General features: G+C 51.6%; 1 protein-coding gene and 1 long non-coding RNA gene across 2 annotated transcripts; one reads left to right on the top strand and one right to left on the bottom strand.

The window, feature by feature from the left end:
• Window positions 1-10,354: 10,354 nt before the first annotated feature.
• Window positions 10,355-16,315, top strand: LOC135889401 (uncharacterized). The gene is made up of 3 exons (XR_010561925.1): window positions 10,355-10,422; window positions 13,957-14,080; window positions 16,135-16,315. It is a non-coding gene; the product is annotated as an uncharacterized LOC135889401 (long non-coding RNA).
• A 4,152-nt stretch (window positions 16,316-20,467) lies between these two features.
• On the bottom strand, window positions 20,468-68,278 carry LOC135889554 (zinc finger protein 300-like). The gene is made up of 5 exons (XM_065417415.1): window positions 68,105-68,278; window positions 67,549-67,675; window positions 52,087-52,191; window positions 50,712-51,463; window positions 20,468-20,539 (listed from the first exon to the last, which is right to left on the bottom strand). The coding sequence occupies exons 1-5, from the start codon at window positions 68,276-68,278 to the stop codon at window positions 20,468-20,470; spliced, it is 1,230 nt and encodes a 409-aa protein (XP_065273487.1).
• Between the last annotated feature and the right edge of the window lie 2,651 nt (window positions 68,279-70,929).

Genomic DNA, 70,929 nt, shown 5'->3' with positions numbered 1-70,929 from the left:
AGCCAGTACATTAACAGAAAGGGCTACTTTTCAATGGTGCTGCAAGCACTGGTGGACCATAGGGGACGTTTTACCAACATCAACGTCGGATGGCCGGGCAAGGTTCATGACGCTCGTGTTTTCAGGAACTCTGGTCTGTTTAGACGGCTGCAGGAAGGTATTTACTTCCCGGACCACAAAATAACTGTTGGGGATGTGGAGATGCCTATCGTGATCCTCGGGGACCCAGCCTACCCGCTAATGCCCTGGCTCATGAAGCCCTATACAGGCGCCCTGGACAGTGAAAAAGAACTCTTCAACTACCGGCTGAGCAAGTGCAGAATGGTGGTGGAGTGTGCTTTTGGACGTCTCAAGGGGAGATGGAGAAGCTTACTGACTCGCTCTGATCTCAGCAAAACCAATATCCCCATTGTTATTGCAGCTTGCTGTGTGCTCCACAATCTCTGTGAGAGCAAGGGGGAGACGTTTATGGCGGGGTGGGAGGTTGAGGCACATCGCCTTGCTGCTGATTACGCCCAGCCAGACAGCCGGGCGATTAGAAGAGCCCAGCGGGACATGCTGTGCATCCGGGAGGCTTTGAAAGCTAGGTTCCACAGTGAGCAGGGTAACCTGTGACTATTAAGTTTGTTTAAAAAGAAGCTGAACCTGCCCCCGTTTCTTTACCCACTTAATGTTGACTATCCTCTCCAGTTACATACCCCCTTCACCCCATTGCCCCCCTTCTAACACACCTTTAAAAATAAAATAAATGGAACTTTGTTCATTAACACCGTTTTCTTTATTAAGGGTTTTGTGGTAAAGGGTTAAAACTGGGATGCAGACTGTGGTGGGGAGCGGGTGTAGTGATGGAAAGGACGCTTCTAAACTCGAGGAATGACAGGTTCCTGCTCCTAGAGCGGTCCGCAGTGGTGGACTGGTTGTTTCAACGGAGCCTGCCACCTCTCCTTTTCGGGACTCTGTGTGTGGGGGCTATGTGACTTTGTGGCGGGGGAGGACGGTTACAGATCCCCTGCTGCGTGGCTCTGTCATCCAGGCTAAGGACCGCTGCATAAGATCTGTAACCGCCCTCCCCCGCCACAAACTCACATAGCCCCCCCCCCCCCACAGAACATGAAAACCACCTCCCAGACTGACCAGGGTGCCTAGTGACTGCAATGTGTGTGTGACCTGCTGCTGAACCTGCCCCCGTGTCTGTACCCTGGTAAAGGTGACTGTCCTCTCCAATTACCAACCCCCTTCCCCCCCCTTCAAACACACTCTCCTCTAAAAGAACATGATGGAAACAGTAATTAACAGAAACATATTTTTTATTAACAACTACACAGTTAGGGGATGACACTGGGATGGGGGCTTGGGTGAGGTGCTTTTGGAGTGAAGGAAAGGACTTATCAAAACTTTGGGAATGAGAGCCATCTGGTACTTGAGCAGTCTGCAGGGGTGGAGTGACTGTTTTCACGGCCCCTGCAGCCCCTCCTTCTTGGGACTTTGGGTGAGGGGGGGATGGGACTTTGTGGCGGGGGAGGGCAGTTAGAGATAGAATGCAGCGGGACTCTGTCCTCCTGCCTCCGGTCCTGCAGAACATCTACAAGGCTCCGGAGCGTGTCCGTTTGCTCCCTCATTAGTCCAAGCAGCGTTTGAGTCGCCTGCTGGTCTTCCTGCTGCCACCTGTCCTCCCGTTCGCTGTGTGATCGCTGGTATTGCGACATGTTTTCCCTCCACTGGGTCTGCTGTGCCGCCTCGGCTCAGGAGCAGCCCATAAATTCGGAGAACATCTCGTCCCATGTCCTTCTCTTTCGGTGCCTAATCTGCGCCAGCCTCTGGGAGGGGGATGCCGGGGTTGGTTGGGAGACACTCGCAGCTGTGGGATGGGGAAAAGGGAGTGAATTCCTCACAAAGATACATTTTTGTGAACAATGAACATAGTCTTTCTCTGTGAACAAGACCATGCACAGCACCTATCACATGCGCACTCAGGACAAGGTCGAATTTTTGGCCTTCCCATTCAGTGCCTGGGGTCTTGGAGTACAGATCACACAAGCGGGGCAGGACAGCGGAATTTGGCTAGCAGGCGGACATGGTAAGCCGTAGACTTTTGGCTGCTGAAAGTTTAATTTATAGCAGTGCCCTCCTTTCACGTTCAAAGCAGTGCCCCTAGCGTTGGCCAGTTCCTGCTGCCGGCAATCCAGCCAGCATGAACTCTGCCCCTGTCCCACCCCCCTCGCGGCTGTCCCCGGGAAAGATCCCTGTATGCTGCCCCTGTCCCGCCTCCACCGCGTGGCTGTAAACCGCTGGTTACAGTTATGTAAAGGAACAGGCAATCAGTCCCAATACTAACATTACCCTAATTTAAAGCAGGTCACCATGAGTGATATCACTCTGATGAGGATCTCGGACACAGAGAAAGACCGCATGCTGCGTGAATGCCAGCAAAAACCAGGGCCGTATGCGGCCATGCTGTGCGAGGCACTCATCCCGGAGTACTTGCTGCTAGCCTGGCGCGGAAAAGTTTCCTACCATGGAGGACGCAATAAGGCCGCTCTCCCCAGGAACCTAATGCAAAGGCTTTCAAATTACCTCCAGGAGAGCTTCGTGGAGATGTCCCAGGAGGATTTCTGCTCTATCCCCGGATATATTGACACAATTTTCCAGTAGCTGCACTGGCAAGGACTAAAAAGTAGAGCGCCTAGGGCAAAGTAATCATGCAAAACCGGACATTTTGAGATACTTTTGCAGTAGTTGCACTGGCAAGGACTAAAAAGTAAAGTGCCTAGGGCAAAGTAATCATGAAAAACCCATTGTTAATATTCCATTCCTGTTCTGATCAAAATAAATGTTTAAAACACTTACCGACTGATCCTTCCCCTGATTCAGGGTCAGGGTTAACACTTTGGGAGGGTTGGTAAGGGATCTCCGTGAGGGTGATGAAGAGATCCTGGCTGTCGGGGAAATCAGCGTTGTATGCGCTGTCGACTTCCTCGTCCTCCTCATTTCCTTCCTCATCTTCCCCGTCCGCGAACATCTCCGAGGAAGCGGCCGTCGACAATACCCCATCGTCAGAGTCCACGGTCACTGGCGGGGTAGTGGTGGCGGCCGCACCTAGAATGGAATGCAGTGCCTCGTAGAAACGGCATGTCTGGGGCTGGGATCCGGAGCGTCCGTTTGCCGCTTTGGTCTTCTGGTAGCCTTGTCTCAGGTCCTTGATTTTCACGCGGCACTGCGTTGCATCCCGGCTGTATCCTCTCTCCGTCATGGCTTTGGAGATCTTCTCGTAGATCTTTGCATTCCGTTTTTTCGATCGCAGCTCCGAAAGCACGGACTCATCGCCCCACACAGCGATCAGATCCAAGACTTCCCGATCAGTCCATGCTGGGGCCCTCTTTCTATTCTGCGATTGCATGGTCAACTCTGCTGGAGAGCTCTGCATCGTTGCCAGTGCTGCTGAGCTCGCCACGATGTCCAAACAGGAAATGAGCTTCAAACTGGCCAGACAGGAAAAGGAATTCAAATTTTCCCGGGGCTTTTCCTGTGTGGCTGGTCAGAGCATCCGAGCTCGGACTGCTGTCCAGAGCGTCAACAGAGTGGTGCACTGTGGGATAGCTCCCGGAGCTATTAGCGTCGAATTCCATCCACACCTACCCTAATTCGACATGGCCATGTCGAATTTAGCGCTACTCCCCTCGTCGGGGAGGAGTACAGAAATCGATTTAAAGAGACCTCTATGTCGAACTAAATAGCTTCGTTGTGTGGACGGGTGCAGGGTTAATTCGATTTAATGCTGCTAAATTCGACATAACCTCCTAGTGTAGACCAGGCCTAAGAGACTCAAATAATGAAGATGAAAAAGCCAAGAGCTGGATAAAGCTAGCGAGAGCTGCTTCCATATGGTGGTTTGCCCTCTTCTGGGGTCTGAGCACTCTCCTGAATATTCATGCCAGTGCCCAAACTTCCATGCCTAAATCTAATTTCCTCACCCCCATAATATTGGGGTGCACTTATCCTATAGGCTAGCACAGTCATACCTATTAATGCCAACAAGCTCGTTCTGGAAACCTGTTGCTCCAACCAGTTTCTAGTTGTTACGTCCATGTTCTTGTGTACCTTGTGGTTACTGCTAAGTCCCAAATGTCTAAGGCCTGGTCTACACTACGAGTTTAGGTCGACTTTAGCAGCGTTAAATCTAATTAAGCCTGGACACGTCCACACGATGAAGCCCTTTCTTTCGACTTAAAGGGCCCTTTAAACCAGTTTCTTTACTCCACCTCCGATGAGGGGATTAGCGCTAAAATCGGCCTTTGCGGGTCGGATTTGGGGTAGTGTGGACGGAATTCGACGTTATTGGCCTCTGGGAGCTATCCCACAGTGCTTCATTGTGACGGTTCTGGACAGCACTCTCAACTCAGATGCACTGACCAGGTAGACAGGAAAAGCCCCGCGAACTTTTGAATTTCATTTCCTGTTTGCCCAGCGTGGAGAGCACAGGTGACCACGCAGAGCTCATCAGCACAGGTAACCATGATGGAGTCGCAGGATCGCAAAACAGCTCCATCATGGACAGAACGGGAGGTCCGGGATCTGGTCGCCATATGGGGAGACGAATCAGTGCTAGCTGAACTCCGTAGCAGTAAACGAAATGGCAAAATATTAGAAAAGGTCTCAAAGGCCATGAAGGACAGAGGCCATAACAGGGACGCACAGCAGTGCCGCGTGAAAATTAAGGAGCTAAGGCAAGCCTACCACAAAGCCAGAGAGGAAAACGGAAGGTCTGGGGCAGAGCCGCAAACATGCTGCTTCTACGCGGAGCTGCATGCCATTCTAGGGGGTGCAGCCACCACTACCCCAACCGTGTGCTTTGACTCCGTCAATGGAGAAACACGCAACAGGGAAGCGGGTTCTGGGTACGCGGAAGATGATGATGATGAAGACAATGAAGACAGCTCACAGCAAGGAAACGGAGAAACCGGTTTCCCCAACAGCCAGGATATGTTTATCACCCTGGACCTGGAACCAGTAACCCCCGAACTCACCCAAGGTGTACTCCCAGACCCTGAGGGCACACAAGGGTCCTCTGGTGAGTGTACCTTTGTAAATATTACACATGGTTTAAAAGCAAGCGTGTTTAATGATTAATGATTAATTTGCCCTGGCAATCACGGCCAGTACAGCTACTGGAAAAGTCTGTTAACGTGTATGGGGATGGAGCGGAAATCCTCCAGGGACATCTCCAGAAAACTCTCCTTCATGTACTCCCAAAGCCTTTGCAAAAGGTTTCTGGGGAGGGCTGCCTTATCCCATCCGCCATGGTAGGACACTTTACCACACCAGGCCAGTAGCACGTAGTCTGGAATCATTGCATAACAAAGCATGGCAGCGTATGGTCCCGGTGTTTGCTGGCATGCAGACAACATCCATTCCTTATCTCTCTTTGTTATCCTCAGGAGAGTGATATCATTCACGGTCACCTGGTTGAAATGGGGTGATTTTATTAAGGGGACATTCAGAGGTGCCCGTTCCTGCTCGGCTGAACAGAAATGTTCCCCGCTGTTAGCCACGCGGTGGGGGGGAGGGGTGAAGTGATCATCCCAGAGAATTGGGTGGGGGGGGGTAGTTGGGTTTGTGCTGCATGTTAACCCGGAAACCCCAGCCCCTCCTTTTACATTACAAACCCATTTTAAATGGCCAACCCAATGGGTCCTTGGTATGGGAAATGAGGGCGCTGCTGTTTGAAACCATTCCCACATGTTAAGAAGGTTAAAAAAGCCAAAAGACTGTGGCTTGCCATGGCTGCCTGCAAGCCGAATTCGGTTGCCTGGCACTGCATGAGTGATCTCTCACACCAAACCGGCAGGCCCTCAATATAAGAGGAAAAATGCGACCTTGTAACGAAAGCACATGTGCTGTGTAATGTGAACAGCAAAATTTAACGTGAAAGAGTGTACCCATTGTTCTCTAAAATGTGTCTTTTTTAACCACCTCTCCCTTCTCCTCCACCAGCTGCAAATGTTTCTCCTTCGCAGAGGTTAGTGAAGATTAGAAGGAGAAAACAGCAGACTCAGGATGATATGTTCACAGAGCTCCAGATGTTCTCCCACACTGAAAGAGCACAGCAGAATGCGTGGAGGCAGTCAATGTCAGAGTGCAAAAAAGCACAATTTGCATGAGAGGAGAGGTGGCAGGATGAATCGCGGGCTGAACAGAGCAAGCAGCGGGCTGAAGATGATAGGTGGCGTCAGCTTGCAGACAGAAGGCAAGAGTCGATGCTCCGGCTGCTGGAGCATCAAACTGATATGCTCCAGCGTATGGTTGAGCTGCAGGAAAGGCAGCAGGAGCAGAGACCGCCGCTACAGCCCCTGTGTAACCAACAGCCTTCCTCCCCCAGTCCCATTGCCTCCTCACCCAGACGCCCAAGAACATGGTGGGGGGGCCTCCGGCCACCCAGTCACTCCACCCCAGATGATTGCCCGAGCATCGGAAGGCTGGCCTTCAATACGTGTTAAAGTTTTAAACTGCAGTGTGTCCTTTTCCTTCCCTCCTCCCCCACCCACCCCGGGCTACCTTGGCAATTATCCCCCTAGTTGTGTGATGAATTAATAAAGAATGCATGAATGAGAAGTAACAATGACTTTATTGCCTCTGCAAGCGGTGCTCGAAGGGGGGAGGGGAGGATGGGGTGGTTGGTTTACAGGGAAGTAGAGTGAACCCGGGGGGGTGGGGCGGAGGGTTCATCAAGGAGAAACAAACAGAAGTTTCACACCATAGCCTGGCCAGTCACAAAACTGGTTTTCAAAGCTTCTCTGATGCGCACCGCGCCCTGCTGTACTCTTCTAACCGCCCTGGTGTCTGGCTGCGCGTAATCAGCGGCCAGGCGATTTGCCTCAACCTCCCACCCCGCCATAAAGGTCTCCCCCTTACTCTCACAGATATTGTGGAGCGCACAGCAAGCAGCAATAACAATGGGGATATTGGTTTCGCTGAGGTCTATCCGAGTCAGTAAGCTACGCCAGCGCGCTTTTAAACGTCCAAATTCACATTCCACCACCATTCGGCACTTGCTCAGCCTATAGTTGAACAGGTCCTGACTACTGTCCAGGCTGCCTGTGTACGGCTTCATGAGCCATGGCATTAAGGGGTAGGCTGGGTCCCCAAGGATAATGATAGGCATTTCAACATCCCCAACGGTTATTTTCTGGTCCGGGAAGAAAGTCCCTTCCTCCAGCTTTCGAAACAGAACAGAGTGCCTGAAGACGCGAGCATCATGTACCTTTCCTGGCCATCCCACGTTGATGTTGGTGAAACGTCCCTTGTGATCCACCAGGGCTTGCAGCAGCATTGAAAAGTACCCCTTGCGGTTTATGTACTCGGTGGCTTGGTGCTCCGGTGCCAAGATAGGGATATGGGTTCCGTCTATCACCCCACCACAGTTTGGGAATCCCATTGCAGCAAAGCCATCCACTATGGCCTGCACGTTTCCCAGAGTCACTACCCTTGATAGCACCAGGTCTTTGATTGCCCTGGCAACTTGGATCACAGCAGCCCCCACAGTAGATTTGCCCACTCCAAATTGATTCCCGACTGACCGATAGCTGTCTGGCGTTGCAAGCTTCCACAGGGCTTCTCAACTGTGAGGGCTGCTCTCATCCTGGTATTCTAGCGCTTCAGGGCAGGGGAAAGCAACTCACAAAGTTCCATGAAAGTGCCCTTACGCATGCGAAAGTTTCGCAGCCACTGGGAATCGTTCCACATCTGCAACACGATGCGGTCCCACCAGTCTGTGCTTGTTTCCCGGGCCCAGAATCGGCGTTCCATGCCATGAACCTGCCCCAGTAACACCATGATTTGCACATTGCTGGGGCCCGTACTTTGTGAGAGGTCTATGTCCATGTCAATTTCCTCATCACTCTCGTCGCCGCGCTGCAATCGCCTCCTCGGCTGGTCCTGGTTTTGCTTTGGCATGTCCTGGCTCTGCATATACTCCAGGACAATGCGCGTGGTGTTCATAGTGCTCATAATTGCCGCGGTGATCTGAGCGGGCTCCATGATCCCAGTGCTATGGCATCTGGTCTGAAAAAAGGCGCGAAACTGACGGAGGGAGGGAGGGGCGACTGATGACATGGCGTACAGGTACAGGGTATTAAAATCAACAAAGGTGGCTGTGCATCAGGGAGAAACACAAACAACTGTCACACAGAATGGCCCCCCCAAAGATTGAACTCAAAACCCTGGGTTTAGCAGGCTGTTGATTTCACGGAGGGAGGGGGAAGCAAATGAATACAGAACAAATCTATTTTTTACATCTTAAGCTGGCAGACGACGGTGCAGCATGACTGATAGCCCTCGGCATCTTCTGGGTGCTTGGCAGAAAATACTGGGCGCTTGGCAGAAAATAGCATACTACGACTGATAGCCATCATCGTCAAGACAGTTCGATAGGACTGAGCATGTCTGCCCAGGTGCCCATGATTGACAGCCACTGCAGTACGACAACGACGGATACCAATCGTAATATACCATCTTCTACGAAAAGACAAGGGGCTGCTGCTGTGTGCAATGCAGCCCCACGTCTGCCAGCCCCACGTCTGCCAGCACCCAGATCGCCGATGAAGGCTACCAGTCATACTGCACCGTCTACTGCCAAAAGGCAATTAGCTGCTGCTGTGTAGCAATGCAGTCCCACGTCTGCCGGCACCCAGATGACATATGGTGACGGTGAGCTGAGCTGAGCGGGCTCCATGCTTGCCGTGGTATGTTGTCTGCACAGGTAACCCAGGTAAAAAGGCGTGAATCGATTGTCTGCCGTTGCTGTGACGGAGGGGGAGGGGCCTGACGACATGTACCCAGAACCCCCTGCGACACTGTTTTGCATCATCAGGCATTGGGATCTCAACCCAGAATTCCAATGGGCGGCAGACACTGCGGGAACTGTGGGATAGCTACCCACAGTGCAACGCTCCGGAAGTCGACGCTAGCCTCGGTACTGTGGACGCGGTCCGCCGACTTCATGCACTTAGAGCATTTTATGTGGGGACACACACAATCGACTGTATAAAACCGATATCTATAAAACCGGCTTCTATAAATTCGACCTAATTTCGTAGTGTAGACATACCCTAAGAAAAAGCCCTGAATATCGGGACTGTCCCTATAAAATCGGGACATATGGTCACCCTAGTCAGGGCTGAGGTGGGTCGGGGGCTGGAATACTGGACTTTCTGGGAATGTTTGGGGCCCACCCCCTTTCATGTGACCCGCCCTTCCCCCATGCAAACTCGCATGCATGGTGCATGAGGTCACGCTGCATGGGGGGGATGCCATTTTTAAGCGAGCGTGACCTCATAGGCACTGCTAAAAATGGACACCCGTCTGACAACCAGGTTTTGGGCCGGTGCTAGCCCGGGAACAAGCCTCTCACTATGACCAGCTTCCCTGGTCAGGGCTCCCCTTTGCGGGGGTCGCAGGCACCACCCACATCCACAGGCATTCTGGAAGGAGTGCAGCCAGGACAAGAAGCAATGGGCTAAAATTGCAGCAAGGGAGGTTTAGGTCGGACGTTAGGAAAAACTTCCTGTCAGGGTGGTTAAGCACTGGAATAAATGGCCGTGGAGGTTGTGATTTTTAGGAGCAGGCTGGACAAACCCCTGTCAGGGATGGGCTAGATAATACTTAGCCCTGACCCGTGAGGTCCATGTCAGGCCTACGACGCTACGATTCACGCACTGACAACACGGCCAGTGCGGCGGGGCGGGGAGCGGAAAGCCCGAGTCCTTTCCGGGGGCTGAACGCAGCTTAGGGTGGGACGCAGGGGGCTGCCGGCACGGAGGGCCCTGCCTAAGGCGGCGGTGAGGCCGTGGGGGTTTGTCCTGGGAGAAGAGGGAGATCCTGGGGGGTCCAGCGCTGGGGATAAAGGGAGCCCCCCCTGCCCAGAGCCAGCCCCACAGCTGCCCCACACACCTCCCTTCCAGCCCCACGGAGTGAGAGACAAACCCCCGCGCTGGCAATAAAGGGAGCCCCCCCGCCCCGCCTCTTCCAGAGCCAGCCCCACAACTGCCCCCCCGCCTCCCTTCCAGCCCCCTTACCCATCCTGTCCCTCCCAGAGCCAGCCCCACAGCTTCCCCCCCACCTCCCTTCCAGCCCCATGGAGTGTGAGACAAACCCCCGCCCCGCCTCTTCCAGAGCCAGCCCCACAGCTACCCTCCCCGCGCGCCACCACCCCCTGCTCTGGCCCCTCCCGCCGCATGGGCTATAGCCCCGCCCCCCGACCGAACTCCTGCGCGCGGCGGCGCTGCTGCAACTGCCCTAACGGCAGCGTCTCGCGGCGGCCACCCCCGCCTCCCGCAACCCAGTGCGGTGCGTCACTTCCGGCCGCTGCTTCTCTCCGTCCTCCCTTCCCCCCAGGCTGGTGCCAGGCGGGGCTCGCTGCTGCTGCTGGTAGGAGCCGCCCGGGCGGGGGGAGCGGGACCCCCCTGGTGAGTCAGAGACCCCCCTGGTGAGTCAGAGACCCCCCTGGTGAGGCAGAGACCCCCCTGGTGAGGCAGAGACCCCGGGGGGGTCCCCTGTGGGGGGAGGGGCGAAGCCGGAGTTGCGGGGGGGGGGGGTTGAACGGTCTCTGGGCAGCAGGAAATTCCCGGGGGACTGTGGGCGGAAACCGGAGTTGGGGGGGGGAGTTAATTGGATCCGGTCCCTGTTTGTGCCACTTGCCCCCCCCCCCCCCTACAGCTTCTCTCCAGTTCTTCCCCTTTTCTCTCCCCGTGTCACACGTGTCCCTTTACAACCCCCTCCCATGGGGGGGGGGTCCCCACCCACTGTACCTGCAGCGATTTGTCCTGGGCCCCGTGGGAAATTGTTGCCCTGAGTCGTTCCCCCAAAGGGGTCGGGGTCGGGGGGGGCTGTTTGGGGGAGCCCTGAGACCCGGCTGCCTCTGGGGTGGGGATGGGGGGGGCTGTTCTCTGCCAGGGCGGGGAAGGGGGGAGCACGTGTCCCCCATGGGGACGGCCCAGACCCCGTTACACAATCCCCCGAACTGCCCACACAGTTGCCCCCAGCCACCTGCCCATCCCCCACTGCTTCCCCCTTCCCTCATCCAGGGACCTTCCAGCTCCCCCTCCCCGGCCCCCTTCAAACTGGTGTCCCCCCCCGGGATCCCTGCAGCCGGTGTGAAGGGGGGGGGGGGGAACCGCCACTTTCTGTTTATGTTGGACAGTCACATAAAATCCCTTCAAACTGTCCCCCTTTCCCCTCTCCTTATTTAATAGCGACATAAAATCCCCTCAGATACTGGTGTTTTTCTCTCATGTGATCAAATGGGGAGTTTGGGACCAGTTTTCTCTGCAAATCTCAAAGATTGATATAAAATACCCTAAACATTTGCCCCACGTTCTCTCTAGTTGTCTAGTTGTGTGTGTATATATATCTCCTCAATATATGTTTCACTCTATATGCATCCGAAGAAGTGGGTTGTAGCCCACGAAAGCTTATGCTCTAATAAATTTGTTAGTCTCTAAGGTGCCACAAGTACTCCTGTTCTAGTTGTCTATTAATGATTGAATACGCCCTGAGATTTTCCCGTCTCTCTCATTATAAAATACTAACAATCTCAGATTTACCCCTTTTCTCTAATTCTTGAACGTGAATATAAAATCTTTGTAAATGTTGCTCCTTTTTCTTGATTTAGTTATCAAATATAGATGTGAAATACACTAAAGGAGGGAAGGCTGTTCAAACTCTGTCCCTCTCTGCTCAGGATATGGGGCTTAGGCTTCCTGGGTCAGACGCTGCAGCCTCCGCTGTGATCAGAGTCCAGGCTTAGCAGCTGCTGTTTCCCCCGGGGAGCCGGGGGCAGGGAGGTCCTGGGAAGTGACCTTAATTAAGGCTTCCTCTGTGCCCACCTGAGGTGAGGACTTTCTCCAAGTGGTACTAGCCCCCTAGGGCAGCCCTAGGCCCTGTTAATACTAAATTCTGAGCCAGAGACTCCAGGTAATTGAGAGACCTCAGGGAAGGTGCTGGCTGTTGTCAGTGCTTGGCTGTGTTTCCTCTGCGTGCTGCACCAGCTCTGGCCAGGTAGCCGGCACCACAAGCCTGGATCGAACTGCCCCTCAGGACCACGGACTTGGGTTGAGTGGCAAAGGCGCTTGGCCAGGTTTATTGTTAACGATGCACAGTCCTAATGCCTGGCAGAGTGTTTGGGGACACTAACACGTGGACGGCCGTTACAATGGACTTGGCTCAGTGAGTGGTGGGACTTTCCACCCCGCTCTGTGACCCCTCTCTTCTACACTGATACAAACAAGTTCTGTATTACCCCTCTGACGTGGTTAGTTACCACCCTTCACCTTGTACTTGGTGGTTCGATCCAAACATCTCTATCCATCACCCTGTCCTGCCCTGATCTTTAGGAGGGGTCCGTGTGTCCCTGTATCATCTCTGGGGAGTGTGTTTATACCATAACTTTGTGTCAGGGTGCTCTGGTACTGCCCCTCTGCTAGGTGTTTACGTGACTGCTTAGTGCCTGGGACTGCTTGTGTTTGTGCAACGCCAGCCAAGTTTATGGACCACGTGGTGAACTTGCAAGCAGGCATCTGTTTTGTAATGGGGGCTGACTTTTGCGCAGCGCCTGACTCTTTGCTAACTTTGCTTTAGGCCTTACCCCAGGCCCTTATACCAGGCCTCCTGTCTCAGACTTTCTAATACACTGGGGACTGGCATGAAAGAGACTCTGCACAAACAGCTCTTCCCATTAGCAATTGCCAGGAGAAAATCCACCCATGGGGGAGCAAAGAACCCAGGAATGGGGCTTTCCCAGCCAGAGGGGCAGGGAGAGGGGACCGGGCAAAGGAGATAGAAGGGGAAATAGAGACTGAAAGGGAAGCGGGAGAAAGAAGTGGGGAGAGAGATTTCCAGGACTCTAATCTGCCCAGACACATGTATTGCAGCATACCTGGGCAGTGTCACTTTGCTGTGGACAAGATGAGTATGAGAGAGAGGAAAAGCCAGTTCCTGACTCCATATCCCCCCAGCTGGGGTGTGGCTGCCGTGGGGTCAGTGTCAGAGGGAATCCCCCACAGTGACTCCTTTTGTTCTGCTCTTTTCTAGCAAAGACTTTGTGACGGGAGAGGCTTAAAAATCTGTCTGTGAGCATAGCCTGGCAGGAGGGGCCAGGTCTACATTGTAACAAAGAGATCAAGCATTTTCCCAGCATGGCAGAATCTATCATGTCTGTCCAAAGGGAAAGGGCCTGGGGGAATTATGATGTGAAATGAACTAAAGCCTGTTCTGAAACCTCCACAACTGCCCTTCTCGCCCTGCCAGGCTCCGGCTCATCCCAGCCTCCCTTGGGACAGGGAACAGAAATGGCTGCAGAGGAGCCAGTTCAGCTATGGATTATTGGGGGGTTACTTCTGGGTTCCTGTAGGAGGGAGAGGGGCAGCAAATACATAGGAGGTGGGAAGGTTTGTGCAGTCTGGTTCGGAGGTTGGAGCGGGGCAGGAAATACACAGGGTGCAGAAAGAGAAAAGGACAGGGTCTGGCAAACCTGCCAGAACTAGTTTAATATGTGGCTTAGATTCTAGGAAGAAACCAGTGAGGTTTGGAGGTGGAAATTCCCTAATATATGGAACAGGAAACCAGCAACTTGGTGGGGCTAGGAAAACTGAGCAGACTCCCAGTGCTGGAGCCTGATCCGACTAACCAGCGGCTGCTGTGAGATATGAAGGGGGCACCCACAAGTCAGACTTAGGGGAGATGCCCCTCCCCTCACATCCAGCTCCTCACAATGAGGAGGATGTTGGGCTTCCTACCAAGGAGCTCTCCCTGGAAGCTACTAGGGGCTTCATCTCCTGTATCCGTCTGTGGCTAGTAGGGGTGTGATGGATCTGCTGGGAGAGACAAGGGGCTCTCTCACCGTGATGAATAGTAGGGCTGTGAGTGGGGCAGCAGATACTCAGTGTTGGCCTCTTGTTCTTTCAGGGGCCGGTGACCTTCGAGGAGGTGGCTGTGTATTTCACCAGGGAAGAGGGGGCTCTGCTGGACCCCGCTCAGAGAGCTCTCTACAGAGCCGTTATGCAGAACTATGAGAATGTGACCTCGCTGGGTAAGGATTCCTGTCCCCTCGGTTCTTAGAAGGGGAAGTGACTAATTAAGGTTCACGTCACCCCCACAATGCAACCTCTACTCTGGCCTGTTTCAGCATCACCCCACATGCCAGTGACACACACACTAGCGCTCTGCCCTCCCCTGCTCCAGGACACTGCAGGAACAGCACAGGAGCAGAACAGCACAATGTCAAATGTCTCCTGTTTGCTAAGGTAAAAATGGGGGTTGGTCCAGCATAAAGAAAAGAAACTTCTTACCCCGGGACTTCACTCAAACACTGATCCTAATCCACAAAAAAACAGCTCCAACTTGCAAAATGATCCCACACCCCTACCCTCACCATGAGGATTCCTTCTGAGTCGTTACCTTCACTCAGGGCCGGCTCCAGGCACCAGCAAACCAAGCATGTGCTTGGGGCAGCACATTTTCAGGGGTGGCATTCCAGCCAGCCTTTCTCCCCCCCCCCCCCCCCCCCCGCTTGGGGTGGCAAAAGCCTAGAGCCGGCCCTGGCAGCAGCAGCGCGTCCTGCACGGGGGGCGCCCTTATGGCCGGGCAGGCTCCGAGCACGGAACACTCAGGCTGGGGTCCGCCCCATGGGGCGTACGGAGCCGCCTGTGGGTGCTGCAGGGCGGCCGCCCCCCAGCGCCACAGCCCGAGCCACCCAGGGACTGCAGCAGGGCAGCTAGGAGCAGCAGCAGCAGTGGGGCCATAGTGGGGACCGGTGCCTGGGGCGCTGCCGTGCGAGACCCGTGTCCCGCTCTCTAGGGCTCCGCTCCCTCTGGGGCTGCCCTGCCCTGGCTCCTCAGCCCTCTGCCGGGCGGTCCCTCGGCTCTGCCCTCCCGGGTCCCGGCCAGTCCTGGAGGCGGGAGCCCTGGCTGGAGGGACCCTGAGCTGAGGCGCGGCCCAGGAGACCCGCTGCTTACCTCGACTCTGCCAGCACCAGACCGGCTGGAGGCGAGGGGGGAGCGGGCAGAGTCAGCACTGGTGGGGGGAAGCCCAGGGCTGGGGCAGCAGGGAGTGCGGGTGGGGTGGGGGGGAGAGCCCAGGGCTGGGGCGGCAGGGAGGTGCGGGGGGAGCCCAGGGCTGGGGTTGGGGGCAGCCAAAAATTTTTTGCTTGGGGCGGCAAAAAACCTAGAGTCGGCCCTGCCTTCACTTGCCCCCTCACTGAGCCCTGGAGAACACGAGCGTGTATCCCACTAGAGTGCTGACAATCCCAGTGGCAAGAACTCCCCCTTGTGCACCTTTAGTGACACAGCCTACAACACTGAGCACTGACATGGGGCAGACTCGGTCCCTCAGGGGTCACCTGCACCTCTCTGCATACCACGGTCATAGCTCTACCAGGCTGCTCCAACTGCTCCCTCCACCATCCGATTACAGCTACAGCTGGCCCAGTGCACACAGCTGGAGAGTGTGCAGATAAACGCTGGTACTCCCATCTGTAGAGCACAACGCAAACAATGCCATGTTCTTCGTCCTTCCTCGTATCTGTTATAGATTCATAGATTTTTTTTTTAAAGCCAGAAGGGATGATTAGGTTATCTAGGCTGATCTCCTGTGTCACTCAGGCAATAGAATTTCATCCAGTTACTGCTGTACTGAACTGCACACTTTGTGTTTGACTAAATCATCTTCCAGGAAGGCATCCAGCCTTGACAACAGATGGAGAATTCTCCAGTTCCTGTGGTACTTCGTTAACCTTTGCACCACCCTGACAGAACCATTCCCAGAGGCTCTTACCAGCTGCAAGGTTTCAGTTGGGAGCAGAGTTAAGGTTGCATTACGGGGGGGGGGGGCGCAGCACTGGGCACCTTTAGCTCTGCAGTAAAGTAGTTTCTGGGCATTTAGTTTGCAACATTTTTTGTAGTGGACTTTCTGCCACTATAACTGTGTCTACATTGAATCTTTTGCCAAAATAGCTATGTTGGTTTAGGGGGAGAGGGGTGATTTTTTCACAGCCCTATAGAGCAGAGCTGTACTGGCAAAACTAAAGAGCAGGCCATGTCAGAGCCTGCCTGTGGATTTTACAGCATTTGAAATTATTCTCAACAGGGAAGCGAAAGAGACTTTACTGGACTTTGTACAATTTGTCCTCATCTTTCCTGAAATGTGGTACCCAGAACTGGACACACTACTCCAGTTCAGGCCTAATCAGCGTGGAGTAGAGCGGAAGAATTACTTCTCGTGTCTTGCTTACAACACTCCTGCTAATACAGCCCAGAATGATGTTTGCTTTTTTTTGCAACACTGTTCAATCATGTTTAGCTCGTGATCCACTATGACCCCCCAGATCTTTTTCTGCAGTGCTCCTTTCTAGGCAGTCATTTCCCATTTTGTATGTGTGCAGTTGAGTTTTCCTTTCTAAGTGAAGTACTTTGCATTTGACCTTACTGATCCTATTTATTTAATACCATTTTTCCAGTTTGTCCAGATCATTTTGAATTTTAATCCTGTTCTCCAAAACACTTGTGAACCCCTCCCAGCTTGGTATCCTCCACAAACTTGAGACGTGTACTCTCTATGCCATTATCTATACCATTGATGAAGATACTGAACAGAACTGGACCCAGAACTGATCTCTGGGGACCCCACTCGTTGTGCCCTTCCAGCTTGACTGTGAACCACTGATAAATACTCTCTGGGAACGGTTTTCCAACCAGTTTTGCACCCATCTTACAGTAGCTCCATCTAGGTTGAAATTTCCCTAGTTTGTTTATGAGAAGGTCATGGGAGATGGTATCAAAAGCCTTACTAATGTCAAGATATACCACATTTATCGCTTACCCCCTATTCACAAGGCTTGTTACTCCATGAAAGAAAGCTATCTGGTTGGTTTGACACAGTTTGTTCTTGACAAATCCATGCTGACTGTTACTTATCACCTTATTATCTTCTAGGGGGTTGCATATTGATTGCTTAATTATTTGCTCCATTATTTTTCATGCAACAAATCATGTTGTCCGCTTGCTTCCTGGGTAGAAGTTGCAGGTTGTACCCCTGTACATCCAAATGTACCCCCGACATGCCATTATCTAAACTCAGGGTCCTGTTTATTTTTTCGTGTAAATTTCCTCTCTCGAAGATTTCACAATCTCTTCATTAGCATTTGGCTGAGCGTACAAACTGGGACACATCTCCCGTCTGTCTGTCTGTTCCCATCTGTCTCTTGTCTTATTCTTAGTCCCTTTGTGGGCAGGGACTGTGTTTTTGTTCTCTGTCTGTAGAATTTCTAGCACAGTGGGATCTGGTCAATGACGGGATATGAGCATTACGGTAATAGAAATAATAAATAATTGGGAGGGTCCAGGCAGTGGGAGGGAGGGTGTTGGAGAGCAGGGGAGTGTCCAGATGGTGGTAGGCTGGTGGGGGGTAGGTTTGGGGTGAAGAGTTCCTGTGAGCTGGGACGTCTGGGGGCAGTGGGAAGGAGATGTACCATGTAGTAGGTTCTGTAGGGAGTTGTGATGCAATGGAGGGCTGGAAGGCGTGGGTCAGGATGTCAAGGAGCTGGGAGGGGTGGTGGTGGGAGTAAAGGGGAGGTGGGGGCTGGGTAGTGTTTGCTCCAGGAAATGGGGGAACTAGCAATGGGGAGGGAACTGGAGCTCTTGGGAGTCGGAAGAAAAGACAACTTGGGGCAGAGGGAAGGTGAGACAGAAAGTGGTTGGACAGCGGGAAATTTGGGGGAAGCTCTAGTGAGGAAGGCTGGCGGCAATGGGAGGGAAGGGGAGAGGAGAACACGAGGAGTGGGTGCTCGTGGGTCCCAAGAAGGTGGGGAGGGGTGAGAGCAGTGGGTGGAAGGGGAGTGGGTGTCATAATGAGTGAGAAGGCTAGCTGCACCCTGTCCCCTTCCTGCTCTCTCTCAGTGCGCCCCCTCCCCCCACAGGTGTCAGGCCTCCTGCCTTTTCCTCTCCTGGACTGGAATTCTACAACTATCCTGCTCCTGGACTAGACCGGGGCTACAACGTCCTGGGTATCCACTGGACTTACCCAGCAGGCCTGGCACAAATATGCACTTCCTTGGTTATGTCTGTGACCCTCCCAGCATCCCGGGGGAAGGGGCTCCATGGTATCTGATAGTGAATTTCAGCTGGCCTGACCCCAAGTCACTAATGTCTTCACCTGTCTTGAAAAGTTGTCATGTAAGATATCAACAGAAAGCTACTGACATGATGTTAATTAATATTCTTGCATGGTGTATGTATGGAGGACAAAGGCAAGATTACAGATAGCTGGGGAATGATGTTCAAGCGTGTCTGCCAGCCAGGGCTGAAGTTACCCCACCCTAGACAAAGACAGGTGGTTCTGCCCACCTCGAAGGCACTTTCAGGGTACATTAAGAGACAATGGGAATGCAATTTACATAAACGAAAAACAAACCTGTCATACTTACAAGGGGCAGAGGTAACCACTCAGCATCATGGCAGGGGAGGCTATCTCAGGACCAGACCAAATTCCATTTTAGCAAACACCAGCAGGGGACGAAACCAGCATGGAACTTCCTTCATCACTAGTCTCCAGGCCTCCTTCCTCACAGCTTGAATGCCCTTTACTTTGGAGGGGAACCTCCAGAAAACTCCCTTTCAAAGGTTGACTGAACTATACAAAAGAGAGGCAGAGAACCCCAAGTTATCTTTCATTTAAGATAATAATATATGGAGATATACCTATCTCATAGAGCTGGAAGGGACCCTGAAAGGTCATTGAGTCCAGCCCCCTGCCTTCACTAGCAGGACCAAGTGCTGATTTTGCCCCAGATCCCTAAGTGGCCCCCTCAAGGATTGAGCTCACAACCCTGGGTTTAGTAGGCCAATGCTCAAACCACTGAGCTATCCCTCCCACAAAGATGACAAAGGCACCAAGCACTTTTGACTTTGGGGGAGATATTGAGTAAGGGGGTGGTCTCAGGGCCAGTGCAGCCACTAGGCAAACTAGGCGGTTGCCTAGGATGCCAAGATTTGGGGGTGCCAAAAAGTGGTGCCCCCCAATTTTTTTACGGTGTTTCAGCCTGCCGCCCCCCCGCCCCCGCACTTCCCCTGAGTGTCCCCCGGCTGGCCACCCCCTGCCGCCCCCCCCCCCCCACGCTTCCCCAGAGTGCGTCCCACGCTGCCTCCACTCTGCTGGCTCTGGGCATCAACTGCTGCCGCAGGGTCTTAGTGCCTCTCCATCACTAGTGGCAGGGCAGCCTGCCCTTCCCCCTCCGACCCTTCCCTTTTCCGGTGGGACCCTCCACCAGCACAGCCCGCCCCCTGTGCCCGCAGTCACCGCTCCTGCCCCACACTGGGCAAGGGTCACCCCCAGTGAGGCTACAGTGAGGAGCAGCAGCAGGGGAGGCGGCGCACATGTGATGGCAACCCCCCCCCCCGGCACCCACCACCGGGGAGGTGAGGGGGCTTCTGGACCTGAGAGGGGCCCTAGGAGCATGTGCAGTGACCGTGGTGCAGAGTGAGTGTGCTGCAGGGGGGAAGGGAGGAGAGAGGAGGGGTCCCTCCCGCAGAGCTCACTGCTGCCCTCGGGGAGAGGGCTGGGGGGAGTCCTCCTCTCTGGCCCCATCCCTGGGGCAGCCTGCCTGCACCCCAAACTCATCCCCAGCCCTGCTCCACCCGAGAGCCTGCACCCCCAGCCAGAGCCCTCACCCCCACACCCCAACCTTCTGCCCTAGCCCTGAGCCTCCTCCCACACCCCAAACCCCTCATCCCCAGCCAGAGCCCTCATCCCCCTGCACCCTAACCTTCTGCCCAGCCCTAAGCCTCCTCCCACACCCCAAACCCCTCAGCCCCACCCCACAGTCCTCACCCCTCCACCCCCTTCCTACACACCCTCTCTGCCCCCAAACTTCCTCCCAGAGCCTGCACCCCAGCCCTTCGCACGCCCTCCCAGAGCCTGCACCCTTCACCCCCTCCTGCACCCTCACCCTCTGCCCCAGCCCGGAGCCTGCACCCACCACCCAAACTCCCTCCCAGAGCCTGCACCCCAGACCTCCTCCCCCCACCCAAACTCCATTCCAGAGCCTTAGGCAGGTGGGGGGCGGAGTTTGGGGGCGTGGGTTCTAGGCACCACCAAAATTTCTACAGACCTGCAAACCCCTGCCAGTGTCTGGGTTTTAAGCCCTGTTATGCCTGCAACAGGCCTAAGCCTGTGAGTGACCCCCATAGCAGCTGCCTGAAGTGCTTGGGGGGATCACACATGAAAGACAAGTCTTGGATTTGTAAAAATTTTCATCCGAGAACGTAGGAGGAGCGTGATATTCGTTTGAGGGCTCTCCTCATGGAGGCTGCACTCCGCCCGGTGCAGGACTGCAATCTCGGCAGCGCCGGCTCTAGGGTTTCTGCCACCCCAAGCGGCGGGAAAAAAAAAAAAGCCAATCGGTGGCACTTCGGCGGCAGCTCAATCACGCCGCTTCCTTCTTCGGTGGCAGTTTGGTGGTGGGTCCTTCACTCCCTCCCTTCTTCTTCAGCGGCAGCTCAAAGAGGAAGAGAGGGACTGAGGGACTTGCCGCTGAAGACACGGACGTGCCGCCCCAATAGCGGACAAACGTGCTGCCCCTTTGTATTGGCCGCCCCAAGCACCTGCTTCCTTCCTGACTCTAGGCCCGGCACCTCGACCTCGGTTTGTAGTGCACCCCTGGCACCGGGCTCAGTCTGGCACCACTACCCCTTGCCAGTGCCCAAGAAGCAGTCAAAAAAGTGGGACTCCCTGGCACCAAGCAAAAAGGGTCCAGGGACATTGGGCAAAGGACCTAGTTCAGGCCACCTGCCCACCCCAGAGCTGCATGGGGGTTTCTCTCCGATTGGATCCACTAGTCTCCCCAGGGATCCACCGCTGACTCCTGGGAGTGGCACGGGATCCCAACTCACTATTGTGTGAATAGGTGTGTGTAGGTTGTTGAAATTTGTCATATTGATATTGTCAGTTGTTGTATGATGAAGTATCCTCCATTCTAATTTTAAAAAATTTATTAGTAACAATAATTGGATATTCTAAAGGTAGAATAAAATGTAGTAGATTTTGATATGAAAGAATGAAGGAAGGAAATATACGTGACTAAAAAGGGTGTGTTTTTGAAAGTATGTTGAAAGTTTATAATAAGCGATGGTCCGGGGGGACAGGGCAAGTGAGGGGGGGCACAAGGTGGAAGTTTCGCCTAGGGCGCAAAATATCCTTGCACCGGCCCTGGGTGGTCTGCCCTCTTGGTGGAAAATAGTGTGGTAAGAATCTTACCTTGGACCAGGACTGTAGTTTTATTAGGTCCTAGTCTCTAGAAAGCATTGTTCACTTCCTGGTAACCATTTCTAACTCTATTGTTTATACCTGAACTCACTTTAAATGCTTTTGTTAGATTAAACGTTTAGTAAATGAATCTGGTGCTGTCTTTGAATACAAGTGATAGCTATCTCCAATTAAAGTGATAAGCTGGGCCATTTGTCTCTTCTGAGGGCAACCAATCCTTATTCCTCTGAACAGTCCAGGAGAAAGTAGCCGTTGCAGAGCACATGGTTTTGGGGAAATTAAGGAGTGGGGGTGTTGCGATCTCTTGCCAGTTGTATCCAAGGCTGGTGGAAGCCAGAATGTGTCAAGGGTGCCATAAGCAGGTTGCTGAAGTCAGAGCTGCTGGTCCAGGGTTATTTATCTCACAAATACTCAGTGTGTCCTTCAATGCCAGACAAGGGAGCTCCAGCAGCAGAACATTGAAAGTCACCCAAGATTACAGATGACAACGCCTCACTGGTCTCGACTGCACGGCAGAATGTGAAAATGGCCTAGGTCGGTAATTAAACTCCTTGAGATGTGGAGCATCTTGCTCCCCCATCACCATGTGCAATAGCCACAATCTCTCTTCTCTGCAGGCTCCTTGGATTTTGGGATCCATCTTTCCTGAAGTCACCTGGCCTGATTCTTATTTTTCACATTCTGCTTGTCCAGAAGGAAATGGTAAACTGCAGAAACTGCTAAAGGAGAAAGCAGTGTGTATCTGTGTGTGTATGTGCAGGGAGGTGAGAATAACTCCTACACAGCACCAAAAGGCAACACACCCTCAGAGCCAAAGGAGGGTGGGGAGAGGGAGAAGTGATGCCTCTAACAGAGGCGTCTAACCCAATTGTCAGCTGCCAGCGTTTTGGAGCTGAACAGAGGCAGACCCCACTCCAGAGAGCACAAGGAAGTGTGTGCTGGAGGAGGCCCCTGGAAGGGAAAAGGGAGACACATTTTTTTGAAGAACATAAAAAGGGAGGCTCCCGTGGGGAAGAAGAAAAGCCCTGGGCAGCCTTATAAGCAGTTGATTGTACCCGTCCAGCACTGGGGGGGGAGGGGGGGGATAATGTTGTTAGCACATAACTGTCCTTTTGCTAGTCACTCAGGAGTGAATGCCCAGGATAGGAGGGGGTAATTCAGCCTCTGTCCACCCCACGTGGCTAAGGCTGTCAATAGGGCACGTTCACTAAAGGCACAAGGAGCCTAGATCCTCCTGTTAACACAAGTTCTGCCAGTTGACCAGGTACCATGTCAGTCTCTAGGACCACCCTTTGTTTAACCAGAGAAATCTGTGCACCGTCACATTTCCATCCCGCAGATGCCTGCCCATTGATTTTGACAACCTTAATATGCTCCATATCTGGCTCTGCAGAGCCAGTTCTCCTAAAATGTGTCAGGTAGGCTTCAGACGCCTCCGAGGCTTTTGCAGCTATCATTAGCCCATTATCATGGCTTGGTTGGGGCTTGGTTTCTTTCAGCAGGGTACTGATACACCGATAACACCTTCTTGGGCTCTCTTCCTTCACAGGAGATCTTTCTGCTTTTTGCTTTTCAGCTTCCAGTGCAGCTTTCAGTCACATTTCTGCCTGCCAGAGCTGGTACTTTTCCTGCTGCCTCTAACTTTGCAGTTGTCGCTGCTCATATTTATGCTTCACTGTTTCATTTTCCCTTTCCCAGAGTAAGCAGACAGAACACAACAAACTGTAACCTTTCTTTAACTATTTCCAGCCACCACGCTTGAGTTTCCCTTAAAATCACTATACCCGTGCTTAAAATAACAAGCTGTGCATAGATCTTTCTCACAGCGCCACTGTGACATTACCCTTGGACTGTTGAACAGCTGTTTCCCCTCAGTTCCCCAACCCGGGGTGCCTTTTACACTGCTTTGCTGTGAGAACAGCCTCTCCTGGCCAGTTAACCCACATGCTCCAGCATGTCATTCACTCTCGCTGCACAGTATTGGGTGCTGCTAGTCCAGGGGTTCTCACAACACGTATTTTGGTGGCCTCAGAGTGCGGCCACGAACTCTTGCTGGCCTCCGCTCTGACAATTTTTCCTAAAATACTTAATTAACTTTAGGAAAAACAAAAATAGGCACCTGTGCATGTCCAGATCATTGTAATTTATGTAGGGTTTTTTTTGCAGACTCAGTAATAAAATAATATACAGTTGTCTCTATTCTTTACTGGACCTAAACAGCAGAGAAACACAAATAAGGTGCTTTGCAAGTTCTTGTCTTTTGTTCTTGTTTCTTTTGCATTTTTGGTTGCTTTTTTCCCCCTAGACTTGCTAGATCATAAGTCCGCTGCTGTGAAAAGTACTATTTGTATGTTTCTTAATATCACTTTTCACAGCCTCCTCGCTAGCTACTAAGTCTGTTGTGAAAAGTGATATTAACAAACCTATAAATATCAATTTTCACAGCGGACTTACTCAGCCCTGGCAAGCTGGGGGTGGTGGGTTGATGGGGGGTGAGACTGGAGCTGGCACTCACTGCTGTGTGGCCAGGGCCCGGAGCCCAGGGCTAGAGCCCAAAGCCCTGCAGCAGGGGCCTGGAGCCCTTAGCGGGGGCCAGGGCAATGGGGGGCAGGGGTTGAGCCCAGGCCAGCACCCACTGCTTCATGGCCAGGCCCAGAGCCTGAAGCCCCATAGCTGTATCCTGGGGCCAGAGCCTGCCGCTGCACAACTGAAGCCTGGGACCAGAGCCTGAAGCCGGAGGAGGTAGCAGGGACCAGGGAGATGTGGGGTGTTGAGCCTGGGACCAGCACCCCCCGCAGGCTGGGGCCGTAAGCCCCACAGCTGCATCTTGGGGTCTGACAGCTGGAGCCCCGGGGATGGGGCCCACTGCCATGTGGCTGGAGCCTGAACCCCCATGACCAGAGCCTGCCACCTGCCACCCCAGGGCTGAAGCCCAAGCCCCACCATGCCCAGAAAGGGGACAGGGCCCAATCCCTGCTTTACTTCCCCGAATCACTACCCAGGCTGCTGTGGTGGTAAGAAAAGCCCCTGGTGGCTGCATTTGAGAAACACTATATTAGTCAGCCACTTAGAAATTACTCCAGGGGAGAATACTAGCAAATTCACTAGTCTGAGACTTTCCCCCGGAAATGTGTTTCTTGCAGTGTCCAGCACACTACTGATACTCATATAAAGTCTGTCATTTCATCAGTGGAAAATGACCTGCACCAACCTTGTTATCCCAAATGGAGTTTCCCACACTCTTTAATCCAAACACACTGGTTAGATAAAACAGTTTTATTAACTACCGAAAGAAAAGATGTTAAGTGACTACAAGTAATGAGGCATAACATTCCGAATTGGTTACGAAAGAAATAAAAGATAAAACACAAACTGACGTCTAACTTCACAAGCTAAAATGTCTTTCTCTAACCGCATGTTGTGACAGGCTGGGTTTCCTTTCAGCCAGGGCTCCCCTCACCCTTTCCTGCTGCCCAAGTTCAATTCTTCAGGAGGCGTTGATGTCATGAGCACAGAGAAAAGGGAGAGAGAGAGTCTCAAGCAATTTTCTCACCTCTTTTAATAATTTAGTCCTTTGTACTAGAAACATCTTCAGTTTTCAGCTGAATCATGGTGAAAGGCTGTCTGTTGTGGATGTGAGCTTCAAGCCATCCTTGTGATGGAATGTAAATTTCTTGTTCACCCTTCCCCTGGCCGGAGAATGGCCATTTAACCAGGTGATAGGTTTGCTGTCTCTGAGGAACCAGTCTCAGGGTGTTCCACAGAATTGTAATATTTTCAGTAACATCATACAGTAAAATCTCATAACTACATACCGTGTTGCTTAACAGGATGATCATGTTCAGCGGATTATGAGTTTTCAAATGATCCCTCCCAAGGCATAATTTGTACAAAATAGATAATTTTGTAAAAGAGGGAACATAGGAGTACAGACTGTCACACAGTGTCTGTCTGTGCGTGTTCCCAGCAGATATGCAGGTAGTTCAATCCCTCATAAGCAGAGTGTTCTGCACCTTTGAGAACCTGAGGAGGTGGCCCTGGGATTTCAATGATTTACTAAGGACTGGAGTTAGACTATTTTTTATGACAGAGTCTTAGGAATTCACCTGATCTCATTTGTTTTCTTTCATCTGAGCAGGGTTTCTAGTTTCCAAACCTGATGTGATCTCCCAGCTGGAAGAAAGGGAAGAGCCGTGGGTCCCAGACCTCCTCGGTTCAGAGAAAAGGGAGATCCTGAGAGATCCCTGCACAGGTAAGGAAACATTAAATCTACTCAGAATCTAAGTGCCTGAAGTTGACATCTGGTGTACCCTAGGAAGACCTTGGGAGCTCTTTGAGTTCAGGATTGTCCCCAGGAGGTGTCGTATCCCCAGGGAAGATATAGCTCATGGCGTACTACAGATCCTAACTGACATCTGTCAGTAGATTCTTCCCTTCCCACTGAGTATTAAGATGGGATGTGAAGGCCAAATTGATTCCCTTTGGGGAAAGAGTTTGGGGGGAGTTCAGTTCCTGGTTTTTATTTGACATCTCTCCAGCACTTGTTTTGGTTTGCTCTTCCCTTTTCCATCCCTGTTTGAGGTTTCTCTCTCTGTCCCAGCAGGTGAGGTGATGGTGAGTGAAAATGAGGAGCAGAATTCTCAGCAGGAAGATCCTGAGCAAGTGGAATCACACGGAGCATTATTGCAAAGATTGAAAGGGGATGTGTCCAGGAGTCATGAGCAGGGAACAGCCTGTGAGATTCAGCACAGACCAGAGAGGGAGCAGGGAAACCAGCCAGGGGAGAAAATGGGAAAATTAATTTACTTTTGGGGAACTCACAAGGACTCGAAGGAAACCACAGCCCAGCAGGAAATCCTCAGGGCAAAGAGAAAAACTACATGCCCTGAGTGTGGGAAATACTTTAGTCACTGCTCATCCCTTATTAGACATCAGAGAATACACACAGGGGAAAGACCCTATGAATGCTGTGAGTGCGGGAAAAGCTTCACTAACAACTCAAGTCTTATTACGCATCAGAGAATCCACACAGGGGAAAGACCCTATGAATGCAGGGAGTGTGGAAAAAGCTTCACTGACAGCTCACACCTTACTAAGCATCACAAAGTCCACACTGGGCAGGGACTCTATGAATGCGGTGAATGTGGAAAAAGCTTCACGGATAGCTCAGCCCTTCTTAAACATCACAGAATCCACACGGGAGAGAGACCCTACGTATGCTGTGAGTGTCGGAAAGCCTTCAGTCAGAGCTTTGAGCTTACTAGACATCAGAGAATCCACACGGGGGAGAGACCTTATGGATGCTGTGAGTGCGGGAAAAGCTTCATTCAGCACTCACACCTCATTAGGCATCAGAGAAACCACACAGGTGAGAGACCCTATAAATGCGGTGAGTGCGGGAAAAGCTTCACTCAGAGCTCAGACCTCATTATACATCAAAGAATGCACACGGGGGAGAGACCTTACGTATGCTCTGAGTGCGGGAAAACCTTCATTCAGCATTCACACCTCATTAGACATCAGAGAAACCACACGGGTGAGAAACCCTATGAGTGCTGTGAGTGCGAGAAGACCTTCATTCAGCTGTCAGAACTTACTCGACATGAAAGAATCCACACAGGAGAGAAGCCCTATGAATGCCGTGAGTGTGGGACAAGGTTCACTCAGAGCTCATCCCTTAAATATCATCAGAGAATCTGCAAGGGAGAGAAACACCATAAAAACCTCACAGGCTAGCCAGACATTTTTTTCTTTAATACTTTTGCTAATTTCCATATAGTAACCTTTAAGTCTGTTTGAACCGTTTGCAGCACCATTATCCCTCAGCTTGTCCAGAGGAGTTGCCCATTTTTGCCTTTTGCATTTCGCCCTGTTTTGGAGTGGACCCGGTTGTCCTTGCTATCAACTCCATTGTCCCAGGAGTAATGGGAGTGCGTCCCTTCTTCCAGAAAACAAGGAGCATCACATTTATACACTTCCTCTTATTGCACTGTTTTTAGAGTCACCAGTGATACAGACTGTATCATTCTCAGTTGTTCTCACATTGCCCTGGAGTGTGCTCTACGGCATTTTTGGACTTTTTTTTTCATTTATGATGTATTTAAATACAATGAAGAGAAGCAGGGGCAGGAAAAAATTGTCATTTCTGCCTCTGTGACACTGGAAGGAGACGGGGTGACTCAGAGAGATTCCCTCCTTCCCCATCACTCCAGAAGTGTTACCTCCTGTCTGAGCCAGGCAGAGTTTATCTTCTCCACATTCTATCCCTCCACCTCTCAGAGTGTCATGTGATGCAGTGCTCTCAGCTGTCTGTGTTTGGAGATGACGCTTTGACTTGTTTAATCCTATAGCAGAGTCACTATGACTGGAGATGAAAATGTCAAAGACCTGGAAGGGGAATTCAAATGGATCCCAAACACAGTGGGATTATTTGCAGTTTAAATCCCAGTTTCCAACTATTGGCCAAGCCACTTGGGGGAAGGTTGGCTGTATTTTCCTCCATTATGACGATACTAAAATGCTAAAACTTTTCTAAATTACATAACTCGACAGTGCTGAATGAAGCAGGTTTGAATGGATCAGAGGAGAGTGTGGTGGGAGAATCTCTTGTCCCAATTCTGAGTTATTAGATGTAACCTGCTCTGGAATTTCACTCGACACTTTCACTGTCATGTATTTTGTCTCTCTGTGATGTTGGTTTCTATCTTTCCTGAAAAGTTGTTTGGTCGCCCAACTGGATATTAGTTTACTTTGATGAGACGTAGCTCAGATTTATTGGAGACTTTGAGACAAATGACCATTTGTTAAAGTCATCATTTCTCACTTCAGCGTTGCTTTTTCCCCACCCCTCCATGATGATGTGGAGAAAGTTCAAGTGCAGTTCAGTCAACAGGAGAGAACTCTCCAATTTACTGGACATGCTAACAAAGAAGCAGCAGTGATTTTAAATCTCCCCTGGGAAATGGTGAACAACAGCAGAACCCCAACTAACTGAAGCAAGTGCAGATGACCACAGTGGAGTTCAATTGTTTAAGCCCGTGGTTCTCAAACTTCATTGCACCGTGACCCCCGTCTGACAACAAAAATTAATCCATGACATGCCCCTCCCCCTGATGGAAGCTGAAGCCCACGAGCTTCAGCCCTAGGCGGCAGGACAGTAGCCCGAGCTCTGCTCTGCAGAGTGGATGAAGCCACACCCGAGTCCTGCCCTATGTGTGTGTGAGTTGGGGGGGGGAATGAAGCTGCACCCCAAGTCCTGCCATATGGGGGGGCTGAAGCTGCAGAATAGCTGCAGAAAAATATCTATTTTTGAATAGAAACTCCACCTCTGGTAACTTACCGAGATTCTGGTCCAGGCCTTTAGCTAGTTCCTAAGTTAAAGAAACACTGGGCATGTTTGGGGAAGCCGTTCCGCACTAGCACTGCTGAGATTTTTGAGTGGTTTGGTAAAGGGTTCTACTTCAGAGAAGTGTAAATGTACCCTAGCCAAGGCCAAGGATTTGGAAAAAAAAGGGGGGCAGAAATAGTACACACCCAGTTCTTAGTTTTCACCCAGTAAAGGCTGCTATGGCGACGAATGGCCCAAGGAAAATTGTTTGTACAGCTCCACTTCCTAGTTAAGTGTCACAGATTACAGTCTCAAAGGATGCCAGGGTTAGATTGAGAACAATCATCTTTCACCGTTTGGATCCAAAGTTTCATGAGGCAAAGAGAGAGAGAGTCCTTCCGAGGACATTCCTTCCCTGTGAATCCCAAACTGGCTGCCACTTCCATGCTGTGGAAATGATGGTAAGCAATGAGGGAATGAATGTGTCAGGCTCCAATTGCAGACTGTGGGATACACGAATGTTAGAGTTCTGATCTATGGGTTTGCGTCTTAGGGCTCGTCTACACTTAAAATGCTACGTCGGCACAGCTGCACCAGTGGAACTGCGCTGCTCTAGCGCTTGAATGAAGAAGCTCTAAGGAGAAGGGAGAGAGCTCTCCCGTTAGCTTAGATAATCCACCTCCCCAGGAGGTGGTAGCTTTGTCAGCAGGAGAAGCTCTCCCGCTGATATGGCCCTGTGTACACGGGGGGAGGGGTAATACTCTGTACCTGAAAGCACCCTGGAATCCCCATATTCACCACTGTCATATGATGGACATGTTTTGTACAATGCAGGCCTTGTGAAGTATCATTTTAAGTCTTGGTCTGTTGAACCTTAATACCTTGTTGAATTGTAGGTATGATCTTTGTATGTGAAGTTGTGAAGTACTGCTCTATGTGTTACTGAAATACGTTGTGAGGTTGGGAAACGCCCAGAGCCAGCCTTTCTGCTGCAACAACGGAGAAGCTATCGCTGGCCAGACAGGCGTTGATGGCCCACCAAGAAGAATCCACTCTCCCAGAGGCTCCTTAGAGAGGGAACATATGCCGTGGGGACAGCCTAACCCAGGGGTTGGCAACCTTTCAGAAGTTGTGTGCCGAGTCTTCACTTATTCACTTTAACTTAAGGTTTCGCGTGCCGGTAATACATTTTAACGTTTTTTAGAAGGTCTCTCACTATAAGTCTATATTATATAACTAAACTATTGTTGTATGTAAAGTAAACAAGGTTTTCAAAATGTTTAAGAAGCTTAATTTAAAATTAAATTAAAATGCTGATCTTACGCCGCTGGCCCACTCAGCCCACTGCCGGACTGGGGTTCTGTTCACTTAGTTCGGCAGCGGGCTGAGCGGGGCCTGCGGGACCCCGGCTGGCAAAGGGCCGGCAGCCGGGACCCCAGACCGGCAGCGGGCTGAGTGGGGCCGGCGGTTGGGACCCCAGACCGGGGGTACAGGTGGGAATGTGGGGAGGGGTGCAGGAGCTCCCGTTTGGTGCTCAGGGTGGGGGTGGGGATGTGGGGGGGTGCAAGAGTCAGGGCATGGGGTGTGGGGGGGCTGGGGATGTGTGGAGGGTGCAGGAGTCAGAACGGGGGCTGGAGGTGTGTGAGGGGGTGCAGGAGTCGGTGTGGGATGGCTGGGTATGTGGGGGGTGCAAAAGTCAGGGCTGGGATTGTGGGGGGGTGCAGGGGTCAGGGCAGAGGGCTGGGTGTGTGGGGAGGGGTTCAGGGGTCAGGGCAGAGGGCTGGGTGTGTGTGGGGGTTCAGGGGTCAGGGCAGAGGGCTGGGTGTGTGGGGGGGGTTAAGGGTCAGGGCAGAGGGTTGGGGGGTGTGGAGGTGCAGGGCAGAAGGCTGGGTGGGGGGGTTCAGGGCAGAGAGCTGGGGTGCTCGGCTCATGGGGGTGCTCCCAGATCCCCTGCCATGAGCGGCTCACGGCAGGGGGCTGGAGGGGATATGCCCGATTCCACCCCTTTCCCCAGGGCCCCGTCCATTCCCACCTCTTCGCTGCCTCCTCCCCGGAGTAGCAAGGACGCTGCGGCTCGGCTCCCCCTCCCCCTGGCTAGGGCGATCAGGTGATCGGCACAGGGAAGGAGAGGAGGAGGGGCAGGAAAGCACCACGCTGGGAGAAGAAGCGGGGGAGGGGGGAGCTTGGCTGCCGGCAGGACCATGCTTCTGCCTCCTGCCCCCACAGGAGAGAGCGGTGGGCGGGGGGGCAGAGTGGGGCCGGGACCCCGGCAGGTAGCAGCGTGCCATTAAAAATCGGCTCGCGTGCCGTCTTTGGCCTAACCAATGTCACAGCAAGGATCTTTCTACCAGCTGGAAGTATAAAAGAGGGAAAATGACATCAGCACTTGGCTTCTTCCCCCCCTGTCAACACCTGGAAGATTGTGTGGAGGACAAAGACTTTGAACTAGGGAGATTGGTCCCAGGCTGGAAGGGAGTTCAGTCTGAGTATTGGGAACTGTGAGCTGCCTGTAACTTCTATTAGGGTGAGCGACTGTTTGATTCAAATCTTGCTTTGTTAAAGTTCGAATTTAGACTGTGTTTCTATTTTTATTTGGTAGGTAACCAATTTTTTATCTCTATTCTTGCTACTTATAGTCACTTAAAATCTGTCTGTAGTTCATAAATCTGTTTTATATTTTACCTAAACCAGTGTGGTTTTGGTTGAAGTGCTTGGGGAATCTCTGCTCAGGATACAAAGGCTGGTGCATGTCCACGTTCCTTTGAAGAAGTGGCAAATTAATGAGCTTGCACTGTCCAAGGGAGTCTTGAGTAGTGTAAGACGGTATGTTTCTGGGGTGTAAGGCTGGGGCAATTGGCTGGTGCCTCTCCGTATTTTTCATGAGTGGCTAAAGGGAGCATTCATGCAATTTAGCTGGGTGCGGGGCTACACCTGCCGATGGCTGCATGATCACAGTGCTTGGCGGGGTTTGCTGCTTGTCGCTGGCATAGCATTGTGAGAGACAACCCAGGCAGGAGAGTGAAGGAGGCACAGTGGTCCCACAGTGCCAGACTGTACCCCGGGGATCCCATCGCAGGGGGTTAGGTTGGTATAACTATGTCGCTCGGGTGTGGATTTTTCAAACCCTGAGCAATGTCGTTATACTGATATAGGACTGTAGTGTAGACCAGACCTTAGATTTTCTGTTGTGTTTTACAGATTTGCATCACTTCTCCTCTACCTCCTCCTACTTTGAAAGATTAAGAAGTGTGAAAATACAAGAGGTGTTTCTCATGATGCAAATATTCTCACATAGGAGACCCCTTCCACCAACACACATGGCAGAAGAGCCCAAAATAATACAGTTCTGGGGGTACATGTGGTACCATTGTAGAAAAGTTTCCTAAATTAGCATCCTCACACTTTCCTTCGGGACCCAGTGGTAAGAGACATAGGACCAGCCTCGTCTCTGGCAATGCCAAATGACTCCGATGGTCCAGGTTCCTCAACGCTTGACATTGACGGTGAATAATAGAGCCGAAGGGTCAAATGTTGAGTGGCTAAGTTACCAGCTAAGAAACTAACGGCAGATCTACATTATTGGGTTAAGTCGACCTAAGTTAGAATCTGAGGCCTGGTCTACACTAGGAGGTTATGTCGAATTTAGCAGCGTTAAATCGAATTAACCCTGCCCCCGTCCACACATGGAAGCTATTTAGTTCGACACAGAGGTCTCTTAAATTCGACTTCTGTACTCCTCCCCAACGAGGGGAGTAGCGCTAAATTCGACATGGCCATGTCGAATTAGGCTAGGTGTGGATGGAAATCGACGGTAATAGCTCCGGGAGCTATCCCACAGTGCACCACTCTGTTGACGCTCTGGACAGCAGTCTGAGCTCGGATGCTCTGACCAGCCACACAGGAAAAGCCCCGGGAAAATTTGAATTCCTTTTCCTGTCTGGCCAGTTTGAAGCTCATTTCCTGTTTGGACATCGTGGCGAGCTGAGCAGCACTGGCAACGATGCAGAGCTCTCCAGCAGAGATGGCCATGCAATCTCAGAATAGAAAGAGGGCCCCAGCATGGACTGATCGGGAAGTCTTGGATCTGATCGCTGTGTGGGGCGATGAGTCTGTGCTTTCCGAGCTGCGATCGAAAAGACGGAATGCAAAGATCTACGAGAAGATCTCCAAAGCCATGACAGAGAGAGGATACAGCCGGGATGCAACGCAGTGCCGCGTGAAAATCAAGGAGCTGAGACAAGGGTACCAGAAGACCAAAGAGGCAAACGGACGCTCCGGATCCCAGCCCCAGACATGCCGTTTCTACGAGGCACTGCATTCCATCCTAGGTGCGGCCGCCACCACTACCCCACCACTGACCGTGGACTCAGACGATGGGATATTGTCGACGGCCGCTTCCTCGGAGATGTTAGCGGACGGGGAAGATGAGGAAGGAGATGAGGAGGACGAGGCAGTCGACAGCGCTTACAACGCTGATTTCCCAGACAGCCAGGATCTCTTCTCACCCTCACAGAGATCCCTTACCAACCGTCCCCAGGCGTTAACCCTGACCCAGAATCAGGGGAAGGATCAGTCGGTAAGTGTTTTAAACATGTAAACATTTATTTTGAACAGAACATTCATATTAACAGTGGGTTTTTCATGATTTGTTTGCCCTAGGCGCTTAACGTTTCAGTCCTTGGCAGTGCAACTACTGCAAAAAAATCTAACAATGTCCGGTTTATCATGATTGTTTTGCCCTAGGCGCTCTACTGTTTAGTCCTTGCCAGTGCAGCTACAGTAAAATTCGGTCTATATGTCCGGGGATAGAGCTGAAATCCTCATGGGACATCTCCATGAAGCTCTCCTGGAGGTAATTGGAAAGCCTTTGCATGAGGTTCCTTGGGAGAGCGGCCTTATTGTGTCCTCCGTAGTAGGAAACGTTTCCGCGCCAGGAGATCATCAAGTACTCCGGGATCATTGCCTTGCAGAGCAGGGCGGCATACGGCGCTGGTCTTTGCAGGCTTTCCCGAAGCATCCGTTCTTTCTCGGTCTCTGAAATCCCCATCAGAGTGATGTTGCTCATGGTGACCTGCTTTGAATTAGGTAGGGGAATGTTAGTATTGGGACTGCTTGCCTGTTCCTTTACAGAACTGTAACCGGCGGTTTACAGCCACGCGGTGGAGGCGGGAGAGGGGCAGCATACAGGGATCTTTCCCCGGGACAGCCGCGAGGGTGTGGGACAGGGGCAGAGTTCATGCTTGCCGGATTGCTGGCAGCAGGAACTGGCCAACGCTAGGAGCATTGCTTTGACCGTGAAAGGAGGCCAGTGCTATTATTAAAGTTTTAAGCAGCCACAAGTCTACGGCTTACCATGTCAGCCTGCTACCCAAATTCCGCTGTCCTGCCCCGCTTCTCTGATCTGCACTGCAAGACCCCAGGCACTGAATGCGAAGGCCAATAATTCGACCTTGTCCTGAGTGCGCATGTGATAGGTGCTGTGCATGGTCTTGTTCACAGAGAAAGACTATGTTCTTTGTTCACAACAACATTTATCTTTCTGAGGAATTCACTCCCTTTTTCCCATCCCACAGCTGCGACTGTCTCCCGACCTACCCTGGCATCACACTCCCAGAGGCTGGCGCAGATTAGGCGTAGAAAGAAAAGGACACGGGACGACATGTTCTCAGAACTTATGGGCTGCTCCCGAGCCGAGGCAGCCCAGCAGACCCAGTAAAGGGAGAACATGTCCCAAATCCATCGAGCACACATTGAACGGGAGGAGAGGTGGCGGCAGGAAGACCAGCAGGCGACTCAAACGCTGCTTGGACTAATGAGGGAGCAAACGGACACGCTCCGGTGCCTTGTGGATGTTCTGCAGGACCGGAGGCAGGAGGACAGAGCCCCGCTGCAGTCTATCTGTAACCGCCCTCCCCCGCCACCAAGTCCCATACCCCCCTCACCAAAAGTACCAAGAAGGAGGGGCGGCAGAGTCCGTGAAAACTCTCACTCCACCCCTGCAGACTGCTCAAGGAGCAGAAGGCTGTCATTCCCCAAAATTTGATAAGTCCTTTCCTTCCCGCCTCACCCAAGCCCCCGGCCCAGTTTCATCCCCTAACTGTGTAGTTGCTAATAAAAAATACGTTCCTGTTAATTACTGTTTCCATCATGTTCTTTTTGAGGAGAGTCTGTTTGAAGGGGGGGAAGGGGGTTGGTAATTGGACAGGACAGTCACCTTTACCAGGGTACAGACGCGGGGGCAGGTTCAGCAACAGGTCACACACACATTACAGTCACTAGGCACCCTGGTCAGTCTGGGAGGTGGTTTTCATGTTCTGTGTGTGTGTGTGTGGGGGGCTATGTGACTTTGTGGCGGGGGAGGGCGGTTAGAGATCTTATGCAGTGGTCCTTATCCTGGATCACAGAGCCACGCAGCAGGGGATCTGTAACCGTCCTCCCCCTGCCACAAAGTCACATAGCCTCCACACACAGAGTCCCGAACAGGAGGGGTGGCAAGCTCCGTTGAAACAACCAGTCCACCAGTGTGGAGCCTGTCATTCCTCGAGTTTAGAAGCGTCCTTTGCATCACTACACTACACCCGCTCCCCACCACAGTCTGCGTCCCAGTTTCAACACTTTACCGCGAAAACAGTAATAAAGACAACTGTGTTCATTAACAAATTTCCAGTGATTTTATTTTTAAACGTGTGTTGGAAGGCGGGGAATGGGGTGAACGGGGTATGTAACTGGACAGGATAGTGAACATTCACTGGGTAAAGAAACGGGGGCAGGTTCAGCTTCTCTGTAAACAAACTTAATAGTCACAGGTTACCCTGCTCACTGAGGAACCTAGCTTTCAAAGCCTCCCGGATGCACAGCGCGTCCCGCTGTGCTCTTCTAATCGCATGGCTGTCTGGCTGGGTGTAATCAGCAGCCAGGCTATTTGCCTCAACCTCCCACCCCACCATAAACGTCTCCCCCTTGCTCTCACAGAGATTGTGGAGCACACAGCAAGCTGCAATAACAATGGGGATATTGGTTTCGCTGAGATCAGAGCGAGTCAGTAAGCTTCTCCATCTCCCCTTGAGACGTCCAAAAGCACACTCCACCACCATTCTGCACTTGCTCAGCCGGTAGTTGAAGAGTTCTTTTTCACTGTCCAGGGCGCCTGTATAGGGCTTCATGAGCCAGGGCATTAGCGGGTAGGCTGGGTCCCCGAGGATCACTATAGGCATCTCCACATCCCCAACAGTTATTTTGTGGTCCGGGAAGTAAATACCTTCCTGCAGCCGTCTAAACAGACCAGAGTTCCTGAAAACACGAGCGTCATGAACCTTGCCCGGCCATCCGACGTTGATGTTGGTAAAATGTCCCCTATGGTCCACCAGTGCTTGCAGCACCATTGAAAAGTAGCCCTTTCGGTTAATGTACTGGCTGGCCTGGTGCTCCGGTCCCAGGATAGGGATGTGAGTTCCATCTATAGCCCCACCGCAGTTTGGGAATCCCATCACGGTGAAGCCATCTATGATGACCTGCACGTTTCCCAGGGTCACTACCTTTGACAGCAGTAGCTCAACGATTGCGTTGGCTACTTGCATCACAACAACCCCCACGGTAGATTTGCCCACGCCAAAGTGGTTCGCGACTGACCGGTAGCTGTCTGGCGTTGCAAGCTTCCAGAGGGCTATGGCCACTCGCTTCTGGACACTCAGGGCTGCTCGCATCCGGGTGTCCTTGCGCTTCAGGGCAGGGGACAGCAACTCACAAAGTTCCAGGAAAGTTCCCTTCCGCATCCGAAAGTTTCGCAGCCACTGTGATTCATCCCAGACGTGCAGCACTATGCGGTCCCACCAGTCCGTGCTTGTTTCCCGGGCCCAGAATCACCGTTCCACAGCATCAGCATGGCCCATTGCCACCATGATGTCCACGGCACGGGGTCCTGTGCTTTGTGACAGGTCTGTGCCACTCTCAGACTTCATGTCCTCACCGCGCTGCCGTAGCCTCCTCACCCGATTTCTCAGCATCTGCCTCTGGAAAAGGTGGATGATAAGGTGCGAGGTGTTGACAACGGCCATAACTGCAGCGATGGTCGCAGTGGGCTCCATGCTCGCAGTGTTGTGGCGTCCATGCTGTCACTGACCAGAAAAGTGCGCGAACTGATTTCCCGCCGGCGCTTTCAGGGAGGGATGGCGGGAGTGACGGTTGGATGACGACAGTTACCCAAAACCACCCTCAACACATTTTTTTCCCCAGAAGGCATTGTGGGCTCGACCCAGAATTCCAATGGGCAGCGGGGACTGCGGGAACTGTGGGATAGCTGCCCACAGTGCACCGCTTCCAATGTCAATGCTTGCCCCGTTAGTGTGGACTCACAAAGTCGAATTACTGTCCTTAGTGTGGATACACACGTTCGACTTTAATATCGATTCCACATATTCGATTTAAGTAAAATCGAACTACTCTCGTAGTGTAGACATACCCATAGAATATCAGGGTTGGAAGGGACCTCAGGAGGTCATCTAGTCCAACCCCCTGCTCAAACCAGGACCAATTCCCAACTAAATCATCCCAGCCAGGGCTTTGTCAAGCCTGACCTTAAAAACCTCTAAAGAAGGAGATTCCACCACCTCCCTAGGTAACCCATTCCAGTCTTTACCACCCTCCTAGTGAAATTTTTTTTCCTAATATCCAACCTAAACCTCCCCCACTGCAACGTGAGACCATTACTCCTTGTTCTGTCATCAGGTACCACTGAGAACAGTCTAGATCCATCCTCTTTGGAACCCTCTTTCAGGTAGTTGAAAGCAGCTATTAAATCCCCCCTCATTCTTCTCTTCTGCAGACTAAACAAGCCCAGTTCCCTCAGCCTCTCCTCATAACTCATGTGCTCCAGCCCCCTAATCATTGTTGTTGCCCTCTGCTGGACTCTTTCCAATTTTTCCACATCCTTGTAGTGTGGGGCCCAAAACTGGATGCAATACTCCAGATGAGGCCTCACCAATCTCGAATAGAGGGGAATGATCACGTCCCTCGATCTGCTGGCAATGCCCCTACTTATACAGCCCAAAATGCTGTTAGCCTTCTTGGCAACAAGGGCACTCTGTTGACTCATATCCAGCTTCTCGTCCACTGTAACCCCTAGGTCCTTTTCTGCAGAACTGCTTCCTAGCCATTCGGTTCCTAGTCTGTAACAGTGAATGGGATTCTTCCGTCCTAAGTGCAGGACTCTGCACTTGTCCTTGTTGAACCTCATCAGGTTTCTTTTGGCCCAATCCTCTAATTTGTCTAGGTCCCTTTGTATCCTATTCCTACCCTCCAGCGTATCTACCACTCCTCCCAGTTTAGTGTCATCTGCAAAGTTGCTGAGAGTGCAGTCCATGCCATCCTCCAGATCATTAATGAAGATATTGAACAAAACCGGCCCCAGGCCGGCTGCCAACTAGACATGGAGCTGTTGATCACTACCCGTTGAGCCCGACGATCTAGCCAGCTTTCTATCCACCTTGTAGTCCAGGCCTGCACAATATGCGGCCCGCGTGGGCTCACTGTGCGGCCCGCGGGGGGGTGAGTAGGTAAGCGGCGGGTGAGGGAGGGGGACTGAGGAGACGAGCAGGCTCACAGTGGCAGGGGGTGAGTAGGCGAGCCGGGGGGATGGGGGGGCTGAGGAGGCGAGCGGGCGGGCAATGGCGGGGGGCAGGTGAGGCGGCGGCAGGGGAGTGGGGGCTGAGGAGGCGAGCGGGCAGGCAGTGGCGGGGGTGCAAGTGAGATGGTGGCGGCGGGCTGAGGAGGCAAGCGGTGAGTTGGTGGCTGATCTGGTCTGGCTCCCATCCCCTCTCCAAGGGTTACAGCTGTCTGGAGGTGCTGCTTTCCACGCCTTCCTCATTCACACATCATTCATTCAACAAGGCAATTGATTACAAAGTAGGGGGAAGATCTTATTCTACTTCTAGCAAAAAGACATTTTTCTTTTACCTTAATTATACTACCTTAGGAGCCCGCTATAACATATTACAAAGGTTCAATACCGCTGTTTTGGTGGGGCGGCACTGGGGAAGGAGGGTTTGTTTCCGTGGGGTGGGCGGCGCTGGGGGGGGGCGTTTTGGCGGCGCTGGGGGGGTTGTTTCCACGGGGAGGGCGGTGCTCGGGGGGGTTGTGTTTCGGGGGGGCTGGGCGGCGCTGGGGGGGGGGGTTGGCGGGGCCGGGGGGGTTCGGCCCTCAGCTGTTTTCTTTGGAGTAATATGGCCCTCGCTGCTTTATGAGTTGTGCAGGCCTGTTGTAATCCATTCATCCAGCCCATACTTCTTTAACTTGCTGGCAAGAATACTGTGGGAGACTGTATCAAAAGCTTTGCTAAAGTCAAGGAATAACACATCCACTGCTTTCCCCTCATCCACAGAGCCAGTTATCTCCTCATAGAAGGCAATTAGGTTAGTCAGGCATGACTTGCCCTTGGTGAATCCATGCTGACTGTTCCTGATCACTTTCATCTCCTCTAAGTGCTTCAGAATTGATTCCTTGAGGACCTGCTCCATGATTTTTCCAGGGACTGAGGTGAGGCTGACTGGCCTGTAGTTCCCCAGATCCTCCTTCTTCCCTTTTTTAAAGATGGGCACTACATTAGCCTTTTTCCAGTCAGCCGGGACCTCCCCCGATTGCCATGAGTTTTCAAAGTTAATGGCGAATGGCTCTGCAATCACATCCACCAACTCCTTTAGCAACCTCGGATGCAGCGCATCCGGCCCCATGGACTTGTGCTCGTCCAGTTTTTCTAAATAGTCCCGAACCACTTCTTTCTCCACAGAGGGCTGGTCACCTTCTCCCCATACTGTGCTGCCCAGTGCAGCAGTCTGGGAGCTGACCTTGTTTGTGAAGACAGAGGCAAAAAAATCATTGAGTACACTCGCTTTTTCCACATCCTTTGTCACTAGGTTGCCTCCCTCATTCAGTAAGGGGCCCACACTTTCCTTGACTTTCTTCTTGTTGCTAACATACCTGAAGAAACCCTTCTTGTTACTCTTAACATCTCTTGCTAGCTGCAACTCCAAGTGTGATTTGGCCTTCCTGATTTCACTCCTGCATGCATGAGCAATATTTTTATACTCCTCCCTGGTCATTTGTCCAATCTTCCAATTCTTGTAAGCTTCTTTTTTGCATTTAAGATCAGCAAGGATTTCACTGTTAAGCCAAGCTGGTCGCCTGCCATATTTACTGTTCTTTCTACACATAGAGATGGTTTTTTCCTGCAACCTCAATAAGGATTATTTAAAATACAGCCAGCTCTCCTGGACTCCTTTCCCCCTCATGTTATTCTCCCAGGGGATCCTGCCCATCAGTTCCCTGAGGGAGTCAAAGTCTGCTTTTCTGAAGTCCAGGGTCCATATTCTGCTGCTCTCCTTTCTTCCTTGTGTCAGGATCCTGAACTCGACCATCTCATGGTCACTGCCTCCCAGGTTCCCATCCACTTTTGCTTCCCCTACTAATTCTTCCCGGTTTGTGAGCAGCAGGTCTAGAAGAGCTCTGCCCCTAGTTGGTTCCTCCAGCACTTGCACCAGGAAATTGTCCCCTACACTTTCCAAAAACTTCCTGGATTGTCTGTGCACCGCTGTATTGCTCTCCCAGCAGATATCAGGGTGATTAAAGTCTCCCATGAGAACCAGGGCCTGCGATCTAGCAACTTCTGCTAGTTGCCAGAAGAAAGCCTCGTCCACCTCATCCCCCTGGTCTGGTGGTCTATAGCAGACTCCCACCACGACATCACCCTTGTTGCTCATATTTCTAAACTTAATCCAGAGACTCTCAGGTTTTTCTGCAGTTTCATACCGGAGCTCTGAGCAGCCATACTCCTCTCTTACATACAATGCAACTCCCCCACCTTTTCTGCCCTGCCTGTCCTTCCTGAACAGTTTATATCCTTCCATGACAGTACTCCAGTCATGTGAGTTATCCCACCAAGTCTCTGTTATTCCAATCACATCATAGTTCCTTGCCTGTGCCAGGACTTCCAGTTCTCCCTGCTTGTTTCCCAGGCTTCTTGCATTTGTGAATAGGCACTTAAGATAACTCGCTGATTGTCCCGCTTTCTCAGTCTGAGACAGGAGTCCTCCCCTCTTGCACTCTCCTGCTTGTGCTTCCTCCCGGTATCCCATTTCCCCACTTACCTCAGGGCTTTGGTCTCCTTTGGTCTCCTTCCCCCGGTGAACCTAGTTTAAAGTTATGTGACTCCAGCTATGTGAATAATGTAACTGGAGTCGACATACCTTAGGTTGACTTATTGCAGTGTCTACACCATGCTGGTTTGACGGGAGAAACTCTCCTGTCGACTTACCTTATGCTTCTCATTCCGGTGCAGTACCGGAGTCCACAGGAGAGTGATTGGTGGTCAATTTAGCGGGTCTAGTGAACACCCACTAAATCGACCCCCGGTGGATCAATCACCGCAGCATCGATCCACCAGTAAGTGGAGACAAGCCCTTAAAAAATAAAGAAGATGAAAAAGCCAAGAGCTGGAAAAAGCCAGCGAGAGCTGCTTCCGCATGGTGGTTTGGGTCTGAGCACTCTCCTGAATATTCATGCCAGTGCCCAATCTTCCATGCCTAAATCTAATGTCCTCACCCACATAATATTGGGGTGCACTTATCCTATAGGCTAGCTGTAACGATGCTGGTTCTGGCAGGACCCAACTGAGAGTGTCAATTTAGGATAAATTGCTTAAAACAGGGCAGTTACAGCCCAAGGCTGGGGTTTTTTCACCTCTAAGGCAAACCAAACCAGCCAGCCAAAGAGGACTTTGGTCTCACCCCACTGGCTAACCACAAGTCACACAAGCAATTCCCTTAGACACTCCAGTTTTCCAGTATCACCACCAGTGCCACTCGTTATGGGGACAAATGGTTATGAAAACCAATACCCCAGTAAAAGAAAAAAGGTTCTCTCAATCCCAAAGGACCAAGCCCCAGCCCCAGGTCAATATACAAATCAGATCTTACCCACAAATCACGCTGTTGCCAATCCTTTAGAATCTAAAATCTAAAGGTTTATTCATAAAAGGAAAAAGATGTAGATGAGAGCTAAAATTGGTTAAATGGAATCAATTACATACAGTGACGGCAAAGTCTTGGTTCAGGCTTGTAGCAGTGATAGAATAAACTGCAGGTTCAAATCAAGTCTCTGGAGTACATCCCCAGCTGGGATGGGTCATTCAGTCCTTTGTTTAGAGCTTCCATTTGTAGCAAAGTCCCTCCAGAGATAAGAAGCAGGATTGAAGACAAGATGGAAATGAGGCATCAGCCTTTTATAGTCTTTTCCAGGTGTAAGAACACCTCTTTGTTCTTACTGTGGAAAATTACAGCAAAATGGAGTCTGGGGTCACATGGGCAAGTTCCTGCATACTTTGCTGAGTTACAAGGCCTTTCTGCCTTCTCTCAATGGGTCAGTTGTAGCTGATGGTCCTTAATGGGCCATCAAGCAGGCTAGGCAAAGCTAACACCAACTTGTTTCGGATGTCTCCCAGAAGCAATAGTATAAGTTTGAAATACAGACAGTATAGAGCCAATATTCATAACTTCAACTACAAGATTGATACACACATATAGACAGCATAATCATAACCAGCACACCATAAACTTGTCTTAGACACCTCATTTGACCCCGTTTATACAAGATCTGGTGCCACTACCGGACTTTGGTTCTAACCATGTTCTATATGGTCCCAGTTCAAATCAATAACGTGACACTCGCACAGTCATACCTATTAATGCCAACGAGCTCGTTCTGGAAACCTGTTGCACAAACCAGTTTTTGGTCATTACGTCCATGTTCTTGTGGTGTACCTTGTGGTTACTGCTAAGTCCCAAATGACTTAGGTAGACATGTTTAGTTCCCCAAAATCCAAAAGGGTAACTACAAGGCCATTTATCTATGCCAAAGGTCACAAGCCAAACTTATGCTAATTTACTTAAGCTAATCATTCAGGCCTGTAGGATCCTTGCATTACAGCCAAACATAATAGAATAATCCAATAAAAAATTATAAGCCAAATATAATAAAACAAACAGCAAACCAATAAATAAAGGCAGGATATTATAAAGCAAGCCAGCAGGCCAGCCCTATGGGCTACACCACTGAAAAGGAAATTAAAGGTGAAGTTATGGGTTAAAGAGTAAGAGACTAATTATATGACCACCTGAATTATATTGGAAAATTGAAAGTTGTCTTGGTTTTTGTTTTGTTTTCCTTGGGCCATTGGTCACCTTAAGCTTCCTTTACTGGGGTGAAAACTAAGAACTGGGTGTGTACTATTTCTACCCCCCTTCTTTCCAAATCCTTGGCCTTGGCTAGGGTACATTTACATTTCTCTGAAGTAGAACTAATTACCAAACCACTCAAAATCTCAGTATGTAAGTGAGGAACGGCTTCCCAAAACATGCCCAGTTTTTCTTTAATTTGGTGGCACAGGTCCAGGCTAGGAACTAGATACAGGCCCGGATCAGAATCTCTCTTAAGCCTGGTCTACACTAGGAGGTTATGTCGAATTTAGCAGAGTTAACTCGAATTAACACTGCACCCGTCCACACAACGAAGCTATTTAGTTCGACATAGAGGTCTCTTTAAATCGATTTCTGTACTCCTCCCCGACGAGGACAGGGCCATGTCAAATTAGGGTTAGTGTGGACGGAATTCGACGCTAATAGCTCCGGGAGCTATCCCACAGTGCACCACTCTGTTGACGCTCTGGACAGCAGTCCGAGCTCGGATGCTCTGACCAGCCACCAGCCACACAGGAAAAGCCCCGGGAAAATTTGAATTCCTTTTCCTGTCTGGCCAGTTTGAATCTCATTTCCTGTTTGGACATTGTGGCGAGCTCAGCAGCACTGGCAACGATGCAGAGCTCTCCAGCAGAGGTGACCATGCAATCACAGAATAGAAAGAGGGCCCCAGCATGGACTGATCGGGAAGTCTTGGATCTGATCACTGTATGGGGCGATGAGTCCGTGCTTTCGGAGCTGCGATCGAAAAAACGGAATGCGAAGATCTACGAGAAGATCTCCAAAGCCATGACGGAGAGAGGATACAGCCAGGATGCAACGCAGTGCCGCGTGAAAATCAAGGACCTGAGACATGGCTACCAGAAGACCAAAGCGTCAAACGGATGCTCCGGATCCCAGCCCCAGACATGCCGTTTCTACGAGGCACTGCATTCCATTCTAGGTGCGGCCGCCACCACTACCCCACCACTGTCCGTGGACTCTGACGATGGGGTATTGTCGACGGCCGCTTCCTCGGAGATGTTCGCGGACGGGGAAGATGAGGAAGGAGATGAGGAGGACGAGGCAGTCGACAGCGCTTTCAACACTGATTTCCCTGACAGCCAGGATCTCTTCATCACCCTCACGGAGATCCCCTACCAACCCTCCCAAGGCGGTAACCCGGACCGTGAATCAGGGGAAGGATCAGTAGGTAAGTGTTTTAAACATTTATTTTGAATAGAAAAGGCATGGTATGTTAGCAATGGGTTTTTAATGATTAGTTTGCCCTAGGCGCTTTACTTTTTAGTCGTTGCCAGTGCAGCTACTGGAAAAGTCTGTTAACATGTCTGGGTATAGAGCAGAAATCCTCCTGGGACATCTCCACGAAGCTCTCCTGGAGGTAATTTGAAAGCCTTTGCATCAGGTTCCTGGGGAGAGCGGCCTTATTGCCTCCTCCATGGTAGGAAACTTTTCCGCGCCAGGCTAGCAGCAGGTACTCCGGTATCATTGCCTGGCAAAGCATGGCAGCATACAGCCCTGGTGTTTGCTGGCATTCATGCAGCATGCGGTCTTTCTCTGTCTCCATAATCCTCATCAGAGTGATATCACTCATGGTGACCTGGTTTGAATTAGGGGAATGTTAGTATTGGGACTGATTGCCTGTTGCTTTACATAACTGTAACCGGCAGTTTACAGCCACGCGGTGGGGGCGGGACAGGGGCAGCATGCAGTGATCTTTCCCGGGGACAGCCGCGACGGGGGTGGGACAGGGGCAGAGTTCATGCTGGCCGGATCGCCGACAGCAGGAACAGGCCAATGCTAGGAGCATTGCTTGGAACGTGAAAGGAGGGCACTGCTGTAAATTAAGCTTTAAGCAGCCAAAAGTCTACGGCTTACCATGGCCGCCTGCTAGCCGAATTCCATTGTCCGGCCCCGCTTGTGTGATCTGTACAGCAAGACCCCAGGCACTCAATGTAAAGACCGAAAATTCGACCTTGTACTGAGTGCGCATGTGATAGGTACTGTGCATGGTCTTGTTCACAGAGAAAGACTATATTCATTGTTCGCAAAAATGTATCTTTGTGAGGAATTCACTCCCTTTTTCCCATCCCACAGCTGCAAGTGTCTCCCGAGCTACCCCGGCATCCCCCTCCCAGAGGCTGGTGCAGATCAGGCGGCGAAAGAAAAGGACACGGGACGAGATGTTCTCAGAACTTATGGTCTGTTCCCGAGCCGAGGCGGCCCAGCAGACCCAGTGGAGAGAGAACATGTCGCAATACCAGTGATCACACAGCGAACGGGAGGACAGGTGGCAGCAGGAAGACCAGCAGGCGACTCAAACGCTGCTTGGACTAATGAGGGAGCAAACGGACACGCTCCGGCGCCTTGTAGATGTTCTGCAGGACCGGAGGCAGGAGGACAGAGCCCCGCTGCAGTCTATCTCTAACCGCCCTCCCCGCCACAAAGTCCCATCCCCCCCTCACCCAAAGTCCCAAGAAGGAGGGGCTGCAGGGGCCGTGAAAACAGTCACTCCACCCCTGCAGACTGCTCAAGTAGCAGAAGGCTGTCATTCCCAAAGATTTGATACGTCCTTTCCTTCACTCCAAAAGCACCTCACCCAAGCCCCCGTCCCAGTTTCATCCCCTAACTGTGTAGTTCTTAATAAAAAATATGTTTCTGTTAATTACTGTTTCCGTCATGTTCTTTTAGAGGTCAGTGTGTTTGAAGGGGGGGAAGAGGGTTGGTAATTGGAGAGGACAGTCACCTTTACCAGGGTACAGACACGGGGGCAGGTTCAGCAGAAGGTCACACACACATTGCAGTCACTAGGCACCCTCGTCAGTCTGGGAGGTAGTTTTCATGTTCTGTGTGGGGGGGGCTATGTGAGTTTGTGGCGGGGGAGGGTGGTTACAGATCTTATGCAGCGGTCCTTAGCCTGGATGACAGAGCCACGCAGCAGGGGATCTGTAACCGGCCTCCCCACCACAGTCTGCGTCCCAGTTTCAACCCTTTACCGCGAAATCCTTAATAAAGAAAACGGTGTTAATGAACAAAGTTTCATTTATTTTATTTTTAAAGGTGTGTTGGAAGGGGGGCAAGGGGGTTGGTAACTGGAGAGGATAGTCAACATTAACTGGGTAAAGAAACGGGGGCAGGCTCAGCTTCTGTTTAAACAAACGTAATAGTCACAGGTTACCCTGGTCACTCTGGAACCTAGCTTTCAAAGCTTCCTGGATGCACAGCGCGTCCCACTGGCTCTTCTAATCACCCGGCTGTCTGGCTGGGCGTAATCAGCAGCAAGGCGATTTTCCTCAACCTCCCACCCCACCATAAACGTCTCCCCCTTGCTCTCACAGAGATTGTGGAGCACACAGCAAGCTGCAATAACAATGGGGATATTGGTTTCGCTGAGATCAGAGCGAGTCAGTAAGCTTCTCCATCTCCCCTTGAGACGTCCAAAAGCACACTCCACCACCATTCTGCACTTGCTCAGACGGTAGTTGAAGAGTTCTTTTTCACTGTCCAGGGCGCCTGTATAGGGCTTCATGAGCCAGGGCATTAGCGGGTAGGCTGGGTCCCCGAGGATCACTATAGGCATCTCCACATCCCCAACAGTTATTTTGTGGTCCGGGAAGTAAATACCTTCCTGCAGCCGTCTAAACAGACCAGAGTTCCTGAAAACACGAGCGTCATGAACCTTGCCCGGCCATCCGACGTTGATGTTGGTAAAACGTCCCCTATGGTCCACCAGTGCTTGCAGCACCTTTGAAAAGTAGCCCTTTCGGTTAATGTACTGGCTGGCCTGGTGCTCCGGTCCCAGGATAGGGATGTGAGTTCCATCTATAGCCCCACTGCAGTTTGGGAATCCCATCGCAGCTAAGCCATCTATGATCACCTGCACGTTTCCCAGGGTCACTACCTTTGAGAGCAGTAGCTCAACGATTGCGTTGGCTACTTGCATCACGGCAACCCCCACGGTAGATTTGCCCACTCCAAATTGATTCGCGACTGACCGGTAGCTTTCTGGCATTGCAAGCTTCCAGAGGGCTATGGCCACTCACTTCTGGACACTCAGGGCTGCTCGCATCCGGGTGTCCTTGCGCTTCAGGGCAGGGGACAGCAACTCACAAAGTTCCAGGAAAGTTCCCTTACGCATCCGAAAGTTTCGCAGCCACTGTGATTCATCCCAGACCTGCAGCACTATGCGGTCCCACCAATCCGTGCTTGTTTCCTGGGCCCAGAATCGCCGTTCCACAGCATCAACATGACCCATTGCCACCATGATGTGCAAGGCGCGGGGTCCCGTGCTTTGTGAGAGGTCTGTGCCACTCTCAGACTTCATGTCCTCACCGCGCTGCCGTAGCCTCCTCGCCCAATTTCTCAGCATCTGCCTCTGGAAAAGGTGGATGATAAGGCACGAGGTGTTGACAATGGCCATAACTGCAGCGATGATCGCAGTGGGCTCCATGCTCGCGGTGCTGTGGCGTCTGCGCTGTCAATCACCAGAAAAGTACGTGAACTGATTGCCCGCCGGCGCTTTCACGGAGGGAGGGCGGGAGTGAGGGTTGAATGACGACAGTTACCCAAAACCACCCTCGACACATTTTTTGCCCCATCAGGCATTGGGGGCTCGACCCAGAATTCCAATGGGCAGCGGGGACTGCGGGAACTGTGGGATAGCTGCCCACAGTGCACCGCTTCCAGTGTCGACGCTTGCCCCGTTAGTGTGGACTCACAAAGTCGAATTACTGTCCTTAGTGTGGATACACACATTCGACTTTGTAATATCGGTTCCACAAATTCGCTTTAAGTAAAATCGAACTACTCTCGTAGTGTAGACATACCCTAAGTTACCAGAGCTGGAGTTTCTATTAAAAAATAGCTATTTTTCTTAAACTATTTCATTTTCAACACTGATTTCATTTTATACACATTTGTAGCGCCTACAAAGGATAAATTCAACAAAACAAAAAAACACTTTTATTTCCTCAACGTCTGCATCATAAAGGGCAGCACTTCCCATACCAAAGGATTAGCTAGAGAAGATCTTCTGTAGGGCCTGGGTTACACATGCTTTGGGAACCAAATACATGGGCATTTTGCCTAGTTCAAAATCACTTAGGGTGGAATTCCCTCCTCAGACCATTGAGAGAATATGGACTTAAACAATTGAACTCCACTGTGAACATCTGCACTTCCTCCAGTTAGTTGGGGTTCTGCTGTTGTTCACCATTTCCCAGTGGAGATTTTAATCACTACTCTTTCTTTGTTAGCATGGCCAGTAAATTGGAGAGTTCTCTCCTGTTGACAGAACTGCACTTGAACTTTCTCCACCCCATCATGGAGGAATGGGGGGGGGGGGAAGCAAAGCTAAAGCAAGAAACAATGACTTTAGCAAAATGTCTCGATGTCGCCAATAAATCTGAGTTACATGCTGTCAAACTAAATTAATATCCAATTGGGTGACCAAACAGCCTTTAGGAAAGAGAGAAACCCACTGTGACGGTGCCACCTGATATACTGGGATACCACTGAGCCCGCCTTTTCCACCAGCCTGGGCTCCCTTACACCGTCCTGCTGAGCCAGGCCCTCAAGCCTCCTCCAGCACACACAGGTAGGGGCACACCCAGCTGCAGAAAGACACTGAAATCAGCTCTGCACGGGAAGGCTTCAGCCAAGGAACTCAAGTGCACACCCCTCTCTGGAGTGCAAACCCAAAATCGTATTGTCTTGCACTGTCCAGTGTAAGCTACTGAAATTTGATCCCTCCCTCAGTGTGGAGGGAGATATGCACAGCTTTTTACACCCCCCAGCTATGAATTCCACAAACTGGGTTTAGAGAAAACAAAACAAGTTCATTAACTACAAAAGATAGATTTTAAGTGATTATAAGGGTTAGCAAACAGATCAAATTAGTTTACTGAGCAAATAAAACGAGCACACAAACTAAGATTAATACACTAAAGAAACTGGCTACAAGTGGTAATTTCTCACTCTAAATGTTGTTTTAAGCAGGTTGCAGAGTTTCTTGAAAACAAACTGCTCTTGCTTGCAGCTTAAAACTCCAGGTATTTCTTTCACAGGCCAGACACCTTCCCAGCCTGGGCTCAGTCCTTCTTCCCCCTGCCCCCTGGGTCTTTGTTTCTTAGATGTTTCCAACAGTCACCCTGGGCGGGGATTCAGTGAAGAATCAACACTGATTAAGCCACTCCCCAGCCTTAAATAGGTTTTACATAGGGCGGGAACCCTTTGTTTTTGAGTGTGGTTTCCCCCCTCAGTGGAAAAAATACTGGTATTCTATCATGGAGTCCAGTACCAGGTGACGTGATCAGATGACCCTGCAGTGTCAAAGCAGCCATGAGTCGGAGGTTGTTTGTGGCATCCCAGAAAAGCTTCTCAGAAAGGTGGGAGATTAGCATCTTCAAAGACCAATTGTTCTCCCTAATGGCCGATCCAGACTGATTGCATTCTGTCTGGTGGGCATTCCCGAGGTGCAAACACTTTTGTAGTACAGATGTGTAGTCAATATTCCTAACTTTAGATACAAAAAGGATACATGCATACATAGGATAATCACATTCAATTAATCACAACCTTTCCAATAATACCTCACATGACCCACCTTGCATAAAATGCATCTTAGATATGCTATAATTATAACAATATTTCTATGAAGAATATGGGGCATAGTGTCACACCCACCTCACAAAGAGATAGACTACATGAAAATGAAAGAGTCAAGTGAAATTCCAGAGCAGGTTACATCTGATGAATCAGAATTAGGACAATAGATTCTCCCATCACATTCTCCTCTGATCCATTCAAACCTGCTTCACTCAGCACGGTCTCATTATTGAATTACATTAGTTACAAATGTTTTAGCAATCCAACGTCCTCATGGGAGAAAAACACCCCAAGTGGCTTTGCCAATAGATGGAAACTGGAATTCAAACTCCAAAAATCATGACACTGCATTCGGGATCCATTTGAATTCCCCTTGCAGGTCTTTGACTCTTTCATCTCCAGTCATAGTGACTCTGCTATAGGATTAAACAAGTCAAAGCGTCATCTCCAAGCACAGACAGCTGAGAGCACTGCATCACATGACACTCTGACAGGTGGAGGGATAGAATGTGAAGAAGATAAACTCTGCCTGGCTCAGACAGAAGGAAACAGTTCTGGGGTGATGGGGAAAGAAGAAACCGCTAAGTCACCCCATCTCCTTCCAATGTCACTGAGGCTGAAATGACAATTTTTTCCTGCCCCTGCTTCTCTTCATTGTATTTAAATATATCATAAATGAAAAAAAAGGTCCAAAAATGCCGTAGAGCACACTCCAGAGCAAGGTGAGAACAACTGAGAATGATACAGTCTGTATCACTGGTGACTCTAAAAACAACAGTGCAATAAGAGGAAGGGTATAAATGTGATGCTCCTTGTTTGGTGGAAGGAGAGACAAACTCCCATTACTCATGGGACAATGGAGTGGATAGAAAGGACAATCGTGTCCACCCCAGAAAAGGGAGAGCTGCAAAGGACAAAAATGGGCAACTCGCCTGGACAAGCTGAGGGATAACACTGATGCAACTGGTTCAAACAGCTTTAAAGGTTACTACGTGGGAATTAGCAAAAGTATGAAAGAACAAATGTTGGGATGGCCCTAGAGGTTTTTATGGTGTTTAGCTCCCTTGGAGATTCTCTGATGATAGTTAAGGGCTGAGCGCCGAGTGGAGCTTTCCCCACACTCACAGCATTCATAGGGCCGCTCCCCCTTGTGGGCTCTTTGATGTCTGACAAGGTTGAGCTCTCATTGAAGCTTTCCCCACACTCACTGCATTTATAGGGTTTCTCACGTGTGTGGAGTCTCTGATGTTGAGCAATGTTTGAGCTCTCAGTGAAGCTTTTCCCACACTCACAGCATTTATGGGGCCTTCCCCTGTGTGGAGTCTCTGATGTATAATGAGGTGTGAGCGGCAACTGAAGGATTTCCCACACTCACAACATTTATAGGGACTCTCTCCTGTGTGCATTCTCTGATGTCTAGCGAGGTATGAGGTGTGAGTGAAGGTTTTCCCGCACTCACTGCATTCATAGGGCCTCTCCCCGGTGTGGATTCTCTGATGTTTAACAAGGCTTGAGCTGGAAGGGAAGGTTTTCCCACACTCAGAGCATTCATAGGCTCTCTCTCCCGTGTGAATTCTCTGATGTGTCTTGAGGTGTGAGCAGTGAGTGAAGGTTTTTGCACACTCAGAGCATTCATAGGGCCTCTCCCCCATGTGGATTCTCTGATGTTTAACAAGGCTTGAGCTGGAAGGGAAGGTTTTCCCACACTCAGAGCATTTATAACGTTTTTCTCCCGTGTGAATTCTCTGATGTCTAATGAGGTGTGAGCGCTGAGTGAAGGTTTTCCTGCACTCACTGCATTCATAGGGCCTCTCCCATGTGTGGATTCTCTGATGTGCAGTAAGTTCTGAGCTCTCCGTGAAGCTTTTCCCACGCTCCCACCATTCATCGGGTTTCGCAGCTGCGTGAATTCTCTGATGTTTAATAAGGGCTGAGCCGTCATTGAAGTTTTTCCCACACACCGTGTATTTTTTTTTTCCTCCTTCCCATCAGGATTCTCTGTTGGGTTGTGGTTTCTTTGAGGTCCCTGTGAGTTCCCTGACAGGAAATAATTTTATTAAATTTCTCCCCTGGCTGGTCTCCCTGCTCTCTCTCTGGCCTGTGCTGAATCTCACAGATTTTTCCCTGCTCATGATTCCTGGACATGTTCCCTTTGGTTATTTTCGATAATATTCTGTGTGGTGCAACTTGCGCAGCATCTTCCTGCTGAGACTTGTGCTCCTCATTCTCACTCACCATCGCCTCACCTGCTGGGACAGAGAGAGAAACCTCAAACAGGGATGGAAAAGGGAAGAGCAAACCAAAAGAAGTGCTGGAGAGATGTCAAAAACCAGGAAGTGAATTCCCCTAACTCTTCCCCAAAAGGGGAGAGAGGAGGGGAACAATTCTGCCTTCGTATCAAATCCAAAGAATCAGTGGGAAGGTGGGAAGCTACTGACATGTGTCAGGATCTGTAGAAAGCCATAAGCTATATATGCCCTGAGGATACAACACCTGCTGGGGACTATCCTCCTGAACTCAGAGAGCTCCCAAGGTCTTTGTAAGGTATACCAGATTTTTCCATCAGGCACTTACAGATTCGGAGTTAGTTTAATGTTTCCTCACCTGTGCAGGGACGTCTCAGGATCTCTCTTTCCCCTGAACCCTGGACGTCTGGGACCCACGGCTCTTCCCCTTGTTCCAGCTGGGAGATCACATCAGGTTTGGAAACTGCTCAGATGAAAGAAAACAAATGAGATCAGGTGAATTCCTAAGACTTTGTCATAAAAAATGACGAATTTAACTCGGTGCTTAGTAAACCCGTGAAATCCCAGGGCCTCCTCCCCAGGTTCTGAAAGGTGCAAAACACTCTGCTTATGAAGGATTGAATTACTCACATATATGCTGGGAGCACACACAGACAGACACTGTGACAGTCTGTAACCGTATAGTCACTCTTTTGCAAAGTCTGCCTTGTCAGGCAGAATTTGGAAACTGAATATATGTTGAACTTTACTGTCCTGTTAAAATATGTGTAGCAACACTGTGTCTGTAAACATATGAGATTTTACTGTATGATGTTTCTGAAAAAATGCTAGAATTCTGCAGAACAGCCAGAGACCAGTTCCTCAGAGACAGCAAAGCTATCACCTGGTTAAATGGCCGTTCTCCAGCAGGGGGAAGGTGTGAACTAGACATTTACATTCCATCACAAGGATGGCTTGATGCTCAGATCCACAACAGACAGCCCGTCACCATGACTCAGCTGAAAAATGAGGATGTTTCTAGCACAAAGGACTGAATAAGAAGAAGAGGTGGGGAAAATGCTTGAGACTCTCTCTCCCCTTTTCTCTCTGCTAATCACAACTACTCCTGAAGAACTGAAATTGGGGAGGCAGGGTCCCGGCTGAAAGGAACCCCAGTTTGTCACAGCATATAGTGAGAGAAAGACATTCACTGTGAATCTGTTTTAGCTTAAGTTAGAAGTTAGTATTTTATCTTTTATTTCTTTGGTAACCAATTCTGACTTTTATGCCTCATTACTTGTAGTCACCTAAAATCTTTTCTTTCTGTAGTTAATGAAGTTATTTTATTGTTTCCTAGAACTAGCGTGTTTGGATTAAAGTGTGTGAGAAACTCCACTTGGGATAACAAGCCTGGTGCATGTCATTTTCCACTGATGAAGTGACAGACTTTATACAACCTTGTATTGTTTAATAACGTGCTGGAGAGTGCCATGGGGAAAGTCTGGGACTAGAGAATTTGCAGGTGTTCTCCTGTGGTGTAATTCATGAGCGGTTGACTAGCAGCACTCAACCCTGTGCGGCTGAGAGCGAGTTACGTGCTGCACACAGTGTGTTAACTGGCCAGGAGTGGCTGTTCTCACAGCAAAGCAATATAAGAGAGGAAATATACACAAAATAATAAACAACAGGGTCCTGTTTATGAGGTCAGTTCATGGCATGTGGAGGTCTATTTGGCTGTACAGAGGTACACCCTGCATCTTCCAGAAGATCACAGCCCAGCCCGGCTGTAAAACGCTGGAAGGACTTTGCGTGAGCATTGTTGTAGAACATACGAAAGGCTCCAGTTTTGTACGTCTAGGATCTAGACAGAGGGCTCTGATTGTACTTGATGTGTAACTATTTTCCCCCAATACTTCTTATCACTTGAATCACTAGACATTATTAAATAAACCTTTATTTGTTTTCAGTCTAATCACACCTTAGACCAGGCCTGCACAACTCGTAAAGCGGCGAGGGCCATATTACTCCAAAGAAAATAGCCGAGGGCCGAAACCCCCCGGCCGTACTGAAACGCCCCCCCCCCCCCAGCGCCACCCAGCCCCGCCGAACCCCATCTCCCCCCCCCAGTGCCGCCCAGCCCCCGTGTAAGCAAGCAGGACTCACCCCGGCGGCGCCTCCTGCTGGTCTTCTCGGGAATTAGCTCATCCAGCCGTTGGAGCGACCTCTGCAGGCCGGTGTCCCACTGCCGCTGGCTCTGTGTCCCTCCTGGACCCTGGTGCCCTTTGATCTGGGGTGCTGCTCCCTGGCAATACCCCCACACTCTGGCTCTTGGTCTCCTCTCGCTGGGGAACCCCCAATCCTCTAATCCCCACCTCACCTCAGTATAAGGCTACTGCCAGTCACTAACTAGCCCCCGCGTCCTGGGGTATATCAGCCACTCATCACAGGCAAGGTTGGGTTTGGACCTGCTGCCTCCCTCTATAGCTGGGCTGCCCCTCTGCAGCCCTGGTACTGGTCTTAGGCCCTTAGCTAGGTCCGCAGCTTGGGGGTTTTCCAGGCTGGAGTTCCCCAGCTCCTCTAGCCTTCCCCAGCCCTGCTCCACTCCCAGTACCCTGCTCAACTCCCTAGCAGCCAGACCCTTCTCTCTCTACAAGCAGAGAGAGACTTCCTCTGGCTCACAGCCTTTTTATACAGGCCAGCTGGGGCCTGATTGTGGCATGGCCCAGCTGAAGCGGCTTCCCCAATCAGCTCAGCTTTTCCCCTGCCACAGCCCTCCCCCAAGGCTGTTTTAAGCCCTTCAGGGCAGGAGCGGGGTAACCACCCTGCTACACCCCCCGAAACACATCCCCCACCCCAGCGCCGCCCTCACCGCGGAAACAAACCCTCCTTCCCCAGCGCCGCCCTGCCGAAACAGCTGTGGGCCAAAAAGGAAGGGGGTTTTTTGGGGGGGGGGGAGAGAGTGTGATACTTTATTAAGAATTTTTCAATTAAAGCAAACAATTTTTTAAATTATTTTAATTTTTTTTATGAATCATGGAAAAATGAAAAACACCTGTTCCATTGAAAGAAAACATTTGTACTTTTCATAATTATCTTGCAAATTTAATGAGAGATATTACATCTCTTTTCGGCAACAAGCTTGTCATATTCAGGGGTCATATTTGAAGTGGATATTTTCATAATGTCTTCCAAATGGTCGTCAGTCAGAGAAGAACGTTGCTTGTTTTTATTCATGTTCATGATGGAAAATGTTTGTTCACATATGTAAGTGCTTCCAAAAATGCTGAACGTTTTCAGTGCAACTTCAATAAGATTCTTGTATTTTTCATCGTCCAGACTTTTGTAGAAGTCCCACAGGCTGCTTTCTCTGTGCTTATTTCGGTAAACTGCTGAACATTGAAGTTCAATAACCTCCAACTGCAAATCTTGTGTCACTTCCTCTGGATCCACAGAAAAGGGATCTTCAATCAGCTTCAACTGGATGTCATCATCTTTAGACAAAGTAAGTCTTCTGTCAAATTCTTCAATCAAAAGATTGATGTGCTTTGCGTATTTTTCTCCTAATTCGGCGTGTTTGTTCTGAGGGATACGCTGTGCACAAGTGGGAAAGTGACACATTTCACCTTTTGACAGCTGACTTCTGAAAAGTTTCAATTTCATTTTGAAAGCTTTCACTGCTGCACACATTTGAAATATAAGTTGATTTTTTCCCTGAAGTTGAATGTTGAGATCATTCAGGTGTGCTGTAATGTCACAAAAGAAAAAGAGATCTTGATTCCAGGACTCATTTTCAAGCTCCGGGAATTTTATTGGCCCATTTTCTAGGAATTTTGCTATCTCCTCTTTCAAAGCAACGAAACGCTGGAGCACTCTTCCTCGACTCAACCACCTCACTTCCGTATGGTAGATTAAGTCGCTGCACTCGGCGTCTTCCCCTTCAAGAAAGGCTCGAAATGTCCTATGTTTTAGTCCTCTAGAACGGATGAGGTTTACAATGGAAACTACCACTGACATTACATGCTCAAATTTTAAGACTTTGCTACACAAAACCTGCTGATGTATAATGCAGTGATGTTTGGTTATTTGTCTCCCGATAAATTCTTCAAGAAGAGTAACTGCTCCAACATTTTTTCCACACATAGCTGGAGCACCATCAGTACAAATGGCCACCAAGTTTGTGAAATCTACTCCCAACTTATCATTCATGCACTTTATCACTTCACTGGAGATATCTTTTCCAGTTGTGCGACCCATCATGGAGCACATGCCAACAAGTTCTTCAGTAATTTCAAAGTTTTTATCAATACCTCTAATAAAAATAAGAAGTTGGGCGGTGTCTTTTAAATCGGTGCTTTCATCCATAGCTAGGGAGTAAAAGCAGAATTCACTGACTCTCTGCTTTAACTGATCACTTAGATTAGTAGAAATGTCAGCTATTCTTCTCTGTACAGTCATGCGTGATAGACTGACATTCTCAAATATTCCCCTCTTTTCTGGACATAACTCAGATACAGCAATCAACATACCCTTTTTTAAAAACTCGCCTTCTGTGAAGCATTTCCCAGCAGCAGCAATTTCCTTAGAAATTTGAAAGCTTACTTTAGTAACTGTATCATTCTCAGTGCTCACTTTCTTGAAAATTTGCTGTTCTCCACTAAGGTTTTTCACTAAACTGGCTGCTTTAATTATTTTTTCATTTGGGTTCAATTTGGTGAGATTGGGATGTTTAGTTTCAAAGTGCCGCCGAAGGTTGTATTCTTTCGGAACGGCTAACGTTTTGCGACACACAAGGCACAGTATTTTGTCTTTGGAAACAGTACATAAGTATTTATTTGTCCATTCAGTGTTGAAAACTCTGTGCTCTGATTCTATTTTTCTCTTTTTCTTTTCACTCATGGTAGCCATTATGAAGCTCAAGATTTTGTTGAATAAATTCACACACAAGGAAAACACTCAGTCACACACAAAGAGAAGAGATCTCTCACGGTGCGTGGCACACTAGCAAGGCACTGACAGTGTGTGGAAGCCTGTAGAGGGGGAAAGAAACGGTGCGCATAGGGTAACCAGATCACAGCAGTAGAATAGGACCCGCCCCCTCCCTGCTCAGCCCCACCATTACACCCCTCTTTAATCCCCAGGGGTCACTATATTACTGCACACAGCAGTACCAAAAATTAAAATACTGAAAATGGATGCCTCCTTCCAGCCACCGACTCGCCGCTCGCCTCCTCACCTCCCCCCAAGTATAAAGCCTTGCCGCCACTACCTGCCCACCCACCCTCTCAGTTCGTCATCCCCCCATGAAATAAGGGGAGGGGGAAATGGGCACAGTTTGAAGGGATTTTCTGGGGCTATGAACTAAGCCAGGGAGAGGAAAGGGGGGCAGTGTGAAGGGATTGGATGTGACTGTCCAACAGACAAACACAGGGGCTGCAGGGAGCCTGGGGGGGTGGGGAGCAATGTGATAGGGTCCAGGGAGGGGTAAGGTCCCTGGACCAGGGAAGGGGGCAGCAGTCGGGGCAGGGCAGGTGCAACACACACACACACACACACAGGGCCGCCCGGAGGGGGGGGGCAAGTGGGGCAATTTGCCCCAGGCCCCGCAGGATCCCCCATGAGAATGTTGGAGGCTCCACCCCGCCTCTGCCTTCGCCTTCCCCCATCCCCCGGTGCCTCAGTGCGCCGCATAGGGTGACCAGATCACAGGGATGAAATATCGGGACGCGCGGGGGGGGGGGGGCAAAAAAAATGGAGGCGGAGGGGAAAAAAAAAAAGTTTCGCAGGGTCCAGGGGCATTAGCTGCCTTCCCCGCGGAGCCTCTGGCCCCCCGGCCCGCTGGAGCGCAGCCGAGTGGGAGAGGTGCGGGGCTCCCCGGCAGCGGCGGGGAAGTTTATCGGTTTGGGGGACCCTGACCGGCTCCTCGCCCCTGTACGCCGGCCGCCCCGCCTGGGACAAGTCTCGCCCCGGCAGCCCCTCTCCGCCGCGTGTCTCTGATGGGTGGCCCACACCCCCGGGCCGCGCCGCCCACCCGGGCCCTGCCCGCTCCGCGCTGCCCCCGGACGCACCGTGCTGCCCCGTGGGCTGCAGGGCTGGAGCAGCCGCCGCGCTGCACTGCAGCGCTCCCGGCCCCGGCTGGCCATGGCCCGTGTGCCCAGGCTGCTGCACAGGGGCATCTCCTCCCCAGGCCCGGCTCGGGATCCAATGGGGCAGTGAGGGGGCGGGGCTGGGGGCAGGGATTTGGGGAGAGATCCAATGGGGGAAGGAGGAGGCGGAGTGGGGCGGGGGGGGGGTGAGAGCCCCTCCGGGCTCCGCCTGTGCGCCGGAGCAGAGGGCAGAATTGTTTGTTTGTCCAGTGTCCCGACCAAACATCGTTCAGGACGCGGGACAAACAAGCAAATATCAGGACAGTCCCGATAAAATCGGGACGTCTGGTCATCCTAGCGCCGCGTCCAGGAGCAGCCCTGGACAGCGCTGCAGCGGCGCTGCTCCAGAGAGGCCTGAGCTCCTCCCGCTCAGAGCCGTGTGGTAAGAGGGCGGGGCTGCGAGCTGCAGCCGAGCAGCGGGAGCTCACGTCCCGCTGGAGCCAGGCCGCTGCAGCGCTGTCCAGGGCCGCTCCTGGACGCGGCGCGCTGGGGCTCTGGGAGACGGGGGAGGCGGGGGTTAGCAGCATGGTAAGGCTCTCTGAGCTGGGCATCCCCCCCAGCCCTGACCCCCAGCTCCGAGCACAGCCCCTGTGAGCTGAGCAGCCCCCGACTCCATCCCCCAGCAGCCCTGACCCCCAGCTCTGAGTCCAGCCCCTCTGAGCCGGACACCCCCCTGACCGCCAGCCCCTCTGAGCCTGACACCCCCTGACCCCAGCCCCCCCCCCAGCCCTGACCCCTAGCTCTGAGCCCAGCCCCTCTGAGCTAAGCACCCCCCGACCCCATCCCCCAGCAGCCCTGACCCCCAGCTCCGAGCACAGCCCCTCTGAGCCAGACACCCCCCCGACCCCATCTCCCCACAGCCCTGACCCCTAGCTCCGAGCCCAGCCCCTCTGAGCTAAGCACCCCCCGACCCCATCCCCCAGCAGCCCTGACCCCCAGCTCCGAGCACAGCCCCTCTGAGCCAGACACCCCCCCGACCCCATCTCCCCACAGCCCTGACCCCTAGCTCCGAGCCCAGCCCCTCTGAGCTAAGCACCCCCCGACCCCATCCCCCAGCAGCCCTGACCCCCAGCTCCGAGCACAGCCCCTCTGAGCTAAGCACCCCCCGACCCCATCCCCCAGCAGCCCTGACCCCCAGCTCCGAGCACAGCCCCTCTGAGCCAGACACCCCCCCGACCCCATCTCCCCACAGCCCTGACCCCTAGCTCCGAGCCCAGCCCCTCTGAGCTAAGCACCCCCCGACCCCATCCCCCAGCAGCCCTGACCCCCAGCTCCGAGCACAGCCCCTCTGAGCCAGACACCCCCCCGACCCCATCTCCCCACAGCCCTGACCCCTAGCTCCGAGCCCAGCCCCTCTGAGCTAAGCACCCCCCAACCCCATCCCCCCGCAGCCCTGACGCCCAGCTCCGAGCACAGCCCCTCTGAGCCAGACACCCCCCGACCCCATCCCCCCGCAGCCCTGACCCCTAGCTCCGAGCCCAGCCCCTCTGAGCTAAGCACCCCCCGACCCCATCCCCCCGCAGCCCTGACCCCTAGCTCCGAGCCCAGCCCCTCTGAGCTAAGCACCCCCCGACCCCATCCCCCAGCAGCCCTGACCCCCAGCTCTGAGCACAGCCCCTCTGAGCCAGACACCCCCCCCCGACCCCATCCCCCCGCAGCCCTGACCCCTAGCTCTGAGCCCAGCCCCTCTGAGCTGGACATCCCCCTGACCCGGACATCCCCCTGACCCCAGCCCCTGTGAGCTGCGGCTAGAGCCCAGGCCGGATGCCTCCCCCCTCGCTCGGACTTACCAGGTCTGCCTTGTGCCCAGCCAGCGCTTCCCGCCTCAGCAGCCCCGGATGTGACGCTGGACGCCAGGCAGGAGGCGCGGGAGATGGCGACGCGTGTGCCGGGGGGGGGGGGGGCCGACCTCACAGCCCGCGGTGGGGGGCAGTTTCCGAGTTCACCCCCTGCCCGGGGGGCCGACCTCACAGCCCCGCGCGCCGCGCTCTGACTGCCCTGACAGTCAGAAGCGCGGGGCAGGGGGCGAACCCGGCAGCCGCGCTTCTGACTGTCAGGGCAGTCAGAGCGCGGCGCGCGGGGGGGGGGCGACCTCAGAAGCGCGGCTGCCGGGTTCGCCCCCTGCCCCGCGCTTCTGACTGTCAGGGCAGTCAGAGCGCGGCGCGCGGGGCTGAGGTCGCCCCCCCCCCCGCCGGCAGGGGGCGAACCCGGCAGCCGCGCTTCTGACTGTCAGGGCAGTCAGAGCGCGGCGCGCGGGGCTGAGGTCGCCCCCCCCCCCCCCCCCCCCCCCGCCGGCAGGGGGCGAACCCGGCAGCCGCGCTTCTGACTGTCAGGGCAGTCAGAGCGCGGCGCGCGGGGCTGTGAGGTCGGGCCCCCCGGGCAGGGGGTGAACCCGGAAACCGCCCCCCACCGCTTGCCCGCGGGCCGCACAGTGGGCCCACGCGGGCCGCGTGTTGTGCAGGCCTGCCTTAGACTAAGTCTACACTTATTTTTAATATGGAGCTATAGCGATCTCATATAACTGGAAGGGACCTTGAAAGGTCACCGAGTCCAGTCCCCTGCCTTCACTAGCAGGACCAAACACTGTCCACGACAGACTGTATAGCAGCACAGCTGCACCACTCAGCTGCGTCACTTGAAAGTCTCCCATCTAGCCGCTCTATGCCAACGGGAGATAGCTCTCCCATCGACATCATTCAACCTCCCACGAGCGTCTCCTGCCGACATAGCGCTGTCCACACCGGCGCTTTTGTCAGTGAAACTTATGTTGGTGTTTTTTTTTCACACCCTGACTGACAAAAGCTTTACCAATAAAGCCTATGTCCACACTAGCACTTAAGAGATAGATGTTAATCAGAGTGGTGATTGGAAATGTAACTGGGAAACTGGTATAGCTGTGAATCTGTGAGTATTGTGAGCGTCCAGTGGAACAGGGACAGGATTTCCCAAGGAGACACTCAGGCCTGGTCTACACTACAAACTTAGGTCGACAGAAGCCCTGTTAATTTGATCTAATAATGTATGTGTCTATACGACCGAGTCCCTTCCTCAGACCTATGTCGCCTGTAAAGTCAACTTCTGTACTCCACCTCTGAGAGAGGCGTAGCACTTGATTCAACATACACTGGTGGACATGGGGATAGTGTAGACACTGCATTGTGTAATTTGAATGAATTGGCCTCCAGGAGGTGTCCCACAGTGCTGCGCTGTGACCGCTCTGGAGAGCATTTTCAACTCCATAGCACATCAGCCAGGTACACAACAAGCAGCCGCTCCCGTTAAAGCCCCAGGAACTTTTGAATTTTCATTTCCTGTTAATTACCTCCCAGGAGTCCTGGGCTACCTTGGGCAACAATGAGGACACTGTTGAGGAGAAGAATGGGAGACAGACGAGCGGTGGATCCATTCTCCCCAAGAGACAAGCACTGTTTTTAACTCTGGAACCCATTCCTTCACAGGACCAGGTAGCAGCCGAGCATGATGCCAGGGAAGGCGCCTCTGGTGAGTACACATTTCCAATCAAACTGAAGGGGTTACATGCTATTGTATTTGATGTTTAACGTGAAGAAAAGAGGAGGTGTAGTGGGTATCTGCTTCCCGGTGGCCACACCAGTTACGCAGACGGTGCTCTCAGAAAAAGACTGTTTATGTGCACAGGGATGGCCTGGGAATCCTCCATGGAGATTTCTAGGGCGCTTTCATGGAGGTAACTCTGCAATCCTTTGCAGAAGGTTTCTGGGAAGGGCTGCCTTATTTCTTGCACCACGGTAGAATACTTTCCCGTGCCACTCCCGTATTAACTCTGCTGGCATCATTGCAGCACTCAGTATAAGGACCAAGTCTGTACCCAGATGCTTTCAGCATCTGCTCCCTGGCTGCCTCTGTTCCGCTCAGGAGATTGATATCGCATAGGGTCACCTGGGGGAAGTTTTCATGCTGGTCCTTAAACCACAAAAAAATCAACAAATAATCCACCTCCCGTTTGGTGAAATCCAGGTCCCACAGCCACGCTTTCCCTAACGTACCATGGCTGTGGTTGGAAAGGATCACCGTGTATTGCAAGCAGCATTGAAAAAAAGGGTGGGGGGAGGGCTTCCTGAGTGTGCCTCCTCCCCCACTTGGTGCCGCCTTTGTAAGAAAGAGGAGCTTTACATGGTCCAGGTTGCGAGGGGAAAGGGAGTATTTCTCAAGTGCCCAGCTGTGCTCCCGATGATGTCTTTACAGAAGTAGTAGCACAAGACCTGCGCCCATGCTTCATGGCCATACTCACCACGGCTGGAGCAGCAAACCGACTCTTGCAATAACTAGGCATTGTGAATACGTTGTAGCTTATAGTGAAGTGTATATTGGGGGATGCTTTAAAAAACAACAACCCAACCTTGCACCAGAAACAATGTAGGCACTGTCAGTGCTTCCCTTGTGCTTTGCATACCTTGCAGTGGAAACCTTGTCCTGCGGTGCATCCTCCACACCGGGACAGAGACTTTCCCAGATTAGAGGGCAGAAAAAGAAGACTTGGGAGGACATGTTCATCAAGTTATCGCATGCCTGCGGGACAGCTGAGACAGAGCTCAGAGCATAGAGGATTACACTCCCTGAGAAACTGGACATGGACAGGCGAGCATGCTGGGAACAGGAATGTGCCATGCAGAATGAGATGCTGCGGATTATAAAGGACCAATCGGACATGTTGAGGCGTCTGGTTGAGCTTCAAGAAAGGCAGTTGGATGCTAGAGTCACTCTGCAACCTATGCAGAACTGCCTGCCAGCATCGACCAGTTCTTAATACTCCTCCCACAGTCTATGAGACAGGAGTGGGGGAAGTTCGCTATCCCTTGCACTCAACACTAGGGGAGGGTACAAGGAAGAGAAGGTGCCCATTCTGCGTAGAAACGATAGGATAGATGGCAAGAGACCATCCTGGCTTAACCCAGGAAATTTTCAATTATCTGAAAATCAAAAAAAAAAAAAGAGTCCTAAAAAAAGTGGAAACTAGGTCAAATGAATATAAACAAATAACACAAGTATGTAGGAACAAAATTAGAAAGGCCAAGGCACAAAACGAGATCAAACTAGCCAGAGACATAAAGGGTAACAAGAAAACATTCTACAAATACATCAGAAGCAAGAGGAAGACAAAGGACAGGTAGGACCATTAATCCATGATGGGGAAAAACTAACAGAAAAAGTGGAAATGGCAGAGGTGCTTAATGACTTCGTTGTTTCGGATTTCACCAAGAAGGTTGGTGGTGATTGGTCGTCTAACATAGTGAATGCCAGTGAAAATGAGGTAGGATCATAGGAGGCTAAAATAGGGATAGAACAAGTTAAAAATTACTTAGATAAATTAGATGTCTTCAAGTCACCAGGGCCTGATGAAATGCATCCTAGAACAATAAAGGAGCTGACTGAGGAGATATCTGAGCCATTAGCAATTATCTTTGAGAAATCATGGAAGATGGGAGAGATTCCAGAAGACTGGAAAAGGGCAAATATAGTGCCAATCTATAAAAAAGGAAATAAGGACAACCGGGGAAATTATAGACTGTGTCAGCTTAACTTCTTTACCCAGAAAGATAATGGAGCAAATAATTAAGCAATCAATTTGCAAACATCTAGAAGATAATAGGATGGTAAGTAACAGTCAGCATGGATTTGTTTAGAACAAATCGTGTCAAACAACCGGATAGCTTTCTTTGACAGGGTAACAAGCCTTGTGGATAGGGGGGAAGCAGTAGATGTGGTACATCTTGATTTTAGTAAGGCTTTTAATACTGTCTCACATGACCTTCTCATAAACAAACTAGTGGAACACAACCTAGATGGAGCTACTGTAAGGTCGGTGCAAAACTGGTTGGAAAACCGTTCCCAGAGAGTAGTGTCAGTGGTTCACAGACATGCTGGAAGGGCATAACAAGTGGGGTCCCCAGGGATCAGTTCTGGTTCTGGTTCTGTTCAATATCTTCATCAATGGTTTAGATAATGGCATAGAAAGTACACTTATAAAGTTTGCGGAGGATACCAAACTGGGAGGGGTTGCAAGTGCTTTGGAGGATAGGATTATAATTCAAAATGACCTGGACAAACTGGAGAAATGGTCTGAAGTAAACAGGATGAAATTCAATACGGACAAATGCAAAGTACTCCACTTAGGAAGGAACAATCAGTTGCACACATACAACATGGGAAATGACTGCCTAGGAAGGAGCACTGCAGAAAGGGATCTGGGGGTCATAGTGGACCACAAGCTAAATATGAGTCAATAGTGTAACACTGTTACAAAAAAAGGCAAACATCATTCTGGGATATATTAGCAGGAGTATTGTAAGCAAGATACGAGAAGTAATTCTGCTCTACTCCGCACTGATTAGGCCTCAACTGGAGTATTGTGTCCAGTTCTGGGCGCCACATTTCAGGAAAGATGTGGACAAATTGGAGAAAGTCCAGAGAAGAGCAACAAAAATAATTAAAGGTCTAGAAAACATGACTTATGAGGGAAGATTGAAAAAATTTGGTTTGTTTAGTCTGGAGAAAAGACAACTGAGAGGGGACACGATAACAGTTTTCAAGTACGTAAAAGTTTGTTACAAGGAGGAGAGAGAACAATTGTTTTTCTTAACCTCTGAGGATAGGACAAGAAGCAATGGGCTTAAATTGCAGCAAGGGAGGTTTAGGCTGAACATTAGGAAAAACTTCCTAACTGTCAGGGTGGTTAAGCACTGGAATAAATTGCCCAGGGAGATTGTAGAATCTCCATCATTGGAGGTTTGAAGACCAGGTTAGACAAACACCTCTCAAGGGATGGTCTAGATAATACTCAGTCCTGCCATGAGTGCAGGGGACTGGACTAGGTGACCTCTCAGGGTCCCTTCCAGTCCTATGATTCCCAGACCTTTGATGGTTATTGTACTGCATCTGCAAACAAGCTTTCCTTGTTTCTCTCCTCACAATGTTATCAGCCTTTATGCCCAAGGTTATCTTACTTTTCCTTAGTGTCTGTGTGCATAATAAAACAAAACGGATTGAGGAAAAAGGCCCTTTATTCATTTGTCATGGTGGGGTGGAGTTTAAAGGGGAGAAAATGCAATGGAGGGGATAGTTTGGTAAGGACCAACCCAGATAAGCGTCACATTACTTTGGCTCATTGCTGGTTTTCAAAGCCTCACGCAGACGCAGATCCCCTTGATGGGCTCTGCTTATTGCTGATCGGTGGGGCCACCGGTGCGTGCTGAGCACCCACTTTTTTTTTTTCTGTGGGTACTCCAGCCCTGGAGCACCCGTGGAGTCGGCGCCTATGCCCCTCCCCCCCCCCCCCCCCGCACACACACACAGCTATACTTGCAAAAGGATGAGTGTAGAAACAGTTATAGTGGCAAAAAGTCCACTACAAAGATGAAGCAAACTAAATGCCCAGAAACTACTTTACTGCAGACCTAAGGGTGCCCAGTGCTGTCTCCTGCCTGTCACCGTATGGTCGGTTGCTAAACTTAAACCTCTGCAAACCAGAAAATGAACAATAAATGTACACACCATCCCTGCATTGCCACTTTAACTCTGCTCCCATCCCCATCCCTGCAGCTGGTAAGAGCCACTGGGAATGGTTCTCTACGGGTGGTGTAAAGATTAACAAACTACCCTAGGAACTGGGATATTCTCCATCTATTCAAGTCTTCAAACACAAGGTGTTCAACGCAGTACAGCAGTAACCGAAGGAAATTCTACAGTCTGTGTGATGCAGGAGATCAGACTAGGTGACCAAATCATCCCTTCTGAGCTTAAAAATCTCTGAATCTGTAATAGATAAGAAGTACTAAAACAACACCTATAACAGATATGAGGAAGGACTAAGGACGTGCCATTGTTTGCGTTGTGCTCTACAGACTAGAATACCAGCATGCCCTCCAGCTGTGTGCCCTGGGTCAGCTATAGCTGTAATCGGATGGTGGAGGGAGCAGTTGGAGCAGCCTGGTAGAGCTGTGACCGTGGTATGCAGAGAGGTGCAGGTGAACCCTGAGGGACCGAGTCTGCCCCATGTCAGTGCTTAGTGTTGTAGGCTGTGTCAGTAAAAGCGCACAAGGGGGAGTTCTTGCCCTGAGGATTGTCAGCACTCTGGTGGGATACACGCTAGTGATCTCCAGGGCTCAGTGAGGGGCAAGTGAAGACAACGACTCAGAAGAAATCCTCACAGTGAGGGTAAGGGAGTGGGATCAGTTTGCAAGCTGGAGCTGGTTTGTGTGGAGTAGGATCAGTGTGTGAGTGAAGTCCATGGGTAGGGCTGTTGATTATGCGGGACCCAAACCCTAGTTATACCTTAGCAAATAGGAGATATCTGACATTGTGCTAAACCAGTGGTCTCCAAACTTTTTATGCCCAAATTCACTTTTTGAATTTAAGGGCAACCCAGGATCTACCCCGCCCGATCCCCAAAGCCCGCCCACTCCATCCCCCCCCCCCGTCGCTTGCTCTCCCCCACCCTCACGCACTCATTGTCACCAGGCTGGGGCAGGGGTTTGGGGTTTGGGAGGGGATGCGGGCTCTGGGCTGGGGCCGAGGGGTTTGCAGTGTCGGAGGGGCCTCTGGGCTGAGCCTGAGGCAGGGGGTTGAGTGCACGACGGGGTTTAGGGGTGCAAACTCTTGGGGAGAGTTTGGGTGCAGGAGGAGGCTCCAGGAGGGGGCAGAGTGTTGGGGTGCAGGAAGGGGTACAGGGTGCTGGCTCTGGGAGGGGGCTCAAGGCTGGGGCTTGGGGTGCAAAAAGGGGTTTGGGGTGCAGGAGGGAGTATGGGATGCTGGGTCAGGGAGAGGGCTCAGGGTTAGAGTGCAGAAGGGCAGTTGGGATGCTGGCTACAGGAGGAGGATCAGGGCTGGGGCTTGGGGTGCAGGAGGGGGTATGGGGTGCTGGCTCTGGGAGGAGGCTCAGGGCTGGGGCTTGGGGTACAGGAGGGGGTTCGGAGTGCAGGAGCGGGTACGGGGTGCTCGCTCTGGGAGGGGACTCAGGGCTGGGGTGCACGAGGAGGTTCAGGGTGCAGGAGGGGGTGTGGGGTGCTGGCTCTGGGAGGGGGCTCAGAGCTGGGGGTTGGGATGTGGCCTCCTGCCAGGCAGCATTTACCTCCAGCGGCTCCCGGTTGGTGGTGCAGCTTGGCTGCCGCTAAGGCAGGCTCCCTGCCTACCCTGGCCCCACGCTGCTCCCGGAAGGGGCTAACGTGCCCCTGCGGCCCCTGGGGGGGAGGGATGGAGGGCATGTGGCTGCGCGTGCTGCCCCTCTCTGCAAGCACCTCCCCCGCAGCTCCCATTGGCCACAGCTCCCCGTTCCCAGCCAATGGGAGCTGTGGGGGTGGTGCTTGCAGGCAGGAGCAGGGCAAAGAGGGAGACCCCTACTCCCTGCCCCCTGCTCCCCTGAGCAGCGCTGGCCATGTCCAGGAGCAGCGTGGGGCCGGGGCAGGCAGGTAGCCTGCCTTAGCGGCAGCTCCACTGCACTGCCGGAGATCGCCATCGGCCGGTTGGTGACCACTGTGCTAAACTGTCCATGTGCTCTTCTCCCCGAGTGTCCTGGAGCAGGGGAGGGCAGAGCGCTGGTGTGTGTGTCACTGGCATGTGGGGTGATGCTGAGACAGGGCAGAGGAGAGGTGGCATTCTGGGGGTGACGTGAACCTTAACTAGTCACTTCCTCTTCTAATAACCGAGGGGACGGGAATCCTTACCCAGCGAGGTCACATTCTCGTAGTTCTCCTGCATGACGTCTCCGTAGAGGGCTCTCTGAGCGGGGTCCAGCAGAGCCCCCTCTTCCCTGGTGAAATAGACAGCCACGTCCTCGAAGGTCACTGGTGCCTGAAAGAGCAAGACTCCAACACTCAGTAACTGCTGCCCCACTCACAGCCCCACTATTTGTGGGGGAGAGGAGCCAATCAAAAGGAAGCTCTGGATGGCTTCCCATCAACAGAGTCCCACCTCACCCCGCTCAGAGCATCCAGGAAACACCAGGGTGAGGGGACAAAGAGAGAGCCCCTTGTCTCTCCCAGCACATTCATCACACAGCTACTAACCACAGACTTTGCCTGTCTTGGCAGCCATCTCTCACAGAGGACAGACAAAGATGTTGAGATTCAGCACAGAATCCGCTGTGCCAGCTTTGCCTTTGGCAGACTGTCTCGCCAGGCGTTCAACAATCACATCACCAGAACACACACTAGATGTTTAGTTTATAAAACGGTGCTAATCCCAACTCTCCTCTCCGGCTGTGAGACGTGGGTGACCTACAGAAAACACCTGAAAAACCCGGAACACCAGCACCAGCACTTCCTTAGGAAGATCTTCAACAAAGCGGGAGGATCGCTGAACTAATGTCAGTGTCCTCACAGAGGCCAACATCTTCAGTGTTGAGGCCCCTATTCTCCAGCACCAGCTGAGGTGGAGCGGGCACTGGGTGTGCATGGCCGATGTACGCTCACCAGACCAACTGCTCTACGCCCAACTCACCAAGGGAGAAAGGAAACGGGGAGGCCAAAAGAAACACTTTAAAGACACCCTGAAGACAAAGAGCAAGAAACGTGACATTGACACCACACACTGGGAGACAGCAGCCCAGGACAGGGATAACTGGCGAAGACTCGTCAGAGAGGGAACGTCCACATTGGAGGACAATCACCTTGCCCTGGTCGCAGAAAGACGCCAGAAAAGAAAGGAAAGATGATGGTCACGCAGCAATCGTGGCCCGACCGTGTCTTCCAACATCACCTGCAACGTCTGCCAATGAGCCTGTGGCTCAAGGATCGGACTCCTCAGTCACTGAAGGACCCACGAAAAATAAAACCTGTGGAAGATCATCCTCGACCACAAGGGCTCGCCAGTGACTAGCCACAGACTGATACAGGAGATGGAGCCCCCAGCAAGGTCCAGGGAGAGCTCCCCGGTAGGAAGCCCAACACCCTCATCGTTGTGAAGAACTGGATCTGAAGGGAGAGGCACCTCCCCTAAGCCTCACCGCTGGATTCCCCCTTCATATCTCACAGCAGTTGCTGGTGAATCAGGTCAAGCTCCAGCACTGGGAGTCTGGTCCATTTTCCCAGCCCCATCTAGGTGGATTGTTTCCTGTTCCACAAAATTGGGGCATTTCTACCTCCAAACCTCATAGGTCTGTGTAATGAGGCCTTACTCAATTCCGGGCATTCCAGCCTTGTGGGAGGAGCCACTGGACCCGGGACCCAACAGAATATGGGGAACAACTAAGGAATAACAGGGCCAGGAGAGGGGGTCATAGGTTCAAAATTGGGGATCCATTGGGAGCGGCGGGGGACACCAAGCAGACAATCCCGGACAGCACCCACTGCTCCTCAAACTGTCTAGTGAGCCAGTGGATGCCGCCCAGAGGAACTCTGCCCGGATAGGTGAGACAAGGGAGGAACAGAATAGGCACCTCCTCGTCCAGCATCCTCCTGGTATTGTAGATGGCCACTTTGGCCCGCGCCAGGAGGAGGCTGACGAGGAGGTCTCGCGACTTCGTGGGGCCATGGACAGGTGAGTGTAGGAAAAGATGTGGGGAAAGGTGCATCCAGAATTTCAAAAGGAGGTTCTGGAGGAGCCGGAATAGGGGCTGCAACCTGGCGCATTCCAGATAGGCGAGTGTCAGGGGCTCTCACAACGCAAAATGGGCAGGTGTCGGGGGTGGGGGTGCACTGCGTCAGGTACATGCCTGTGCTCACGGCTCTGTACACAGCCACTGTAGTGAGGAGAAGTGGCCTCCCCCTGACCCGGAAGGGGAAGAACCACACTCTGTACCCAGGTGGGCAGAGCCAGACCCGCCTCGCCCTTCCCGCTGGAAGTGGATAGATGGCACAGGAAGTATAAAAGGCGGAGCCCCTAGCTCAGTTGGAGCTGAGACAGCGAGGGACACAGATGTCCTCCTCTCGAAGGAATCGGGGGAGCTGCCGTTGGCTACCTGTCCCGAGGAGACGGCGGACCACTGCTGACCCAGGTACACCCTGAGGGGAAGGGAGGAAGTGGCCTAGGGGCAGCCAACCCAGTCTGGCTGTAGTGCAACCTGAAAGGCAGTCAGCATTGTGATGGGTTATGGAATATATCAGACACTTTATTTTTATTAATACCTAGAAAACATGACCTGTGAGGGAAGATTGAAAAATGTGGGTTTGTTTAGTCTGGAGAAGAGAAGACTGGGAGAGGACATGATCACAGCTTTCAAGTACCTAAAAGGTTGTTACAAGGAGGTGGGAGAAAAATTGTTGTTCTTAACCTCTGAGAATAGGACAAGAAGCAATGGGCTTAAATTGCAGCAAGGGAGGTTTAGGTTGGACATTAGGAAAAACTGTCAGGGTGGTTAAGCACTGGAACAAATTGCCCAGGGAGGTTGTGGAATCTCCATCATTGGAGATTTTTAAGAGCAGGCTGGACAAACACCTCTCAAGGGATGGTCTCGATAATACTTAGTCCTGCCTTGAGTGCAAGGGACTGAACTAGATGACCGCTCAAGGTCCCTTCCAGTCCTATGATTTGTATTTCAAAACTGGTGCTGTGTTGCAGGTGGAATCTGCGCTGATGGACCCCTCCACTACTGTAAGGGCCCTGGGCTGGGACCTGGTGGAGTCAGGTGGGCCCGAGTCCCCCTACCTCCCCACACTTGTGGTGGCAGCCTCCCCACTGTAGGCCAGGAGGCCAATGTTCACCTATCACCTGCCAAAGCTAGAACACTAGACTATTCACCACTCTGCCCTGCCTTAGCGCTGGAGCTTTGCATTGTTAGTGTCACACCCTGCCTGAGGGCCCAGAGCCAACAGACTCCTGGGTGGCTCTGCTCCTGTCTGGGGTTTTCACCTGGACTGCTAATTCCCCTGAGTCTAAGCAGTGATCCCTAGGATGTAGTGAGGCAGTGCGGCCCCCCTCTGACCCAGAAGGGGAGGGACGATTACACCACTACAGTCTGTTCCTGGAATCTAAGCCACTCATTAAACAGATCCCAGCAGGTTTCCACCCCCTGGCCTCCTCCCTTTCTCCACCCCATGCATTTCCTGCCCCACTCCAACCTCTGAACCAGACGGCACAAACCTTCCCACCTTCTGTGTATTTGCTGC

The sequence above is a fragment of the Emys orbicularis genome, chromosome 15 (assembly GCF_028017835.1).
Source record: "Emys orbicularis isolate rEmyOrb1 chromosome 15, rEmyOrb1.hap1, whole genome shotgun sequence".
NCBI classification, from domain to species: Eukaryota; Metazoa; Chordata; order Testudines; family Emydidae; genus Emys; species Emys orbicularis.
The sequence above is the reverse complement of the archived record's forward strand: the minus strand, read 5'-3'. Positions and strand labels throughout refer to the sequence as shown.

What these genes read in the sequence shown, in the direction of transcription:
- LOC135889554 (XM_065417415.1), bottom strand. Translation starts at nt 68,278, where the DNA reads ATGCACACCCAGTGCCCGCTCCACCTCAGCTGGTGCTGGAGAATAGGG. An exon ending in CCTGAGACGTCCCTGCACAG is followed by an intron (nt 51,464 to 52,086) that starts GTGAGGAAACAT and finishes CCTGATGGGAAG; the next exon opens with GAGGAAAAAAAAAATACACG. An exon ending in ACATCAGAGACTCCACACAC is followed by an intron (nt 20,540 to 50,711) that starts GTGAGAAACCCT and finishes TTCCTCTTTGAG; the next exon opens with CTGCCGCTGAAGAAGAAGGG.